A 72,089-nucleotide genomic window follows, 5' to 3' on the forward strand; every position below is an offset into this window, starting at 1 on the left:
TCCCGCCCGCTGTTTAGTATGCCGTGGTCAGAATTACGTCATATTCCGGCTCCCAGCATCACAGAGGGCGCGCGAGGAAGGAGTGAGAGGCTGCAAGAACAGCCTCCCTCGCCGCCTGGCTTCTCTTTCCCCCTCTCCTCCAGACGGTCACTGGCATTGGTTGGCAGAGCAGACGCCTGCCATCAATATAAGCAAGTGCCTGCTCTGCCTTATCTAGCACAGCTTCAGGGGTGGCCTGAGGTGGCCAGATGGGTATAGTGACTGGAGTGATCTGACTATGTCCCTCCATTCTGTGTTAAACCATTTTTGAGCAGTTTAACATCCAATGAGTGTCCCTGGCTTACTATAGCCCTGCCCCCACTAGAGGTGTGACTAAGGCAGGGATTACACACTTCCTTTTAGCCATGCTAATTCATAACATGCTAATTCATAATGTGATAGGCTGAACGCAGTCAGCTGACACTCTCAGCCAATCACAGCTTCCCATTGTAGTTCATATTAATGCTTCCTCTATAGCCCAAGCAGCACAGAAGGGATGGACTACTGGGGACTGTCATTTAGTATTTAAACATTAAAACGGTTTAACGCTGAATGTGAGGATGGCGCCAGGGGACTCCAGGCACAATAACCACTTAAATTAGTTGAAGCAGTTATGGTGTCTACAGTGTCTCTTTAAACCGCTGGAGAGTGACTTCCTGAAGGCTGGAGCTACTTCCTATTGTTTTTTTCAATCTTACCTTTCACAATAACTCGAGAGAGATGGGAAGACATCAATGTAGGCTCGGCACGGCACGGCGCTCGATTTAATTAGACGGTCAGTAACTTTGATATTTTGCTTTAACCCTTTCAGATTCACTTGGTTAAAGGTCAGCACGCATTGTCTGATCTCCGTGACATTAAGCTGTGCGATTGCACAATATTAGATTCAGTGAAATGCCAACTCGATGTATATGTATATATATCACCTGTTAGACAGTACTCTACAGAAGAAGTCACAGATATTAAACATGGGCAGATAATCAGCCAGCAGTCTGACTAAATTAACATTTCTCCTTTTATTCTATTTATAGAATAGGTTAGCTATGTATGGGACTAATTAATGACACGCTAACGGGATTTTATCAGACTAACCATATCGAATTTCAAAAGATAAAAAAGAAGCATAATTGATTTTTGAGGATTTAACATTGCTATTGACAGAGCATATTATTATTATATGTTAGTAGTTACTTACACCCCGTCTAACAAGCCTTAAAAATAAAGGCGACTGAATTATGAGTTATCACTGGGGTGACAAGGTCATTGACTGAGCTTTTCTGTATAAAGGTTTTATATTCCCAGCCAATGGTACGGTTAATAACCTGTGCTCTCCCATCATATCTGTTTAGATAGCAATTTGACTTTGGCAATCGATGACGCATTTCTTTTAACTCGAGAATATTCAGATTTACAAAGATTCACAAAGGATATGTTTTGCTCAATACTCCCTAATATGTACCGCAGGGAGTAGTACACATCTTTTCACGTGATTTTTACCCCAATGAGTGATTATCATGTGATTATCATGTGATAACATATTAGAGACCTGTTTGTAAATAAAGGGTACTGGTTTTGGCTAATTCTCACTTTAATTCTGCGTGTTTCTCTCCTTCTCCTGTAGGGGGCGCTCTCACACCCAAAATGTTTCTTTCTTTTTGAGGAATATTTTCTAATTCCTAAAAGAGTTTAGAGTGATCTAGAGGTAAAATTTCTCCTTTTGCATAGGAGCAAATTCCAGTCTTATCGTCTTTGGGAAGCCAATGTTTCAAGAACTGCAAATGATTACAGTAAAATGTCATTATTAGCAGAGCTCGGTTGATTTCAGACATTTACTATATGTCAGACTTGTGCACACAAAAAAATCTGGTTTATCCAAAATACTTTTTTTCTTCGGACAAATTTAATTCACGTGCTGTTTTGGTACAGATGAATTTCGTCCATGTGATCAGTTTCAGGAAAAAACAATTTGGATGACATACTATGGCGAAAAGATGTGCCTGTTATAAATGATAAAATGTGCCTTTATAGCTTGGAGGAAAGACGAGAATGGGGGATATGACAGAAACATTTAAATACATAAAGGGAATCAACACAGTAAAGGAGGAGACTGGATTTAAAAGAAGAAAAACTATCCATTGGGCAGACTAGATGGGCCAAATGGTTCTTATCTGCCGTCACATTCTATGTTTCACAGCAAGAGGACTGTGGGAACCGAACAAACGCACAAAATGCGGACCACCCGCATGCTTGTTAAACCCCATTGACACATTAATAACGATTCACACCTCAGTGTTCTAAGTGTTCGTCTGGGTGGCTGCTGTTCATATGCCCGAACACGTGGTGGGGGCCATCTTGTTTGCACGAAAGCAGGCAGCGGTGTCATCGAGTGCATGGAACTAAAATCGGACACTCGACCTCGTGAACACCGCTGAACTTCCATCCCCTTCTGCGTTTGTTTCTTTACATCCTGGAAGAGCACTGTTCAGTGGAATTGATTGCATGGATTAGATGAACAAGCTCCACATTACAACTATGGACTACGTTCTGTAGTTTGTTTGTTTTTACACTTCCGAAATTGACCGTAAGTCAAAAGTTGACTTCCATGGAAAATCCGAACCACTGAACTGATCTGAGTGATTTTTGGATATGTTGGTCACTCAGATCAGGGCTATCCGTGGATATGACTTGTGACGAACTGAACCTCGTCACATGTTCTTGGAGGGGCCTGCAGGCCAGCATCTTACCAAAAGACTATGGGCCCTTTAAAAATCTATGTGAACAGACTTGGTTCATGGGATTTTATATTCTGTTCGGGAACCAAACAGCCACACAAACCAGAGACCACCCTAGAGCTTGTTAAGCCTAACTCTTTGTAGCAATTTCCACCGCAGTGTTCTAAGGGTTCGTCTGGGTGGCTGCATATCCTATGGACAACCACAAGGTGGCGGCCATCTTATTCACATGAAAACAGACGGCGGTGTTTGGTCGTCAAGTTCATGGAACTATTTTTGAACTCTTAAACTCCCGAACACAGCTGGACTTCCATGATCGCCTGGGTTTGGTTATATCGCATTTTGGAAGAAACAGTTTGGTGGAAACGTTCGAACAAACAAGGGGAACAAGCTCCAGGGGTAAGACTATTCACTATGTTCGTTAGTTTGTTAGTTTTTATAATACTGAATTAGACCAACCGCAAGCCCTGATTCTCTGGAACTGTTTTGGGCATGGGACCATGCGTGCAGTCGGTCAAATTATGACTTCCAGGAAATTCCTGAACCGATCTGGGTGATTTTTGGATATGTTGGACACCCAGATCAGGGCTATGAGGGCATGTAACGTTTGTGGGGATGTTGGTGTGTTTTAAGGTATTTTTGGGGTTTAATAAAATTGTATATTTTCTGTGCCTGGAGATAATCGAGTTTAATACAGTGCTGACTCAATTATCTCCCAGGCACAGGGGGGGGGGATTTACCTACTTTGTATGCGAGTGTCCTGGACCTGAGAGCCAATGTAATTATGTATATGCTTTTACTGTAGTCTACTCTCAGGTCCAGTGGGGAGTGCCCCTTGCATGGGGACTTGCATATAAGGCCAGTTGTGGCTGCCATTAAACTGAGATTCGTTTTACCCTTCATGAAGTCTAGGCTCATGTTTGGCGGACTGGACTATATTCACTCTGGGGATTGCTATACTCTTATACTCCCTTGAATTATAATCACTAGCTCTTGTAAGAGCTCCACTGCTATACCTGCTATACTCTCTTGGATGAGAGGTCTTCTCACTGGGAGCTGGATCCAGGAGTTTGGTCCAGCGTGAGAAGGGACGGCGAGACCCCAGCCAAGCTGCGGTGGCTAAGGGGCTACGGTGTTTATGGTGTCTGGTGCTGGGCTTATGGTACTCAAGGATTACTAGGAAGCAGCGATTGACGGAGGTAGCCAGTCGGGGTGCCAGGCGGTCCATCACATGACTCTTGTGTGGTTTCCATGGATTTGGGGGTACTTTTGGGGTGTTGTAAAATTGTGTGTTTTTCTGAACCTGGAGATAATAAGTTCTGTGACTGTACTTCCATTAAACAGATGACTTCCCAGCATTAAGCTTCGGCTCATGTGTGTGGGGGGGGTATGCGATACCGACGATAATTATTGATAGACTAATGAGAGTATTGAGAAAATTGGGCAGACTAGATGGGCCGGATGGTTCTTATCTGCCGTCACATTCTATGTATAACAATGCAAAAGAAATAACCAGCCCATTGCCCATCTTGTGTGTTTCGTGATAAATCCGTATGGAGTTTCAAGGTTGGACGAATCGCAAATCAACATAAAAGACAAAATAAAATGAAACAATACGCAAAGAGCTAGATTTATAGCAACAAACAAGAATATGGAAACGTTATTACAGTGTCACTCCGAAATAACACTTGGCCCTCGCAAAGAGAGAGAGAGGGGGCAACGCAAAGGGGAAGAAAAATGGGGACAGGATTACAGAGGGCTTGGGTTTGTTTACGAAGATTGTTTTCTTGTCTGTTTAATTACTGGACAACTCACCAAATACTTACAGGGTCACTTGTTTCCATGGTGATATAGTCGCATCTTAATGAGTTAACAAAGCAAGGAATGCTACGAGTGGAAGAGATTCAAATGGTTACATTTAATGATCAGTTTATTCCAGAAATCCCTATGGAGCGCACATTGAATTCAGTGTTAGTGGGAGATAAATAGAAATATACATTAATGCTGTGTAATGCTTCATTATTTCATGTTTGCCATATTCTGTGCTGGTCATTGAGAATATATTTCAAATAAATGATTTTTAAGCATAATGATTAATATACTCCCCTATTGTTTAATGTTTCATTATAATTATTTAAGTCTTGGAAAGTGATCATTTTTACTGCTCAGATTCACAGCACTCACAGCGATCACAATTAATTCCTTCATTAAATTCTAAAAATGTTATATTTTAAATCAGCCGCATCCACGTTCATTTTAGGCGTGTGAGTGAGAGCATGGCCTGGAGCTATTCTGAGAAATATTTGTTGATTTACTAATAACAATTTATACAACTATAATGTAAACAATAACAATAACAATGTACTAAATTTACACAGACTGATTTCTATACATAATCATGTAGTTTAAAGACACATCACTGGGAGTATTATTGCTGTGGAGCTCTGTTATACACTCAGACACATTACTGGGAGTATTATTGTGGTGGAGCTCTGTTATACACTCAGACACATTACAGGGAGTATTATTGCTGTGGAGCTCTGTTATACACCCAGACACATTACTGGGAGTATTATTGCTGTGGAGCTCTGTTATACACTCGGACACATTACTGGGAGTATTATTGCTGGGGAGCTCTGTTATACACTCAGACACATTACTGGGAGTATTATTGCTGTGAAGCTCTGTTATACACTCAGACACATTACTGGGAGTATTATTGTGGTGGAGCTCTGTTATACACTCAGACACATTACTGGGAGTATTATTGCTGTGGGGCTCTGTTATACACCCAGACACATTACTGGGAGTATTATTGCTGGGGGCTCTGTTATACACTCAGACACATTACTGGGAGTATTATTGCGGTGGAGCTCTGTTATACACTCAGACACATTACTGAGAGTATTATTACTGGGGGCTCTGTTATACACTCAGACACATTACTGGGAGTATTATTGCTGTGGAGCTCTGTTATACACTCAGACACATTACTGGGAGTATTATTACTGTGGAGCTCTGTTATACACTCAGACACATTACTGGAAGTATTATTGCTGTGGAGCTCTGTTATACACTCAGACACATTACTGGGAGTATTATTACTGTGGAGCTCTGTTATACACTCAGACACATTACAGGGAGTATTATTGCTGTGGGGCTCTGTTATACACCCAGACACATTACTGGGAGTATTACTGCTGTGTAGCTCTGTTATACACTCAGACACATTACTGGGAGTATTATTGCGGTGGAGCTCTGTTATACACTCAGACACATTACTGAGAGTATTATTACTGGGGGCTCTGTTATACACTCAGACACATTACTGGCAGTATTATTGCTGTGGAGCTCTGTTATACACTCAGAAACATTACTGGGAGTATTATTGCTGGGGGCTCTGTTATACACTCAGACACATTACTGAGAGTATTATTACTGGGGGCTCTGTTATACACTCAGACACATTACTGGCAGTATTATTGCTGTGGAGCTCTGTTATACACTCAGACACATTACTGGGAGTATTATTGCTGTGGAGCTCTGTTGTACGCTCAGACACATTACTGGGAGTATTATTACTGTGGAGCTCTGCTATACACAGACACATTACTGGGAGCATTATTGCTGTGGGGCTCTGTTATACACTCAGACACATTACTGGGAGTATTATTGCTGTGGAGCTCTGTTATACACTCAGACACATTACTGGGAGTATTATTGCTGTGGGGCTCTGTTATACACACAGACACATTACTGGGAGTATTATTGCTGAGGAGCTCTGTTACACACTCAGACACATTACTGGGAGTATTATAGCTGTGGAGCTCTGTTACACAATCAGACACATTACTTGGAGTATTATTGCTGTGGAGCTCTGTTATACAGACAGACACATTACTGGGAGTATTATTGCCGTGGAGCTCTGTTAAACACTCAGACACATTACTGGGAGTATTGTTGCTGTGGAGCTCTGTTGTACGCTCAGACACATTACTGGGAGTATTATTGCTGTGGGGCTCTGTTATACACTCAGACACATTACTGGTAGTATTATTGCTGTGGAGCTCTGTTATACACTCAGACACATGACTGGGAGTATTATTGCTGTGGAGCTCTGTTATACACTCAGACCCATTACTGGGAGTATTATTGCTGTGGACCTCTGTTATACACTCAGACACATTGCTGGGAGTATTATTGCTGTGGAGCTCTGTTATACACTCAGACACATTACTGGGAGTATTATTGCTGTGGAGCTCTGTTGTACGCTCAGACACATTACTTGGAGTATTGTTGCTGTGGGGCTCTGTTATACACTCAGACACATTACTGGGAGTATTATTGCTGTGGAGCTCTGCTATACACTCAGACACATTACAGGGAGTATTATTGCTGTGGAGCTCTGTTGTACGCTCAGACACATTACTGGGAGTATTAATGCTGTGGAGCTCTGTTGTACGCTCAGACACATTACTGGGAGTATTATTACTGTGGAGCTCTGCTATACACAGACACATTACTGGGAGTATTATTGCAGTGGAGCTCTGTTATACACCCCGACACATTACTGGGAGTAGTATTGCTGTGGAGCTCTGCTATACACTCAGACACATTACTGGGAGTATTATTGCTGTGGGGCTCTGTTATACACTCAGACACATTACTGGGAGCATTATTGCTGTGGGGCTCTGTTATACACTCAGACACATTACTGGGAGTATTATTGCTGTGGAGCTCTGTTATACACTCAGACACATTACTGGGAGTATTATTGCTGTGGAGCTCTGTTATACACTCAGACACATTACTGGGAGTATTATTGCTGGGGAGCTCTGTTGTACGCTCAGACACATTACTGGGAGTATTATTGCTGTGGAGCTCTGTTGTACGCTCAGACACATTACTGGGAGTATTATTGCTGTGGGGCTCTGTTATACACTCAGACACATTACTGGGAGTATTATTGCTGTGGAGCTCTGTTATACACTCAGACACATTACTGGGAGTATTATTGCTGTGGAGCTCTGTTATACACTCAGACACATTACTGGGAGTATTATTGCTGTGGGGCTCTGTTATACACTCAGACACATTACTGGGAGTATTATTGCTGTGGAGCTCTGTTATACACTCAGACACATTACTGGGAGTATTATTGCTGTGGAGCTCTGTTATACACTCAGACACATTACTGGGAGTATTATTGCTGGGGAGCTCTGTTGTACGCTCAGACACATTACTGGGAGTATTATTGCTGTGGAGCTCTGTTATACACTCAGACACATTACTGGGAGTATTATTGCTGTGGAGCTCTGTTATACACTGAGACACATTACTGGGAGTATTATTGCTGTGGAGCTCTGTTGTACGCTCAGACACATTACTGGGAGTATTATTGCTGTGGGGCTCCGTTATACACTCAGTCACATTACTGGGAGTATGTTTGCTGTGGAGCTCTGTTATACACTCAGACACATTACTGGGAGTATTATTGATGTGAAGCTCTGTTATACACTCAGACACATTACTGGGAGTATTATTGCTGTGGAGCTCTGTTATACACTCAGACACATTACTGGGAGTATTATTGCTGTGGGGCTCTGTTATACACTCAGACACATTACTGGGAGTATTATTGCTGTGGGGCTCTGTTATACACTCAGACACATTACTGGGAGTATTATTGCTGTGGAGCTCTGTTATACACTCAGACACATTACTGGGAGTATTATTCCTGTGTAGCTCTGTTATACACTCAGACACTTTACTGGGAGTATTATTGCTGTGGGGCTCTGTTATACACTCAGACACATTACTGGGAGTATTATTGCTGTGGGGCTCTGTTATACACACAGACACATTACTGGGAGTATTATTGCTGAGGAGCTCTGTTACACACTCAGACACATTACTGGGAGTATTATAGCTGTGGAGCTCTGTTGTACGCTCAGACACATTACTTGGAGTATTGTTGCTGTGGGGCTCTGTTATACACTCAGACACATTACTGGGAGTATTATTGCTGTGGAGCTCTGTTATACACTCAGACACATTACTGGGAGTATTATTGCTGTGGAGCTCTGTTGTACGCTCAGACACATTACTGGGAGTATTAGTGCTGTGGAGCTCTGTTGTACGCTCAGACACATTACTGGGAGTATTATTACTGTGGAGCTCTGCTATACACAGACACATTACTGGGAGTATTATTGCAGTGGAGCTCTGTTATACACCCCGACACATTACTGGGAGTAGTATTGCTGTGGAGCTCTGCTATACACTCAGACACATTACTGGGAGTATTATTGCTGTGGGGCTCTGTTATACACTCAGACACATTACTGGGAGCATTATTGCTGTGGGGCTCTGTTATACACTCAGACACATTACTGGGAGTATTATTGCTGTGGAGCTCTGTTATACACTCAGACACATTACTGGGAGTATTATTGCTGTGGAGCTCTGTTATACACTCAGACACATTACTGGGAGTATTATTGCTGGGGAGCTCTGTTGTACGCTCAGACACATTACTGGGCGTATTATTGCTGTGGAGCTCTGTTGTACGCTCAGACACATTACTGGGAGTATTATTGCTGTGGGGCTCTGTTATACACTCAGACACATTACTGGGAGTATTATTGCTGTGGAGCTCTGTTATACACTCAGACACATTACTGGGAGTATTATTGCTGTGGAGCTCTGTTATACACTCAGACACATTACTGGGAGTATTATTGCTGTGGGGCTCTGTTATACACTCAGACACATTACTGGGAGTATTATTGCTGTGGAGCTCTGTTATACACTCAGACACATTACTGGGAGTATTATTGCTGTGGAGCTCTGTTATACACTCAGACACATTACTGGGAGTATTATTGCTGGGGAGCTCTGTTGTACGCTCAGACACATTACTGGGAGTATTATTGCTGTGGAGCTCTGTTATACACTCAGACACATTACTGGGAGTATTATTGCTGTGGAGCTCTGTTATACACTGAGACACATTACTGGGAGTATTATTGCTGTGGAGCTCTGTTGTACGCTCAGACACATTACTGGGAGTATTATTGCTGTGGGGCTCTGTTATACACTCAGTCACATTACTGGGAGTATGTTTGCTGTGGAGCTCTGTTATACACTCAGACACATTACTGGGAGTATTATTGATGTGAAGCTCTGTTATACACTCAGACACATTACTGGGAGTATTATTGCTGTGGAGCTCTGTTATACACTCAGACACATTACTGGGAGTATTATTGCTGTGGGGCTCTGTTATACACTCAGACACATTACTGGGAGTATTATTGCTGTGGGGCTCTGTTATACACTCAGACACATTACTGGGAGTATTATTGCTGTGGAGCTCTGTTATACACTCAGACACATTACTGGGAGTATTATTCCTGTGTAGCTCTGTTATACACTCAGTCACATTACTGGGAGTATTATTGCTGTGGAGCTCTGTTATACACTCAGACACATTACTGGGAGTATTATTGCTGTGGAGCTCTGTTATACACTCAGACACATTACTGGGAGTATTATTGCTGTGGAGCTCTGTTATACACTCAGACACATTACTGGGAGTATTATTGCTGTGGGGCTCTGTTATACACTCAGACACATTACTGGGAGTATTATTGCTGTGGGGCTCTGTTATACACTCAGACACATTACTGGGAGTATTATTACTGTGGAGCTCTGTTATACACTCAGACACATTACTGGGAGTATTATTGCTGTGGGGCTCTGTTATACACTCAGACACATTACTGGGAGTATTATTGCTGTGAAGCTCTGTTATACACTCAGATACATTACTGGGAGTATTATTACTTTGGAGCTCTGTTATACACTCAGACACATTACTGGGAGTATTATTGCTGTGGGGCTCTGTTATACACTCAGACACATTACTGGGAGTATTATTACTGTGGAGCTCTGTTATACACTCAGGCACATTACTGGGAGTATTATTGCTGTGGAGCTCTGTTATACACTCAGACACATTACTGGGAGTATTATTGCTGTGGAGCTCTGTTATACACTCAGACACATTACTGGGAGTATTACTGCTGTGGAGCTCTGTTATACACTCAGACACATTACTGGGAGTATTATTACTGTGGAGCTCTGTTATACACTCAGACACATTACTGGGAGTATTATTACTGTGGAGCTCTGTTATACACTCAGACACATTACTGGGAGTATTATTGCTGTGGAGCTCTGTTATACACTCAGACACATTACTGGGAGTATTATTGCTGTGGAGCTCTGTTATACACTCAGACACATTACTGGGAGTATTATTGCTGTGGAGCTCTGTTATACACTCAGACACATTACTGGGAGTATTATTGCTGTGGGGCTCTGTTATACACTCAGACACATTACTGGGAGTATTATTGCTGTGGGGCTCTGTTATACACTCAGACACATTACTGGGAGTATTATTACTGTGGAGCTCTGTTATACACTCAGACACATTACTGGGAGTATTATTGCTGTGGGGCTCTGTTATACACTCAGACACATTACTGGGAGTATTATTGCTGTGAAGCTCTGTTATACACTCAGATACATTACTGGGAGTATTATTACTTTGGAGCTCTGTTATACACTCAGACACATTACTGGGAGTATTATTGCTGTGGGGCTCTGTTATACACTCAGACACATTACTGGGAGTATTATTACTGTGGAGCTCTGTTATACACTCAGGCACATTACTGGGAGTATTATTGCTGTGGAGCTCTGTTATACACTCAGACACATTACTGGGAGTATTATTGCTGTGGAGCTCTGTTATACACTCAGACACATTATTGGGAGTATTACTGCTGTGGAGCTCTGTTATACACTCAGACACATTACTGGGAGTATTATTACTGTGGAGCTCTGTTATACACTCAGACACATTACTGGGAGTATTATTACTGTGGAGCTCTGTTATACACTCAGACACATTACTGGGAGTATTATTACTGTGGAGCTCTGTTATACACTCAGACACATTACTGAGAGTATTATTGCTGTGGAGCTCTGTTATACACTCAGGCACATTACTGGGAGTATTATTGCTGTGGAGCTCTGTTATACACTCAGGCACATTACTGGGAGTATTATTGCTGTGGAGCTCTGTTATACACTCAGAAACATTACTGGGAGTATTATTGCTGTGGAGCTCTAAGATAACATAAAATTGAAAACTAAAAACTATTACTCCAACATGAAAGAAAGGACTCAAATGGCTACGAAAAAATTGGCAATTGGACTGTGATTGTGAATGTATGCTGTTGCAGAGCTTTAAAATATGACGTTAATTTGTTTATTTTGAAGTAATACGTGTGTGCTTGCCACTTTAGCTGAAATCATTAAAACCTGATGATCTCGGTCAATCCATTGCTTTACCATAGGAAAGCACTGGGATGCTATTGTGTATAGGCTGGAAAAAGCTGCGCGGCCAATCAGCATCTCCTCATAGAGATCCATTGAATCTATGCAGCGTGGAGACGCTCAACGTAGGGGCAGCAGTGGTCTAGGAAGTGGCTCTAGTGGCCGACTGAGTGACTGTCATGAGAGATGTTCCTAGGCAGCAAGGTAATCACTGTCTTTTCTCTGAAAAAGCAGCGTTTACAGTGCTCGGCCTACAGGGCCAGGCTATAGACACCAGAACCACTACATTAAACTGTAATGGTTCAGTGTCTCTTTAATAAGTTGTCTTTCTCCCACCTGTCAATCAACTTTTCGGCATAGACTCCTGTGCTGAAGAACTGAGTTACAGGGAGAGCAGGAGACACAGGCGAAGGTGCATTCCCCCCACCACAACAAAATAAAACAATGCATTGTAACGGCACCCCAGGTACAAAAGGGGTTATTCCCTTCCCGAAAGCAGGATCAGCTACCGAACACTCCTAAGCAGCAAACAGCAAATCACACGAATAATCCCCCCAAGTACGAGACGAGGCTCTGTATTGAGGGTCAAGCAGGAATCTGTTTAATGTGGGCTACATGTCCGGCTTTCATGCAGGTCTTCCACCACGGACACTCCCATAGGGGACCGGGTGGAAAACTGGGACAAGTTTCTGTAACAACCAATCAGAATACATACAGGTATAAACACTCCCACGTGAGCATTACAGTCCCCTCCTCTCTATCCTGGAGGTAATTGGGTTAAGTGCTGAAAGTAACTCAATTACCTTCCAGGATAGGGCATAACCTCCATTTTATATATACAATAAAAACTACATAAAAAAATACATAATTCCAAAACTACCGAACAGAATCCCCACATTCAATGTATCCCCAGATAGCTTGGATCTGAGCGCACAATATTACCGAACAGCGCTCAAATCCTATACACACAGTTCAATCACCATGGAGCCAAAGTCTTTCACATAGCTCACATAGTCTTTCGTTATAAGATTAAGTTCCATGGGATAGCTATCTGGGGTGGCTCTGTTTGCATCGTAATGTACCGAGCGGCCCGGCGTTCGTATGAATGGATGAACAGATGAAGGAAGGTTGGCGGCTTCAGCGGTGTTCATATGAAAATAGTGTCCGTTTTTAGTTCCATAGATTCGTTGATGAACACCGCTGGGCGTTCGCATTTCCAAGATTAACAAGCAGCACACTTCCCTGCTGGGTGGCCGGCCATTCGGTAGTTCTTTCGGCAAAAGGGGAATTAAGCATAGGGACTGTACGGACAGGGCAATAACCGAACAAACAGACGAACCAGCATAAAATAAAAGTAATACAAAGACAGAGAGGTCTGTCACATGCATCTTCACCTGTTTCTGTTAACCTCCTTTTGAATTTCTTGCCTTCATTTGTGTTTCTTTTGATTGTCTTACCCGCTTTAGTGTATCTTTCCCATTTTTCCCCCTTTGTTTGTCTTACACCCCTTGTGTATCTCTTACAGCCGTTCTTTGTGTATCTTTTACTTCACCCCAGCCCCTCCTTATGTCTCTTTCAATCAGTCCCTCGTGTGTCTTTCTCCCCCAAGTCCCTTTCATGTGTCTCTTATCTCCAGCCCCATTGTCTCTTTCTTCCCCTCCCCAGCCATTCTTTTTCCTACACCCCAACACCCCTGTGTCTCTTTCCCCACAGCCCCTTTGTGTGTCTCACTCTCCCTTTCCCCAGCCCCTTTGTGTGTCTCTAGTTCCCCTTTCTCAGCCCATCTGTGTGTATTTTTCTCTCCCCAGCCATTCCACGTGTTTCATTTAACCCCCCAGCCCCTCCATGTGTCTCGTTTCCCTCCCAGTTGTATCATTCTCCCCCAGCCCCTCCATGTGTCCTGTTTGTTTCCAGTCCCTCCATATGTCTCATTCGTCCCCCCTATCGCCTCCAGGTGTCTCATTCACCCCCTCAGTCCTATATGTGTTCTCATTATCCCATGTGTCTCATTCACTGCCTTCCCCATGTCTCATTCCCCCCAGCCCTCCATGTGTCATTTCCCCCTGCCCCTCCATGTGTCTCATTCCCCCTCCCAGCCCCTCTTGTACCTCTATGTAGCGTGGCCACTGCAGACTGCAGTGAAGAAGCCTCTGATACAATATTAATTATTAGAGCTTTAAAATATGTAGGCATTAATATACCTGACCTAAATTAGAAAAATTGGTAATACTCCAGAATAACCAAAATGAGCGATCTGTTTAGTAACAAAGAAATACAGTCTTTTGAACCAATGTGCCGAGAAAACAACTTCTCTAATAAGGAGTTTATTTTGCGTATTTAAGACTAAAGGAATATTTGAAAAAAACATCTTTCCCTAAATAACTCTAAAACCCATCAGAAATTAGAAGCCCTGCTAGAACAAGCTGATATGAAAAACATGACATCAAAATGTGTGAATTTATTAACAGAGTGTAAACCTGAGGCTCCATTTTCCGCAATTAAGAATTGGGAAAGAGATTTATCTATGGAAATTCCCCGAGATAGCTGAATCGGATCCCTTAGAAAGGTACAAAGAGCAATTCATTGTTTAAATTTGGTTGAGACCCATTTTAAGGTATTTAACCGATGGTATTTAGTGCCGACTCGAATTACGAGGATGTTCCCTGAAAGTTCGGATAGACGTGAGATACATAAAGGGGGATTTTATGCAGATTTGGTGACGATGTGATCAAATTCAAACATTCTGGAGGAATATATGTAGTAAAATATGTAAATTTAAACTAAGATGTAAACCAGAGATCTGTCTCCTGCATATAGATCTCCAAAAATGGCCAATACAGATAAGAAATATAATTATTCCTATCTTGTAGGCAGCTAAATTAGAAATATCAAGATTACGGAGATCTTTAGGAACCCCCACTTGGCTTATGGTTAAGAATCACGTGTTATTCCAGCTTAAAATGGAGTTGGGAATTATGTAATCAATCTAAAGAAGGTTTGAAAGTGGGAGTGGATTGGAACAAGTGGATTAAGAGAATAGAGGAAATAGAGGTAACAGGGCCTTGTTGGAGCGCGAAAATAGTGAAAATATAGCAAGAATCTGTTTGCTCGTGGGAGGGTTTGAATTTCCTCTTTCCTATTATTTTTTTCCTTTGCCTTTCTTTTTGGGGAGACAGAGTGGATGGAGGAAATCGGAGGATGAGGGGGCAATAACTTTCTTACATTTAACTATTGTGGGTCCTGGCAGAGACACTTGTTGTTATTTATTTTGTAAAGTTTGTTGTCTTGAAATCTATTTAGGTTTTACTTTTCTGTCCCAAATATGTCCAGATCCAAGTGTGATAGACCGAGAGTCTGAATGACAGACTTTAATTGATAAGTCCTATGATAACAAGGACCGTTTAATTATAGATTCATTGTGTATACAATACCAAACGTACAGTTATGTGCTATGATTGTGTGCATTTTTTTTATGTCTTGTTGTGTGAATATTGAAAGAAAATCAATAAAGAATAATGAAAAAAAAAGAAACATTAACAAAAATGCCCAAGTAGAATAAGCATACAAGCCCCTCGTAGCAACATAGTAACAAGAAACAAAGCCCCGTCTGGAAATATTTTGATACGACAGGTACAATGTCTTCTCTAACACACTAATCACGAGTTAGTCCATTGTACGGCATAACACAGCCAGGGTTGTTTTTGAAAACCAGACAAAATGAAGCAGAGAAATGGTGGGAGGTAAACACCACGGAGAGGGGCTGGAAGAGCTGACAGCGGGATAACAGTATACAAGTTAACAGCACAGAGGGTAAACTCATTACCGAGTACTTCACTCGCACATCCATCTCCGGAGAGCAAGCATCACTTTACGCACCTCCGGGAGACAAGGAGCTTGGCCTATTTCTGGACCATTTATTTCAGGACAAAACTTGGGGGAAAATGATCTCCCTCCGAATAATTAGCTTTATTGAGAATTAGCCGCTTGGCAGCATTAAACCTGATATTTGTCTTTGGCCTAAATCTCTAATTAACTGTGTCAGCAATGATCAGAAAAAGCCAAATCCCGTGGCTACCTGGATTCTCTCAAATGACTTGTGAATCTCAAGGTAGTTAAAGTCACAACGCAGAAATGCAGCTTTAATTATAGAGATTAGCGTTTCCTTTTAAAGACAAAAACGTTATTTTCCAAAATGCAGCTGGGCATCTCTGCAATTTTTAGAAAAGAGAAGAATTTTGTTTCAATTTAGAATAAAAGTGAACATTTCTATAATTACACAGAGAATATCTTTCAAATATTTTTGAATGCTCCAGGGACTCTTCAGATAGCTGGGAAATAACAATCCGTCATCCTTTCTGCGGGATAAATCGCTCTGCAAACCGACACATAAAATCCACTCTTTCCCTGTAACGTTTATAAAACACAGTTACAAAAGTGAGCACAGCGGGCAGCCAATCAGGAAGAGGAAGCAAGATGCTCTAAGGACAATGCTTTTTATGCGAGATCAAAAAACTGAAACAAATGTTGAAATCATTTAATTTCCAGTTATGAAATGGATTCTAATGAACTATTGGGAAACACACTCGTATCGGGTGTGTCTGTAAGGGGCCAGAACGTCAGAGGTCAGAATGTAAGAGTTGACCCCTACCTAGACTTAAAGCGTTACTCCAACCACCATCACCGCTACCACCTGCTTTAGTGGTTATGATGTAAGCTTTTCCCCTGGTCCCGTTCCCCAGTAATGAGGCGATCTATTACCTGGATCTGCTCGGACGCGTTGTTAAAAAGGTCCGGCTTCCGTTGCTTTGCGATCCTGCCGACCATTTACTGGCTGAAAGTAAGAGAAATATGTACAAAATTGACTCTTGCTCTGACCTGGCTAATGACCAGGGGTGCCCAAAAGGTAGATACGAAGATGTTTTAATACTACAATTCCATAATACTTTGTCATTCTAAAAGCAGTTTAAAAGCATGCAAAGCGTCATGGGAGTTGTAGTTCTACAACATCTGGGGTTCTACCTTTTGAGCCAACCTGCTGATGACGCTCCAAAGCCGCTGCTGAAGGTGACGTTAAACCTCTGGATACTGAAGTGGTCATGGTGCATGATGTAACCCTTTAAGGTCACATCGACTTGCCGTAGAACGACTGATATAGGTGCCTCTGATTAACTAGCAAAGCAATTAGACTGGGGTTTGAAGATCTGTAGTGTCGAATTGGTCAGAACTGGCCAATAATGCGAAAAAATCCGATAATGCCATCACTTGACCCCCTCCCCCTCATGGTTATTCACAAAACTGTGAATTCAAAGTGAATTTTAAATTTATGGTCAAAACAGTCAAACTGTAAGTATAGCTAATTGGGAGAATTGTCCTGATTTTGACCCTAAATTCGAAATTCACTTGGAATAACTTTGCTTTCTCATTCAAATATTCTTCAAACTGTTTGAATCCTTTTCCACCAGCGAACTCGTTCCTTAAAAGTTTTACCTGATTCCCATATCAGATCTATCTCAGCTCCTTCCCATATCAGATCTATCTCAGCTCCTTCCCATATCAGATCTATCTCAGCTCCTTCCCATATCAGATCTATCTCAGCTCCTTCCCATATCAGATCTATCTCAGCTCCTTCCCATATCAGATCTATCTCAGCTCCTTCCCATATCAGATCTATCTCAGCTCCTTCCCATATCAGATCTATCTCAGCTCCTTCCCATATCAGATCTATCTCAGCTCCTTCCCATATCAGATCTATCTCAGCTCCTTCTGAAACGGCCTCATATTACTGCTAACGTCACGTCATGGATTCCTGAACAGCAATGTATCAACTTCATACATTTCCTTATACAAAACTGTCACCTTTGGTTGTAGATTAAAGCTCGGCAGGATGCTGTGTGTCTCCACTCCCCTCCCCTCACCTCCCCCCATGTCTTCTCTCTCCCCCACAGCCCCTCTCTGTTAATACTAAATAAATAAAATATACATACACTGTATACCTACTGCACTTACTGTACCTCCCTCTACTGTAATGTAACCTGTAAAGTGCTGAGTACACCTGTTAGCGCTATATAAATAAAATATACATACACTGTATACCTACTGCACTTACTGTACCTCCCTCTACTGTAATGTAACATGTAAAGTGCTGAGTACACCTGTTAGCACTATATAAATATAATATACATACACTGTATACCTACTGCACTTACTGTACCTCCCTCTACTGTAATGTAACCTGTAAAGTGCTGAGTACACCTGTTAGTGCTATATAAATAAAATATACATACACTGTATACCTACTGCACTTACTGTACCTCCCTCTACTGTAATGTAACCTGTAAAGTGATGAGTACACCTGTTAGTGCTATATAAATAAAATATACATACACTGTATACCTACTGCACTTACTGTACCTCCCTCTACTGTAATGTAACCTGTAAAGTGCTGAGTACACCTGTTAGTGCTATATAAATAAAATATACATACACTGTATACCTACTGCACTTACTGTACCTCCCTCTACTGTAATGTAACCTGTAAAGTACTGAGTACACCTGTTAGCGCTATATAAATAAAATATACATACACTGTATACCTACTGCACTTACTGTACCTCCCTCTACTGTAATGTAACCTGTAAAGTGCTGAGTACACCTGTTAGTGCTATATAAATAAAATATACATACACTGTATACCTACTGCACTTACTGTACCTCCCTCTACTGTAATGTAACCTGTAAAGTGCTGAGTACACCTGTTAGTGCTATATAAATAAAATATACATACACTGTATACCTACTGCACTAACTGTACCTCCCTCTACTGTAATGTAACCTGTAAAGTACTGAGTACACCTGTTAGCGCTATATAAATAAAATATACATACACTGTATACCTACTGCACTTACTGTACCTCCCTCTACTGTAATGTAACCTGTAAAGTGCTGAGTACACCTGTTAGCGCTATATAAATAAAATATACATACACTGTATACCTACTGCACTTACTGTACCTCCCTCTACTGTAATGTAACCTGTAAAGTGCTGAGTACACCTGTTAGCGCTATATAAATAAAATATACATACACTGTATACCTACTGCACTTACTGTACCTCCCTCTATTGTAATGTAACCTGTAAAGTGCTGAGTACACCTGTTAGTGCTATATAAATAAAATATACATACACTGTATACCTACTGCACTTACTGTACCTCCCTCTACTGTAATGTAACTTGTAAAGTGCTGAGTACACCTATTACTGCTACATAAATAAATAAAAAATGCTTGCTGTACTGATACCTAATTTTCATATAACTGTTTGCTGATATAACTGTTTATTTGTATAAATATTATAAATGTATTGCTGTATAATTTCCTCCTTCGAATCCTTGTTATATAAGAAGTTTCCGTTTGGATTCCTTTCTGTAGAAAGCACGCAGTGGGCCCCATGCTGATACCATAAAGTACTTTACTTCCTCTCTGTTCAACAAACATAAATTACAAACGCCACTTTGATAAATTCGTGTTTCTCCTCAGTTTGGTGAACTTGTATTTTGTGTCTTTTATATGTAAAATCTCAGGAGTTCATGGAACTCAAATCATATACACGACGGCACAAACACCGCTGAACAGTTACCTTCCAGAGAAATTCTACTATTCATTCTTATAGTCTAACGACGTTCGGTGAATCGAAGTCCACGAACAAGAGACACACTTTAACTATGGCCATTCCCTATTCCGTTTGGTAATTGGAACGGTAATTCGACTGTTTTAAATATAGCGGCCGCACAGCCTAATTCTCTGGAACTATTTTGGGCATGAAACCATGCGTGCGGTCAGTCAAAAGAGACTTCCAGGAATTTCCTGGACCCCTGCTCTGATCTGGGTGATTTTTGGATATGTTGTTCACCCAGATCAGGGCTATCAGGGGATATGTTATGTTTTCGGGTATTTACTATGCTTTGTGTAAAAATGTGTTTTTTCTGCCTGGGGATAATTAAGTTGGTACATTATATCACAGGCAGAGGGGAGGGATTGTGTGCTGTATGTGGGAGTGTCGGACATTGTTACAGTTTGTAATGTGGTGATCCATCAGGTCCAGGGGGTGTGCCTCTGGCCTTAGGAATTGTATATAAAGCCAACCTGTACCATTAAACCTTTAGAGTTCTGTCTCTTATTGTAGGGAGCTGCCAAATCACTACCAGGGATTGCTATACCCGTTATACTCCCTTGCATAATCACTAGCTCTTGTAAGAGCTGTTCCTGTTACGGTCTCCTGGAGGAGAGATCTTTTCCACATGGTCCTGGATGTCAGTCCAGGGTGGGAGGAAGACAGCAAGATTTCAGTTAAGCTACGGCAGTTGCGGAGTCTGTAGTGCTGATGGTGTCTGGTGCGGTGCTTATAGTCCTCAGCATCCGCTAGGAAGCATCCGTTGACGAAGGTGCCCATTCGGGATGCCAGGTGGTCCGTTACATCTTTATTTTCGTAATATCAAGCATCGCTGTAACTTTCACATACAGACACAGTACACAGAGTTACATTCACACATTTATTGGTACATGAGGTACGATGCAAGGCGATTTCCCATAAATCGTTACATAACACAGTATCCTTTTAGTCAAAGTGAAAAATATAAATATATAAAAGGAGAAAAATAAAAATAAATTAGAGAATTATGAGAAGGACATGGGGGGATCATTCCGCGGGGGCAGGTAAATGATTTTATCTTTGAAATCTCTTTGCACGTGTTCCATTCCTGACAAGTTTTGTTAAATTAAACCATAGTCTGAACCCGCGCCGATAGCTTATCCATAAGGAAGGTGTCCTGCGCCATCTTCAGGACTTCAACATTTAACCACACTTAAAGAAAACAATATTTTCCAAGTATTAAAATATAAAATAATAATATCATAATTTTAAAATATTTTTCAAAATATAAAATAATTTTAAAGGTTCATCCAGAAATATTGTGTGGGAGCGGGTGGGTAGGTATCGCTGTGTATCTAGCAATCTATTTCGTGTGGTGGGCGGCTCGCTCGCTGTGGAGACCCTGATTGTGTCCTTACGGTGTTTCAGATGCAGAGTGCCGGCCATTTTGAACACGTTGCTCACATGAATATGTTTGACATCCAGTGCCCTGCTTTCAGCATCCCAGTGAAGTCATGTGTCCTCAACCTATTTGGTGAAGAAATGGAACCCACTAAGAAAGGTTTGTTATCAATTGACCAGCACGGAGCATTTTGATTTCAGATATAATAACAGGTGTGGTCCCTCCCATCACTTGTCAATCAGTTGTCAGCATAGAGAATTGAGTGGAAGCGGAGAACAGGAGAACCCTTCTAGGGGCAGTTCTCCTGCTTTTTGTGACAACTACAGGACACGATAAATGATAGATTGCTTTGAGCTACCACATTTCCACCTATAGATTATGTCCTATTGAATGTTAGGATGTCTGATAGTTCTGTAATCTAAACTCTAATTGTAAGTTTTGTCAACAAACAATTAGAGAGAAAATGGAATCCAAACTATCCGCCAGTAAAGACGCTGCGGAAAGGAAAAAAATTAAATCCATTTCATTCACCACTCGATCTCACGAGGGGCTCACGTTAATCATGTGAAATAAGGGAAAGATAAAATAAAAACTTCGTGGAAACTGGACGTTAATACATTCTTTGTGTCTTATTAGTCTAGCTATAATAGTTTATAACAGTTTATTAAATAAAATCTGCAGGATAAACAAATTATATCCCATTTCAATGTAATATTCTGATGACATCATCATTTCTTGACCACGCCCCCTGTGAGGTCATTATGTCCACCACCCACACCCCTCCAATTTAATCCCTGCCACAACCCCGCTCCCCCCACACATATCTCCCAGCATTGGAAGGATGGGGGGCATCGTTCAGATTGGGTGACGCCAGGGACACAACTAGCGTCACTGGTGAGGCTCATAATAAAATTCAAACTAAAGCGGCATGTGAGCCCGACGTCAAGCCCCCAAGGCTCACAGACAGCCTTCCAGACGGCCCCCTTACATAGAGGACGAAAGCAGGACAGTTGGGAGCCCTGCTTCATGTCATAATCTCCCCTTACATCCCATATTTCATTACAGGGTGAATGGGTAGATTCTCAGGGTGAATGGGTAGATTCTCATGGTGAATGGGCAGATTCTCAGGGTGAATGGGTAGATTCTCATGGTGAATGGCCATATTCTCAGAGTGAATGGGTAGATTCTCAGGGTGAATGGGTAGATTCTCAGGGTGAATGGGTAGATTCTCATGGTGAATGGGCAGATTCTCAGGGTGAATGGGTAGATTCTCATGGTGAATGGCCATATTCTCAGAGTGAATGGGTAGATTCTCAGGGTGAATGGGTAGGTTCTCAGGGTGAATGGCCAGATTCTCAGAGTGAATGGGCAGATTATCAGGGTGAATAGGCAGATTCTCATGGTGAATGGCCATATTCTCAGAGTGAATGGGCAGATTCTCAGAGTGAATGGGCAGATTCTGAGGGTGAAAAGGCAGATTCTGAGGGCGAATGGGCAAATTCTTAGAGTGAATGGGCAGATTCTCAGAGTGAATGGGCAGATTCTGAGGGTGAATGGGCAGATTCTTAGAGTGAATGGGCAGGTTCTCAGGGTGAATGGCCAGATTCTTAGAGTGAATGGGCAGATTCTCAGGGTGAATGGGTAGATTCTCGGGGTGAATGGGCAATTTCTCAGAGTGAATGGGCAGATTCTGAGGGTGAATGAGCAGATTCTTAGAGTGAATGGCCAGATTCTCAGAGTGAATGGGCAGATTCTTAGACTGAATGGGCAGATTCTCATTGTGAATGGGCAGATTCTCCGGGTCATGGATGTGCTCCCTGTGAAGGCCAGGTGGCTATTTACATTAATTGCATTTGTTCCCTCTCTGCACCTTTCTTCTGATTATCTTCAAAGAAATTGTGGAACTCAAACAATTAATAAACAGCTTGAACAAGTACTGGAGCGTGAAATAATTGGCTCAGCGTGGCCTTGCTAATTCTTTCAGAAATAAAAAATGAGGTTAATTGGAAGATACTAATTAAATATTGGATTTTGCACTTTTTTTGTAACCAAAAATGAATTAACAGAAAACTTGGTATTCATTCTTCAACAACAACATCCTTGTCTTCAAAACTTTAAACTTTAAATGTTGTTTGGCCAGTACTAGCCTGTCTCACCTACCTTCTCATAACCTACCTTCTCATAACCTACCTTCCCATAACCCACCTTCTCATAACCTACCTTCCCATAACCCACCTTCTTATAACCTACGTTCTCATAATCCACCTTCTCATAACCTACCTTCGCATAACCTACCTTCTCATAACCTACCTTCTCATAACCTACCTTCTCATAACCTACCTTCCTATAACCTACCTTCTCATAACCCACCTTCCTATAACCTACCTTCTTATAACCCACCTTCTCATAACCTACCTGCTTATAATCTACCTTATCATAACCTACCTTGTTATAACCTACCTTCCTATAACCTACCTTCTCATAACCTACCTTCCTATGACCTACCTTCTTATAACCTACCTTCTCATAACCTACCTTCTTATAACCTACCTTCCTATAACCTACCTTCTCATAACCCACCTTCCTATAACCTACCTTCTTTTAACCAACCTTCTAATAACCTACCTTCTTATAACCCACCTTCCTATAACCTACCTTCTCATAACCTACCTTCCTATAACCTACCTTCTTATAACCCACCTTCCTATAACCTACATTCTTATAACCTACCTTCCTATAACCTACCTTCTTATAACCCACCTTCCTATAACCTACCTTCTCATAACCTACCTTCCTATAACCTACCTTCTCATAAACCACCTTCCAATAACCTATCTTGTCATAACCTACCTTCTCATAACCTACCTTCCTATAACCTACCTTCTTATAACCCACCTCCCTATAATCTACCTTCTTATAACCTACCTTCTCGTAACCCACCTTCTCATAACCTACCTTCATATAACCTACCTTCTTATAACCTACCTTCTCATAACCCACCTTCCTATAACCTGCCTTCTTATAACCCACCTTCTCATAACCCACCTTCTCATAACCCACCTTCCTATAACCTACCTTCTTATAACCTGCCTTCTTATAACCCACCTTCTCATAACCCACCTTCTCATAACCTACCTTCCTACAACCTACCTTCTTATAACCTACCTTCTCATAACCCACCTTCCCATAACCCACCTTCTTATAACCTGCCTTCCTATAACCTACCTTCTCACAATCTACGTTCTCACAACCCACCTTCTCATAACCCACCTTCTTACATCCTACCTTCTCATAACCTACCTTCCTATAACCCACCTTCCTATAACCTACCTTCCCATAACCCACCTTCTTATAACCTGCCTTCCTATAACCTGCCTTCCTATAACCTACATTCTCACAACTTTCCTTCTCATAACCCACATTCTCATAACCCACCTTCTTATAACCTACCTTCTCATAACCTACCTTCTTATAACCTACCTTCTTATAATCCACCTTCCTATAACCCACCTTCCTATAACCTACCTTCCCATAACCCACCTTCTTATAACCTGCCTTCCTATAACCTACCTTCTCATAACCTACCTTCTCATAACCTACCTTCTCATAACCTACCTTCTCATAACCCACCTTCCTATAACCTACCTTCTTATAACCTGCCTTCTTATAACCCACCTTCTCATAACCCACCTTCTCATAACCTACCTTCCTACAATCTACCTTCTTATAACCTACCTTCTCATAACCCACCTTCCCATAACCCACCTTCTTATAACCTGCCTTCCTATAACCTACCTTCTCACAACCTACCTTCTCACAACCCACCTTCTCAAAACCCACCTTCTTACATCCTACCTTCTCATAACCTACCTTCCTATAACCCACCTTCCTATAACCTACCTTCCCATAACCCACCTTCTTATAACCTGCCTTCCTATAACCTACATTCTCACAACTTTCCTTCTCATAACCCACATTCTCATAACCCACCTTCTTATAACCTACCTTCTCATAACCTACCTTCTTATAACCTACCTTCTTATAATCCACCTTCCTATAACCCACCTTCCTATAACCTACCTTCCCATAACCCACCTTCTTATAACCTGCCTTCCTATAACCTACCTTCTCATAACACACCTTCTTATAACCCACCTTCTCATAACCTACCTTCTCATAACCTACCTTCTTATAGCCCACCTTCTTATAACCCACCTTCCTATAACCCACCTTCCTATAACCAACCTTCCCATAACCCACCTTCTTATAACCTGCCTTCCTATAACCCACCTTCTCATAACCCACCTTTTCATGGGCCATTATGAAAGTGGGCCATTAACTTTTCATGGGCCATTATGAAAGTGGGCCATTAACTCGATAAAATCAGTTCTACTTCACCGTACACTACGTCTCGTATAGTGCTTGGGTGAACCTGCTAAAACAAGCTATAATCTCTGAGCTATACACTCGGGACTATAATCACTAATGGAAATGGAGTCCATGGTGACAACACTCGGGTCCCCTGCAAGTGGGCTGCCACATCCTACAAATAAAGCCATATATCTTCCCTGAGCTCGGTGCTGATGGTAAGGGGCGCTCTTAAATGGTTTGAAATCTGATGGTAAGGGGCGCTCTTAAATGGTTTGAAATCTTAACCCTGGGAGGGAGTTAGGGTACTGCTGGCACCATAACCACACTGTAGTTGTTATGGTGCTTGAAGTGTTACTTCCGGTGCTTCAAGTTTCCCTTTAAAATATTTTATTTGTTTTTAGAGGGAGATTGGTCGTTGATTCTGCCGTGGGGTTTTTAGATCGTGGCAGAGAGATCTTTTGCACCTATTCCCTGTTATTCCGAGACACAATTAAAATTTCTGCAAAAAAAGAGAGAATTTAGCCGGTGATGAGAAGGAATATATTTCACAGGCTGCGCTGTATCAGGGGCGGATGGGGTCTGGACGCTGTAAGTAATAAACAACGATTAATGTGTTGGCAGTGAGAGGTCTAACGCCGTGACTGCCATTATAGACGCTAACTGTGGGGCATCGAACCAACGCACAGGAGTTAGATTTGTAATTTGTTGTGTTATCTTCTAGAAAGTTCCAGATCGTTGGAAAGTGATCATTATCCTACGGAGAGGTTCATTTTCTACTCTCCGTCATCTCTTCCTAAAGGAGTTTGATATCAAGTCGTTACATTTCTGATTTTCTCAATTAAAAGACCACTACAGCCACCCAGATCACTTCAGCTCAATGAAGTGGTCTGGGTGCCAGGTCCCTCTAGTTTTAACCCTGCAGCTAAAAACAGAGCAATTCCAGAGATCCTGCTATGTTTACACTGCAGGGTTAAACCAGCCTCTAGCCTCTCACTGACATCCACTTTACACGGAGTAAATCACACTTATTTGACACTGGACGTCCTCACAGAGTCCAGTGTCAAAAAAGATCCCCATAGCAAAGCATTGAATAATGCTTGACTGCAGACCACTTACATTCCCGTTGCCCCCCAATAACGACAAGACACCTGAGTATTGGATAAGGGCAATGGCCACAGCTTTATTATTCCAACATATCAACTCAGCCAGCTTTTATCACCACCTGTCGGCTGTTGGGGTGACTACCCAACAGGCAGATGTACCGGATAATTCCAAGAGTCCGTACAGTCTGCCTTCTGCCATCAGCCCTGGCAGCTGCGACTCCCCAAAGCCTTGTCTTGCATTACTTGCGCTGGCCAGGACCTCCGCCATAGCTGTGACAAAAGGAAAAGAGAAACAACAACACAGCAAAAACACAGCAACAACATACAAACTCATCCTGAAGGGAGGGAGGGAGGGAAGGGAAAAACCTGTTCCAGCCTTCTTTCTAGGAATGGTGAGTACCCTCCCCGTGCACGCATACTTATACTGTCCCCATATTGCCACAATTGTATCCCATAAGTCCACACCCCTTACTGTGTGGCAGCAGTCATGCCTCCACTTCCTTACAGTCCAGGGGATCCCTTTCCTATGGGCGGGTTTGAATGTGCACGCGCCTCTTTGGCCACGCATGCGCATTCGGCTCCACTTGGAAGCTGACGTCGATGGAGGAGGAGAGGTGACCAGGGCCGAGGGAGCCCAGCGCTGGAATAAGGTTAGCAAATAAATGGTTAATTAAACATTTATTCGCAGAGGAACTGGGCCCTAAATACATATTTGTATTCCTAACGCTATAGTGTTCCTTTAAAAAGCTGTCAAAGCACTAATATCACTGAGCAAAACGCAAGCTAATATCCAGAAAACTCCATGTGAGGAATTACCATTGAGCCAATCTATGGTAATGCCAGTATTCTGTTGGTTTCCATGGCAACTTCTCCATTTATAGAACTTTGACACAGATTGCACCTTTGCTCCCCTGTGACTCTCCCTGTCTGAGGCCCTAGAACGCACGTCTAATGGACACTGGGAGAAACGGTCTGAGATTGACGATTAGATCCACAGTTCAGTGTTAATACTGGGGAAAAAGTCAAAATAAAAAACTGGTAACCGCTGGCAACCCAGTCCCCAGCTCCTCCTGTAATGGGGTGAGGGGACAATAAGGTCAAATTAAAAAAAACTAAATTATGATACAAGTCATAAAGCAAACTATGCGAGAGGAACCTCTTCAATCTTTAAACTTTTAGTTTGTAAAGTCGTTTGAGTAGGACAGCTTTGTGTTTCTGATCTTATATCTTATATTGTATGTCCTTTAAATATACAATTGTTGTACTACATTACAAGTTATGTTGGTGCTATATAACTAGTATCAGCAAGATCCGTCAGCTTTTTAGAGAAGGATTTAATGGACTGAATTGTATCCAATCTGAAAGCACAAAACGTTACTTCTCCTGGACTCTGTGACAGTAAAAGGGTTAACCATCTTTCTGAATCACCAAATGACTAAGAATAAAGGGGGTTATTAAATAGCATTAGAAAGGTCATACAAATGGGCCAAGGTAATTGAAAGGAACACGGAGGTAAAAGTACATTTCAATATCGTCATCAGGGGGCTTTGGGAGGGAGGCTGTATTGCTTTATTAACTAAAGCTTGTTAATAGTCCATGTTTTGAACATTTTTAATCGGAGACCCGTAGATTCATCCCAAATATTACAGAGTACAAGAAATGTCGCATGACACATTGCAAAACAACATTATAGTCTGTCACATGTACAATTATGGATGAAATAGCTTTTTAAAAATATCCGAAATTCAAGGCTAGAGTGAAGAAACAGGATTATCAAGGCTGGCTCATTTTTGATTTAAAAGCTCGTAGATTGTGTATTTCTGTGAAATCTTTTCAGCTATTTTATAATATAAGCCTTTTATACAGGATATGATTCATTAATGAGAACCTTGCATCGTTAATAGTCCCAATCTATTTCTCATCTATAATTACTGCGTCTCAGCAAATCTTTTCTCCATTTTTGATTCAGGGCGAGCGGATGACGAAAGCGGACTGCACAAATCGAAAGATACAACGCCAAATGTGGGTAATATAAAAATGTAAATAAAAATGCACCCCCACTATCCCCCAAACAATGACTGCATTGCTTTTCCTATCTCTGGCTTTTTTTTCTTGCTAAATAAAATTATTTTTCTGAAATGTCAAACTGGTAGAACATTGGGTTGAATTTTGAGCAATGTATTTACCTAAAATTGTCTAAACCTTTCTACGCTTACTAACAGCCAAATTGATGGAAACCCAATGAAGTCTAATTGAAACTGAAACTGATTTATTTAGACGTGAAAACTGTACTGTTATTTACCTGGATTTTTAATATGATGCTTACTTACCCCTAAATTTAATTTAATAAATATGTGCGTGTGAGGTGTGAAAGAGACATTTAAATGTAGAAATTCGCATTATCAAAATAATGGCGTCACTTAGTTATCCAGTTGCATAGGATAACTAAGTGACGCCATTATTTTGATTGTAATTATTAAAGTGACCGACTTTTTTATACTAAATTCCACCAGTTTCCATTTCAGAAGTGGGTAAAAGAGAATAAGAAACAAAAAGCAATATTCTGTCAGAATACGTATTTCATAAACAGAAAACTCTTTAATAATCCCTCGTAGGGGAGAAACTAAAACAAACGTGAAAAAAGAATAAATATAAAATAGGATCATTGTTTATATCTTCCACCCATTAGTCCACTTTTCTTTTTGTATTTACAGGGGTTAAGCCCCAGGGTATCTCCCAACCATTACAACTCTGGCGTGTGGACTTGTTCCATGTCTAACCAGCGTTGCTTTTCTGTATTTCATAAACACGTTGCATTGAAAAAGACATTTATTCAGAGTTAGGGCACAAAACAAAGCAATTGATGAAGAAATTTGACAGATTTAATAAATTGCCCCAAACGTACCGATAATTAGAGAGAGATCTCCCCCATTGTGTCTGTAGCCGCCGCTTGTGATGTCACTTTCTAAATCTTTAATATACATTTCACAGAAAACACAAGTTATGGTGATTGCCGATGCTTAATTCGGTGTTACGTCTGCGTAGCTCCCCTCTAAGGGATTATAAAATAAATTATTAACGAGCAGAAGGCAAGCACAGGTGAGTATTGATTGACATATTAAACGAGGAATTACTTTATTTACACGTTAATAGGAACATGGGAAGTATTGGTCGCTCCGAGTACGGCGGCACGTGAAAATAACGCCGGTCTTTTAACTGAGTTTGGCAATTCGATTTCTTTCTCAAACCGTACATTATTAACGTTTAGCAATGACATATAATGTGAATTGAAGTCATCAAGCACACAGAAAAACGTTTTCTAATGAAACGCGTATTTGTACATACATGTACTGATACGTTGTGATATCTCCGCAGCATTGTCACACAGAAAGTATCACAGGAAGGTTAAAGGGATTTCGGGTTCGGGAAGTCTGTGAGGTTTGAGTTGTTTATGGTTACGCGAGTATCACAGTGATTTAGTAATAGGTGGAATGAAAGTTAGGAATCGGATTGAGGGTTTTGGCGTTAAGTGAGACCTGATATTAGAGTAGTTGCCTTCCATCTACCCTTGTCACGTGTTCATCCGCTTATAGAAATGTGGTTAATGACATTTACTGTCCACACAGGAAAAGTTGTGCCGAGCAGCAACCTAATCCACAGAAGGGTTAATGCTGAGCAGCAATTATGCATATGAAACCTGGTAACTGACTTTGGGGTCAAAGGCCGGTTACAGCCTATCAGAACTAAAGGAGGGGTATTTAGGCCCAGTTCTCATCCTGCTCAGTGCCCTGTCGTGGTTTCCCTTGTGGTTGTCCGAGAGTGTGTTCCTGTTATTAGTTTTCTACCGGGTTTTTGACTTTGGCTTTGGCTTTGTTTATTGACTTCTCTATATTCTGGTATCCTGACTCCTGGCTTTCCTCATCGCTGCGTCCCTTTCTGTGTTCCCTGACCTCGGCTAGTATTTTTGACTATTCTATGTACGTTAAATCCGGCCATTCTAAGGACCGGTAATACGTTACTCATTTGTCATCCGTGCTATACAGTTCTATGTGCTGGATCAAACAGTAATCCTGACATTACGACATGGCCATAGATCCTGTAGAACTGTGTCAGCACATAGCTGCTTGCGAGAGGAAATTAGAGGAGAATGATCACCGCATGGATCAATTCGCTCAGGCTTTCAGTACGCTTCTCGCTAGAACGGCGTATCTGCAGCCTGCAGCGTCTCCTCCTATAGCACCTCTACCCTGTGTACCTACACCCACTGTGTACCTCCTTATCGCCATCCCTACAGTTTGATGGCAATATCCAGGAATGCAGGGGTTTTCTTAATCAGGTGGAGTACCATTTTGAGGCCTCACCAGGGTCATTCCCCACGGACAGAGCAAAAATTGGTTATCTAATGAATCAATTAAAGGGCAAGGCCCTTGCCTGGGCTAATCCGTTGTGGGAGAGTAATCGGAGCATTGCTCATAATTACCAGGAATTCCTTGCCGAATTCAAGCTCACGTTTGAGCCATTGGGTAGAGAGGATGATGCCTCCACTGCCCTAGACAAGGTAACCGGTCTATCTTGGATTATGCTATTGAATTCCGTACCTTAGCTTCCGAGCTAGACTGGACTAACAATGGGTTAATCTCAGCATTCAAAAAGGGTCTCTCAGAGACTATACTAGATGAGATAGCCGCTAAAGAATTACCTAAGAGTCTTAACAAATTGATTACGTTTGTCATGCATATTGATAATAGGTTAAGACTCAGAGAAGTCACCAGAAGCAAGACCAGACGTACGGCTATGTCCCTAGCACCTCAATTCTCTAAACCTGTTTTGTCTAACCTCCCTGTACAGTCCGAACCCGAACCTATGCAGTTGGGGGTCACTAGACTGTCGGAGGCCGAAAAACAGTATAGGAGAAGGGAGGGGTTATGCCTATATTGCGGCAGAAAGGGACATATGATAACTAATTGCCCAGTGCGTCCGGAAAACTTCCGCACCTAAGAACCTTAAGGGGACAGATCTTAGGTGTGATGGAGTTGTCCTCTAACAAAAACAAAAGTTGATTCCTCCTTGAGGTATCTATTTCACTTGCTAACAAGAAGTTTTCTTGCAGTGCCCTAATGGACTCAGATGCTGCTGGGAATTTTATTGATGCCCAGTTTATTAGGGGTAATGAGATATCGGTCAGGGAGAGACCTACGGCGCTAGCTGTAGAGGCTATTGATGGTAGACCACTCACACAACCGCTTATAACCCATGAAACTGTCCCTATTACGATCTCTATTGGGGCCTCCCATAGGGAGGAGATGACGTTTCAGGTTATTACTTCTCTAACATGTCCTATCATATTAGGGTTTCCGTGGCTGAGTAAGCACAATCCCTATATTGACTGGGCTAATGGGGAGATATTAGAAAGGGGTAAAGAGTGTATGGGGAGATGTATAAAACCAGTACTAAAGAGATTGGATACTATTGACCTTCCCACTACCACTCCCCACACTCCTGTAGTTCCCATACAATACCGAGAACTTCAGGAGGTGTTTAACAAGGCTCAATCCAATGTATTGCCTCCCCACAGAGCATATGACTGTGCCATTAACCTGTTTCCAGGCGCTATGCCACCTAAGGGGGCAGTTTATGCCTTATCTCCCCAAGAGAGTAAAATAATGGAGGAATACATCACAGAATCCTTGAGCAAAGGGCACATAAGAAAGTCATCCTCACCAGCTGGTGCAGGATTCTTTTTTGTTGAGAAAAAGGGTGGTGAGTTACGCCCTTGCATAGACTACAGGGCACTTAATAAAATCACTGTAAAAAAATGCATACCCTATCCCACTCATTTCCGAATTGTTCGATAGACTTCAGGGAGCTAAAGTATTTACTAAGCTTGACCTTAGGAGCGCTTACAATTTGGTTAGAATTAAAGAGAATCATGAGTGGAAGACGGCATTTAATACCGTAGTGGACACTATGAATATCTGGTAATGCCATTTGGGTTATGCAACGCCCCGGCCATATTCCAAGACTTTATAAATGATGTACTCAGGGAATTCATTTACTCATTTGTCTTGGTTTATTTGGCCGATATTTTGGTGTATTCCCCTGACCTTTAAACTCACCACTCCCATGTGAAACAGGTTCTGCAGACATTGTTGAAAAATAAACTTTATTGTAAATTAGAAAAGTGCATATTTGACCAGTCTGAAGTCCACTTTTTGGGTTACAACATCTCTGCATCGGGATTTCAAATGGATCCTAAAAAACTAGAGGCTGTACTACACTGGCCATTACCCTCTGGTTTAAAAGCCATTCAAAGGTTTATTGGTTTTGCCAACTATTACAGAAGATTCATCAAGGGATTTTATTCTGTAATAGCTCCCATCACTAATATGACTTGCAAAGGGGTTAGTAGCACGGTATGGTCCAAAGAGGCTATGAATGCTTTTGAGACTCTTAAACAAAGATTTGCCTCTGCGGACATACTAAAACATCCCGACACCAGTAAACCTTTTATATTGGAGGTTGATGCATCCAAGACAGGGGTAGGGGCTGTTCTCTCTCAGAGAGAAAGCCAGGGAACACCATTGCAACCTTGTGGCTACTTCTCCAGAAAGATGTCTCCTGCTGAGCGCAACTACGATATTGGCAATAGAGAACTGTTGGCCATTATTCTTGCCCTCAGGGAGTGGCGACATCTTTTGGAGGGTTCCAAGGACCCCCTGTTGATCATAACCGACCACAAAAACCTGGCATATATAGGTGATGCCAAACGTTTGTCTTCCTGACAGGCTAGATGGTCACTGTTCCTTTCACGTTTTAACTTCATCATTACTTATAGACCTGGTTCTAAAAATACCAAGGCTGATGCCTTGTCCAGGCAATTTGTTAATGAGTCAGCTCCGGAACAGGTGACATCTCCTATTATTCCACTAGAGTGTATTATTGCTACTACTGTCATCTCACTGTCTTCTCCACTGCTTGCCACCATACTGGAGGCCCAACCTCAGGCGCCAAGTGGTAAACCGTGTGATAAACTGTTCGTTCCCCTATGTGAAAGGGTTAATAGCATGAAAGTGTTCCATGACAATATAACTGCTGGACACCCGGGCATCAATAAGTCCACTGCCGCGATCACTAGATCATTTTGGTGGGATTCACTCAGGAAAGATGTAAAGGAGTATGTGCAGGCATGTTCTGTGTGTGCAGTTTCTAAGGTGACTCATGCACTTCCTTGTGGCCTGGTGCAGCCTCTTCCTGTTCCTGAGATTCCATGGTCCCACTTATCCATGGACTTTATTGTTGAGCTTCCTAGCTCTGCTGGGTTCACTACTATTCTCATGGTTGTAGACCGATTTTCTAAGATGGCTCACTTCATTTCTCTCAAGAAGTTGCCATCTTTGCAAGAATTGGTCCTAATTTTCATACGTGAAATTGGCCGTTTGCATGGCATCCCTCACAATATTGTGTCTGATAGGGGCTCTCAGTTTGTGTCCAGGTTCTGGAGGGCGTTCAGTAAACAATTGGGGATTGATCTCTCCTTCTCCTCCTCCTACCAGCCACAGACCAATGGTACAGCTGAGAGGGCTAACCAGTCATGAGAAGTTTATTTGCGTTGTTTTATTAATAGCACACAGGACAATTGGTCCGAACTACTCCCGTGGGCCGAGTTCGCTAGAAACAATGCTGTTCATGACTCCTCTGGGCACAGTCCATTTTTTGTCAATAATGGTAGGCATCCTACGGTTCTCCCTGCGGTATTATCTGATTCCTGCTCTGGATGAGCGTCTGGCCTCCATTCGCGATACCTGGGTTAAGGTTCAAACTGCTCTAGGGGCTGCTGCTGAACGCTTCAAACATTTTGCTGATAAGCGTAGGAGTGCCAACCCGTTGTACCGAGTGGGGGACCGGGTTTGGTTGTCATCTCGCAACATCAAGTTTAAGGTCCCAAGCATGAATATAGAGTGCTTCGTGGGATCAATCCAGTGTCTTACTCTCTGGCTCTTCCTGCATCTTTAGGGACTCCCAACACTTTTCATGTGTCCTTACTCAAACCTCTTGTCTGCAATAGATATACTGTTCCTTGTGTTCCTCCCCCTCTGGTGGTGGTGGGTGGTCAGGAGGAGTATGAGGTATCTTCTATTGTGGATTCTAGGTTTTCTCGGGGCACTTTACAGCACTTGGTTGTTTGGAAAGGTTACGGTCCTGCTGAACGTTCTTGGGTTTCGGCTCCTGACCTGCATGCAGGCAGTGAGATCCGTGTTTTTCACGCCAAATTTCCTCTCAAGCCTGGTCCTGCCTGCCCGGTGGGCGTTCTTCAGGTGGGGGGTAATGTCACGTATTCATCCGCTTATAGAAATGTGGTTAATGACATTTACTGTCCACACAGGAAAAGTTGTGCCGAGCAGCAACCTAATCCACAGAAGGGTTAAAGGACCACTCTAGGCACCCAGACGACTTCAGCTTAATGAAGTGGTCTGGGTGCCAGGTACCTCTAGGATTAACCCTTTTTTTTTATAAACATAGCAGTTTCAGAGAAACTGCTATGTTTATAATGAGGGTTAATCCAGCCTCCAAATCCTCTAGTGGCTGTCTCACTGACAGCCGCTAGAGGCGCTTGCGTGATTCTCACTGTGAAAATCACAGTGAGAGCACGCAAGCGTCCATAGGAAAGCATTGTAAATGCTTTCCTATGCGACCGGCTGAATGCGAGCGCGGCTCCTGCCGCGCATGCGCATTCAGCCGATGACGTCGCGATCAAGATGGAGAGGAGGAGGAAAGCTCCCCGCCCGGCGCTGGAAAAAGAGGTAAGTTTAACCCCTTCCTCTCTCCAGAGCCCGGCGGGAGGGGGTCCCTGAGGGTGGGGGCACCCTCAGGGTACTCTAGTGCCAGGAAAACGAGTATGTTTTCCTGGCACTAGAGTGGTCCTTTAATGCTGAGCAGCAATTATGCATATGAAACCTGGTAACTGACTTTGGAGTCAAAGGCCTGTTACAGCCTATCAGAACTAAAGGAGGGGTATTTAGGTCCAGTTCTCATCCTGCTCAGTGCCCTGTCGTGGTTTCCCTTGTGGTTGTCCGAGAGCGCGTTCCTGTTATTAGTTTTCTACCTGGTTTTTGACTTTGGCTTTGTTTATTGACTTCTCTATATTCTGGTATCCTGACTCCTGGCTTTCCTCTTCGCTGCGTCCCTTTCTGTGTTCCCTGACCTCGGCTAGTATTTTGACTATTCTATGTACGTTAAATCCGGACATTCTAAGGACAGGTAATACGTTACTTATTTGTCATCTGTGCTATACAGTTCTACGTGCTGGATCAAACAGTAATCCTGACAACCCTAGACTGTGCAAGATCAAAGTTTGGAACCGTTAGTGTGACGCCATATTTATTGGCGACTGTTTTAACACTTGCTCCCTGTTTTAGTTTGTTGTCTTTCCCTAAATTTAAAAGATAATCCTGACATGGACTCCTTGCTCACTGTTCCTAGAGGGGTATCAGCTACACCTCGCCGAGGAAGCCTAATGAGTCTCATATAGTATTATATATGTATACATAACTTTATATACATATATAGGTACACACGCAGAGCCTCATACATATTACATACATAAACACACACAATCTCCTACATACCCACACACAGTCAGCCTCACACATACACACACTCTCCAACATACACATACACTTACCCCCATGCAAATACACACTCTCCTACATTCTCACACACACACACACCCATTCACACATACAGGGAGTGCAGAATTATTAGGCAAGTTGTATTTTTGAGGATTAATTTTATTATTGAACAACAACCATGTTCTCAATGAACCCAAAAAACTCATTAATATCAAAGCTGAATATTTTTGGAAGTAGTTTTTAGTTTGTTTTTAGTTATAGCTATTTTAGGGGGATATCTGTGTGTGCAGGTGACTATTACTGTGCATAATTATTAGGCAACTTAACAAAAAACAAATATATACCCATTTCAATTATTTATTTTTTACCAGTGAAACCAATATAACATCTCAACATTCACAAATATACATTTCTGACATTCAAAAACATAACAAAAACAAATCAGTGACCAATATAGCCACCTTTCTTTGCAAGGACACTCAAAAGCCTGCCATCCATGGATTCTGTCAGTGTTTTGATCTGTTCACCATCAACATTGCGTGCAGCAGCAACCACAGCCTCCCAGACACTGTTCAGAGAGGTGTACTGTTTTTCCTCCTTGTAAATCTCACATTTGATGATGGACCACAGGTTCTCAATGGGGTTCAGATCAGGTGAACAAGGAGGCCATGTCATTAGATTTTCTTCTTTTATACCCTTTCTTGCCAGCCACGCTGTGGAGTACTTGGACGCGTGTGATGGAGCATTGTCCTGCATGAAAATCATGTTTTCTTGAAGGATGCAGACTTCTTCCTGTACCACTGCTTAAAGAAGGTGTCTTCCAGAAACTGGCAGTAGGACTGGGAGTTGAGCTTGACTCCATCCTCAACCCGAAAAGGCCCCACAAGCTCATCTTTGATGATACCAGCCCAAACCAGTACTTCACCTCCACCTTGCTGGCGTCTGAGTCGGACTGGAGCTCTCTGCCCTTTACCAATCCATCCATCTGGCCCATCAAGACTCACTCTCATTTCATCAGTCCATAAAACCTTAGAAAAATCAGTCTTTAGATATTTCTTGGCCCAGTCTTGACGTTTCAGCTTGTGTGTCTTGTTCAGTGGTGGTCGTCTTTCAGCCTTTCTTACCTTGGCCATGTCTCTGAGTATTGCACACCTTGTGCTTTTGGGCACTCCAGTGATGTTGCAGCTCTGAAATATGGCCAAACTGGTGGCAAGAGGCATCTTGGCAGCTGCACGCTTGACTTTTCTCAGTTCATGGGCAGTTATTTTGCGCCTTGGTTTCTCCACACGCTTCTTGCGACCCTGTTGACTATTTTGAATGAAACGCTTGATTGTTCGATGATCACGCTTCAGAAGCTTTGCAATTTTAAGAGTGCTGCATCCCTCTGCAAGATATCTCACTATTTTTGACTTTTCTGAGCCTGTCAAGTCCTTCTTTTGACCCATTTTGCCAAAGGAAAGGAAGTTGCCTAATAATTATGCACACCTGATATAGGGTGTTGATGTCATTAGACCACACCCCTTCTCATTACAGAGATGCACATCACCTAATATGCTTCATTGGTAGTAGGCTTTCGAGCCTATACAGCTTGGAGTAAGACAACATGCATAAAGAGGATGATGTGGTCAAAATACTCATTTGCCTAATAATTCTGCACTCCCTGTACACATACACTCACCGTCATGCAAATACACACTCTCCTACATACCCATCCACACACACACACCCATCCACACATACACAAGCAGTCACCCTCACACATGCGCACACACACCCTCACACATACCTACACACCACACACTCACCTTCACACATCCATCATTTACCTTCCCACATGCACACATACACACCTCTCCAACATACGCATACACTCACCCTCATGCAAATACACACTCTCATACATACCCATACAAACACACACACACATACACACATACACAGTCACCCTCACCCTCACACATGCACACAAACACACACACACTCACGCTCACACATGCACACATGCACACATACACTCACTCCTCATACATACAAACATACACATTGGTAAATCTATTGTTATTGTGGGATGTGATTTAAATATTGCAGAGTCACAGAGCACAATCAGATCACAAACCCCTTGTTTAGAAATGATGTTTAGATGTAATCGCTGGTGGCAAAGCGCCCTTTAACTGTCTGTGCTGGCAGACACCTGGGTCCAATGCCAGCTGACATCACGCACGCCCCTCGCATGGGTACTTTCTGTACTCTCTATCTGGGTGACACGTTCCATTTAAAACCCCATGGAGACAGTAATAATGAGCGCTCTGCAAAGAATGGAACAATATTCCAATCACTGTGATAGTAGCGCAGGTCTGACGCTGTAATTAAAGGTTCCTATGTTAATATTAACAGACTGCGCTCAGTTTGCAGCTTAGCTGGGCTGTGCTTCTGTAAGACACCCGAGGATTCATTGTTAGTGCAGGTAATGGTAGCAATTCTCATCATCCATTATCTCGTCACTGAAATGACTCACACGATCAATTATTTAGGGGGAAAAAATCACACGAAATATGGAGAATAGAAGATTGGTAACAGACAGAGAGGATTTTCCAGTCACTCACACTCCATACAGCCTGTCACTCACACTCTACACAGCCAGTCACCCTTCATACAGCCAGTCACTCACCCTCCATACAGCCAGTCACTCACACTCCATACAGCCAGTCACTCACACTCCATACAGCCAGTCACTCACACTCCACACAGCCAGTCACTCACACTCCATACAGCCAGTCACTCACACTCCACACAGCCAGTCACTCACACTCCACACAGCCAGTCACTCACCCTCCACACAGCCGGTCACTCACCCTCCATACAGCCAGTCACTCACCCTCCATACAGCCAGTCACTCACCCTCCATACAGCCAGTCACTCACCCTCCACACAGCTAGTCACTCACCCTCCATACAGCCAGTCACTCACCCTCCATACAGCCAGTCACTCACCCTCCATACAGCCAGTCACTCACACTCCACACAGCCAGTCACTCACACTCCATACAGCCAGTCACTCACACTCCACACAGCCAGTCACTCACACTCCACACAGCCAGTCACTCACACTCCACACAGCCAGTCACTCACACTCCACACAGCCAGTCACTCACACTCCACACAGCCAGTCACTCACACTCCACACTCACTCACTCACTGTGCATGTTAGTTTTTCTCATAGTTTTACATATACTTCATTTAAACAACCTATTTCTTTTAAAAACTTGATAAAAAGGATTATTATATTAAAAATAGTTCTGAGGTGACAGTTGTCCTTTAAGCCACTAGTGACTGTGGTGCAGTCCACCCTTACCACCTGGAGGAGCTGTACTTTAGGAAAGATCTTCGTATGTTTTCCAAAAACTGCTGGCCATCTCTCTGGCACTCAAAGGGTTAATATCAATATCAGTCGGGGTCCGAGGTAGCTCTCTGCATTTACTGGGCCCATCTCTCTGGCACTCAAAGGGTTAATATAAATATCAGTCGGGGTCCGAGGTAGCTCTCTGCACTTATGGGCCCATCTCTCTGGCACTCAAAGGGTTAATATAAATATCAGTCGGGGTCCGAGGTAGTTCTCTGCACTTACGGGACCATCTTTCTGGCACTCAAAGGGTTAATATAAATATCAGTCGGAGTCCGAGGTAGCTCTCTGCACTTACGGGCCCATCTCTCTGGCACTCAAAGGGTTAATATAAATATCAGTCGGGGTCAGAGGTAGCTCTCTGCACTTACGGGCCCATCTCTCTGGCACTCAAAGGGTTAATATAAATATCATTCGGGGTCCGAGGTAGCTCTCTGCACTTATGGGCCCATCTCTCTGGCACTCAAAGGGTTAATATAAATATCAGTCAGGGTCCGAGGTAGTTCTCTGCACTTACGGGCCCATCTTTCTGGCACTCAAAGGGTTAATATAAATATCAGTCGGGGTCCGAGGTAGCTCTCTGCACTTACGGGCCCATCTCTCTGGCACTCAAAGGGTTAATATAAATATCAGTCGGGGTCCGAGGTAGTTCTCTGCACTTACGGGACCATCTTTCTGGCACTCAAAGGGTTAATATAAATATCAGTCGGGGTCCGAGGTAGCTCTCTGCACTTACGGGCCCATCTCTCTGGCACTCAAAGGGTTAATATAAATATCAGTCGGGCTCCGAGGTAGCTCTCTGCACTTACGGGCCCATCTCTCTGGCACTCAAAGGGTTAATATAAATATCAGTCGGGGTCCGAGGTAGCTCTCTGCATTTATGGGCCCATCTCTCTGGCACTCAAAGGGTTAATATAAATATCAGTCGGGGTCCGAGGTAGCTCTCTGCATTTACTGGGCCCATCTCTCTGGCACCCAAAGGGTTAATATAAATATCAGTCGGGGTCCGAGATAGCTCGCTGCATTTACTGGGCCCATCTCTCTGGCACTCAAAGGGTTAATATAAATATCAGTCGGGGTCCGAGGTAGCTCTCTGCACTTATGGGCCCATCTCTCTGGCACTCAAAGGGTTAATATGAATATCAGTCGGGGTCCGAGGTAGCTCTCTGCATTTACTGGGCCCATCTCTCTGGCACCCAAAGGGTTAATATAAATATCAGTCGGGGTCAGAGGTAGCTCTCTGCACTTATGGGCCCATCTCTCTGGCACTCAAAGGGTTAATATAAATATCAGTCGGGGTCCGAGATAGCTCTCTGCATTTACTGGGCCCATCTCTCTGGCACTCAAAGGGTTAATATAAATATCAGTCGGGGTCCGAGGTAGCTCTCTGCATTTACTGGGCCCATCTCTCTGGCACTCAAAGGGTTAATATAAATATCAGTCGGGGTCCGAGGTAGCTCTCTGCATTTACTGGGCACATTTCTGGAGTTTGTGATGTCAACATTTTCAAAGTGAATCCTCTGCATTATTTGTATTATTTTGATATTAATGATACAGAATGGAACTTGCCCTGAAACACATAATTACTGCGAGAGGGGGACACTACTGATCCTTGGTATCTGGTGAGGTTAGACCTATTCCTAACCTAATTAATCAGAGGAGCCCCACCATGACCGTACCCTGTACAGCAGCAAATATGCCTCCTAACCTACTCTACAAATACCCACTATGTGTATCTATATAACCGTGCTTTTACACATAGCTAAAATGTATTCTATATAATTATTGTAAGTCTGTACAAATAACATGTTGTTTTTTATTCATTTTTAGAAAAACAAGAGTTGCGACCAAATTTTGGATTACATCAAACAAGATCTAGGTCTCTGCCATATTGAACAGTCTAGTGACTCAGAGGACGGGGACCCATCACGTTCAAGGTATACAAAGTTAATATAGAAATCCCATAATATCCCTTAGCCCTTATTACACAATAAAAATATTATATTACAAAACTGGTCCAAAAGACACCCGTGGGCATTTTCTCCAAACTAAATCAAAGCAGTAATTGTGACTCAGGTGGCTTTGTTCTGGTCTGACACCAAACACTTGCTGGAGAAGACCATGTGGCTTATGCATCGCAGGTTGGTCGCAGGTAGGTTGTCAAATCATGCTCAAACTGTTTGACGTCTAACCTTGGGTCTTTCAATGTGCACAGAAGTATCAAAACAGAGAAACTGCTATGTTTATAAATGGGTTAATCCAGCCCTCAAATCCTCTAGTGGCTGTCTCACTGACAGCCGCTAGAGGCGCTTGCGTGATTCTCACTGTGAAAATCACAGTGAGAGCATGCAAGCGTCCATAGGAAAGCATTCATAATGCTTTCTTATGAGACCGGCTGAATGCGCGCGCAGCTCTTGCCGCGCGTGCGCATTCAGCCGAATGGGAGGATCGGAGGAGGAGAGCTCCCCGCCCAGCGCTGGAGAAAGGTAAGTTTTAACCCCTTTCCTCTCCTTAGAGCCCGGCGGGAGGGGGTCCCTGAGGGTGGGGGCACCCTCAGGGCACTATAGTGGTCCTTTAACTGTATTTACTGTATATGGACATTATGGCCAAGGCAGACATTCATTTTACATTCTGTTACAATTTTTAGTAAACTGCACTACTAGTAATGCCTTTATGGCCCTTAAAAATACCTGTAAGAAAGCTTTGTGACCATTTACATTTAAAAAAATATATTTTTGTGAAACCGAATGGATGTGATAACAATTGCATTTTTGCTTTGATACTAACATTTCAGACTCTGTGTGAAATATTCCATGATAAAGATATTTTATATAGGATGAATTAAGTGAAAAATAAAAACTGTGTAAATGTACATATTTTAAAATTTTAACTTTGTCTGCAAATCGATTTATACACAAAATTGCTGTGTTATGATATGTCTGTCAGCTAAGCATTCCTTGTTTCAAATAAATGGTATGCTAATATTTTCTCAATTATAAAGTGCTCCATATTGAACGAGTTCATGTTGATTTGGCGAGAAGTGGATCAAGGAAGACCATAGGGAGACCAACAAACACTGTCTGACACAGGCTACCTTGATATGGCTGTATTGTCATTATTATTATTATTCATATAGCGCAAACAAATCCTGCAGCGTTGTACAATACTAAAAACTAGTTTAACTGCCGGCAGCTCCCTTTAAATAGGGGATAAATGGTAGCTACAATTTGCTCACACAGTAACTAAGCGTAGGAATGTAACATCTATTTGTAAATTCTCACTTTCAGAGTCACATGTAACTGCGTTTGTGTGTGCGCACATGTGTGTGTATGTATACGCACAGACTTGTTACTATTCTTTTGACCAGGACAGTGACTTCTGTTTGTGACGCTGCGACCAGGATTATTATTCCAAGTAGCTGGATGTCTTATGCCGTGACATGTCAGGGAGATAGTGGTTTTACGTCACACGTGTCATCCTTACACTGTCTGACTCCCAATTACAGGAGGATCTCGATCTGACACTCACTGAATAATCCTGCTTCGAAATACTAGCTTGGCTCCTTTAATACCCACACTGCCTTTTAGTCATCCGGCGAAATATCTATAAATATATATAGAGACTGAATGCATCCATGTCTACTTTATACATGAATCCAATGAGTCAATAATCGCAAACCGAATCGCTTTTCTTTTACGTAAATACCAGCCCACAGTTTTCCATATAAAGCAAAATCTGAATGTGGATAAAAACATCTAAAATGGGGATTTTTAAAGAAAATTCATGCTTCTAAAGATATTCTTCAATGAAAAATGACACACGACTTAGAGGGGCCCGTGAGTAAGTGTGCTACGCAAGGAATGATTGTAAAAAAACATCGCTTTCTCACTCCCACACCCGTGTTCACTTGCTCGCGTGTCATAGCTTCATACAATTTATTGACTTTAACGAGCAGCACAAATTCTAATATATTGGGGATTCTAGAAGATTTCCAGCGCTGGGATATTCTAATTAAACATAAGACAAAGTAATCCTTTGGATATCCACGGAAAATCGTTTTGAAAGAGCAGTTTAAGAAGCCATGCTGCAGTTTGACCGTAATACTCACAAGATAAATGGTGCGTTGCTGCAGAACACGCGTCAAGGTTGGTAGTGTCACAATACCTGCCAAATAGACACGGCCTTCTTACTTGATTTTTAACGCCAACGTGTCGTGCTCGTATCATTTTGGTGAAATTAAAGACACTCACAAACCATTCAACCTGTATTGCGCCATTCCGGTGTCATTGCAGATTATACTCACTCAATCCCTGCGTCTATTTAAGATGCAGAGACGCCCTCGCCATTTCTGCGACATTGTTCGTCCGTCTTTTGGTGTTGCAGAAGTGATGCAAGCCAATCACAAAACCGTAGGCGATCCTCACAGTGTATCAAAATAATTCAACATATATTATTCTGAATAAAGATTTTTTTTGGTATGCTATACGAGCTGTGGCTGATAAACTGTGAGGGTCTGCGAGCTTTTGTTTTATTCTACGCAAGTTATAAAAGATTGATGACTATCCAGTCAGTGATCACTAGTCGGAGGCTGTAACCGAGACACACCATTATGGTGAGAACGTTAGCACACTGAGAACGCATGCTATGGTTCTTAAGGACAGTGCCCCATTTTTTACCTTTCTTTGCTTTTCTATATCCCTGATCTTGGCTAGTCTCTCGTTACTGTTTACTTCTGTTATCCCTGACCTCGGCTTGCTTATGGAACAACACGAAGACAGGACAGGCTGACACCATTGATCATGCTCTCCTTCTTCAAACTCCTCAATCACTTGGTCTCTGTGACTCTTTCCTCTCGTGGTTTTCCTCTTATCTCTCCCAACGCTCATTCAGTGTCTCTTTTTCTAATGATACCTCCTCCCCTCGTCCTGTGGCAGTTGGAGTCCCCCAAGGCTCTTCCCTTCATCCCCTTCTATTTTCTATTTATACTGCCTCTCTTGGCAAACTTATTACCTCTTTTGAAATCCACTACCACCTGTACGCTGATTACACCCAGATATATTTCTCCTCCCCGGACCTCTTCCCTGCCGTCCTACAACGTGTCACTGCTTGCCTTTCTTCCATGACTGGATGTCCTCCTGCTTTCTGAAACTCAATCTCTCTAAAACTGAGCCCCTTGTCTTTCCTCCTCCTAATACTGATCCTCCTCTCTCGCTCTCCCTTCAAGTCAGTGATATCCACATCAGTCCATCCTTGCAAGCGCGCTGTCTTGGCGTCATACTACTTGACTCTGGCCTCACCTTTGAGCCTCACATCCAGTATGTTGCCAATTCCTGTAGATTCCATCTTAAAAATATAGCCCACATCCGCCCCTTTCTTATACAAGATGCTACCAAGGAGCTTGTCCATGCTCTAGTAATTTCCTGCATGGATTATTTTAACCCTCTCCTGATTGGTCTTCCCAAAAGCCGTATTGCCCTGCTACAGTCTTTAATGAATGCTGCCGCCAGACTGATTTTCCTCTCTAGTCGGTCCTCTCACACCTCACCCCTCTGTCAGTCCTTACATTGGTTTCCTGTATCCTATAGGAGTCAATTCAAAGTGCTAGCCCATACCTATAATGCACTGAACAATTCTAGCCCCTCTTATATCGCTTCACAGATATGCCACTTCTCATTCCCTCCGCTCTGCTGGTGACCTTCTCCTGTCTGCTGCTCGCACCCGTACGGCCAACTCACGCTTGCGGGACTTCTCGTTGGTGGCTCCCTTCCTATGGAATAGCCTGCCTACCGCCATCAGACTCTCCCCAAGTCTTCAATCGTTTAAGAAGTGCCTTAAAACCCATCTCTTTAGGAAAGCTTATGGCCTCCCAGAGTAACCTCTACCTCACATACCTGTCTCTTGCTCTCTCCTAAAGGGCAGCACTTTACTCTCTCCTCCAGCTCTGCTTCACTCCCACCTTATTTGATTGCTATTTCCTGTCCTAAAGTGTTTTATACCCCACCTCCTATAGACTGTAAGCTCGTTTGAGCAGGGTCCTCTTTAACCCATCGTTCCTGTAAGTTTTCTTGTAATTGTCCGATTTATAGTTAAATCCCCCCTCTCATAATATTGTAAAGCACTACGGAATCTGTTGGCGCTATATAAATGGCGATAATAATAATAATAATACTAGGACAGGACAGGCTGATAATGAATAATACGAAGACCGCATGGGCTGATAATAAATAATACGAGGACAGGACAGACTGATAATAAATAAGACGAGGACAGGCTGATATAAAATAATATGAGGACAGGACAGACTGACATTAAATAATATGAGGACAGGACAGGCTGATATTAAATAATATGAGGACAGGACGGGGCTGTTATTAAATAATATGAGGACAGGACGGGGCTGATATTAAATAATGAGGACAGGACAGGCTGATATTAAATAATATGAGGACAGGACGGGGCTGATATTAAATAATGAGGACAGGACAGGCTGATATTAAATAATATGAGGACAGGACGGGGCTGTTATTAAATAATATGAGGACAGGCTAATATTAAAGAATATGAGGACAGGACGGGGCTTATATTAAATAATATGAGGACAGGACGGGGATGATATTAAATAATATAAGGACAGGACGGGGCTGATATTAAATAATATGAGGACAGGACAGGCTGATATTAAATAATATGAGGACAGGACAGGCTGTCACAGGATCTCACACAGGAGAAGGTGGTCCCCAAATCCTGAAAGCCCAGCACAAGTAGGGAAGGGCACTCTGCTTGTAGCTAATCCAGTAGTTTCATTTTAATACTTTAACATTATTATAGATTAATAAGAAAGTTAATGGAAGGTCTGTGGAGGTATATTTGGGATAATATAAAATGTGACCCACCCATGTTAATGCCCACCCATGTTAATTTAGGATAAGAACACAAGTTTCACCATTTCTCAAGCACTATATGTAGGATAAATTGGTAAGCAATATTTGGGGAGCATTAACTGTAATATTTAGGGAGCATTAACATCATTATATGGGGAGCATTAACTGCAATATTTGGGGAGCATTAACTGCAATATTTGGGGAGCATTAGTAAAGTGAGTCCATACCTTGATTTCCATTTGACAAATAAAGTATCTCTGGCGGGTTACTTTACCTTACAGTTGTCTCAGAATTACCACCTGAACCTCTCTGAAATAGGGAACACTTATATGGGTTCATGCTGCCCCTTCACACACAAACAAAGCATTAATCATTTTTGGACTGTCTGGAAAACAATATCTCTGCAAGGAAACGGGCTTTGTGTGCCGAGCAAACTTTAAAGTATTTTCACGAGGGCCATTTTATCCGCAACTGGCCAGCCGTACCATGGGGACCACACAGGAACATCACTGGTGGAACCAAACCCAACAATGGTTCTTCTCCCACCTTGAACTGGAATTTCTTATTGTAGATGTAGCCGGTAAATGAAACGGTATCATCTGTGTCTTAGAAAGGTTTAATTTGTAAACACGAAATCCACTCACAGTCACCTAACAGAGCAGGCAGAGATGGACAGGATACATGGGAAGGGATCCTTCGTACATTCTCAGATTGGGAGCTTGTTTGGCCATCTTCACCTCCTGTCCCTGTCAGCGTTACTTAGTATGTAGTATTTGTTATATCCAGAATGTATTATTGTAAGCACAGCAGGATATGTTGGTGCTATATAGATGCAAATTATAATAATAATATTAAATGTTGATTAATACATGTTTGTATTGTGGGGTTATTTATGGGATGATAATATTATACAGTCGAGAATAAAATAATAATAATATGTAACATGCGTGATAATAATCAGTGAATATTTAGTATAACATAAGTATGCAATACAGTGGAATGACTTACAATATTTATGGGGTACTTCACAGACAGCAAAAAGCCATAAAACCTTGGCTAACAGTTAGATCAACTGAGTAACCCTTTCAATGCTGGCTAGATCCTCCTAGGCATATAATATCCTATTCTCATGTAATTTTCAATTAAAAAAACATTCAAACCAGCTCATTAATCATTTCCTGGACCCATCCAATAAGAATAATCTACCAGATTTTTACAAAAGCCGAATTTGAATTTGCCTAAAAGATATCTTATCTTATTTTAGAGCAAATCAATACACCTGGATAAAAACAGCGGTATGCTAACACGTGATAATATCACATTAATATATAATTATTCTCAATTCCACCTGCAGAATGGAATGTTTATAACTATATATTCTTTAGTTAACTAAGATTTCTAAATATTGAAATCTGCCGTGATTTTTCCAGTCATATATTATGCTATTTAGATTTTAATTAATTTAGATTAATTAAATAAAACCAGCATAATTACCAGTTATGTAGATGTTCTCATCAGATGAGTAGGTAGTCCCAGGAACTTGAATACGAGTATGATTGGTTGTATGGAGGTGTGTAAGTAATAGAGAAAAGTGATGTTGGTTAGAAAGTAATAGTAAAATTCTAAGTGTCAAGGAGTGTTTCTTGAGTTGTGTCCAAGAGAGTCTGAGTGTTAGTTAGTCCCAGAGTGTCCTGAATATCTGTCCTGGATCTCTCTGAATGTCCGAATCTGAAAGCCCAAACTAACCTCTCTCTTCCCTTTGTCCTAACTTTTTAAAGGGCCAGACTCTCTGTACGTCATTAGTTGGTAGAACCAATAGGATACTGAAGGTGTGGTCAACCTGCAGATCGCAATTTTGATTTTTCGTCCATAGAGGGCAGTCTCGCCTCAGTAAACCTTCCTATCCAGGAAAGAGTTAACTTTTCCTGATGACGATTTTGACGTAATTTGGCTTATCTAAAATGACTACCATAACTTAAATTTGCTGTCAGTTCAAAGCGTTTGCCTCAGTCTTTGTGGCAACGACTTTGATCGTAATTTCTAGTATTTACATGTCTAAACTCAATTTCACCCCTTACTTACAATGGGACCTTGTAAAATGAATTACTTAGTCTTCTCTGTCACTAGTGTCTGTGTTTAAAATTATTTCTATTCCATTAACATTTAAACAGAGCATTCCCTCCCCCTGCTTCATTGCTTATCACTTGGCTTGTTTACATAATGCATTCCTTAGCTCAGGCTAGTGGCTAGTGTTACTAAAAGCAATGAAATACATTTTGTGTTTGTCTTGCCTGAAATCCAAAATGGAGTCCACTCTGTTCTGAGTGACTCTGGCAACATACACTTTTAATTTCTATCTTAGTACAAAATGTCTGCCGATATAAATATCCTGACAGTATGTTTTATAATTTATTATCCATCTCTCCCACTCTATATATTATAGGTGTGTGCTTGGCACACACAAACATACACATCACTCACAGCTATACACATATTACACGTAGTCAGCCTTACACATCGCACACACACAGCTACAACACTCACAGCCGCCCTACACCTACACAAGACACATACCCACACCACACATCCACTCAACTTTTAATAAATATTGTCATTACATAACAACAAAAATTAACACAGGGGAATCATTTCCTGGTTCACACCCTAATGATATGGGCTGTGCATGCCTATGATATACAAACATATAGACGGAAGGGATATCGGCCTTCCTCGCACTGCAAGTCATCGTTTGCTCGACAGGGATACATTGTTACTCACCAATGGCTAGGGGGAATGTTGAGCCCTGATCTGTATAATCCATTCACTCTAGGAGTTCCCTGTCAGTTAAATATCATACCATTCTCCTTCTCATAATTACTGTTAATGCTATTTTCAGTTTCTTAATACTTTCTTTTTAAAACACATTTCAGTTCCCTGTCTGGGAAAAGTCTTCCGACATCTGTGAATGGAAAACGAATGAAAAAAATATCAGACAAGAAACTGAGATCAAATGAAGAAATTGGGGAAGAAATGGAGTGGAAGAGAGCAAAACAAAAAGTATGTCTATTTTGGCACAATGGGAGGTGTCCAAACGTTAGTTACCCAGAGGGCAAAGCATCATGGGTGCTGAAGTTCTGCAATAATTGGTGATCAAACTTGTGGACATTCAGTTGACATGATCTCCATGATTAGATTTAAAGGAACACTATAGTGGGAGGAATACAAAACTCCTCCATTGCACCCCAAGTTAAAGTTCAATTAACAGAGCAGGAGACCTCTAAAGAAAACACACTGTGCTGTTATATCTGCAAATAGGACCATTTTCTCGTGTAGGCAGTGTCCATCACATGCAGGGAGGTGTGGCTAGGGCTGCATAAACAGACACAAAAGTGGTTTAACTCCTAAATGGCAGAGAAGTGAGCAGTGAGACTGCAGGGGCATGATTTAAACTACAAAACTGCTTCATTGTTGTTTTGGTCTTTAGACTATCCTTTTGAAAACGAAAGTGAGCTGCATATTGTACTTCACCTTTTGTAACATGTAATTCTACACACAGAGCCTTTCTGGGCCATGACACCAGTTACTACATTGCTGCTGCTACGGCCTGTAACATGACAGAGAATAGACTAACAGACAGTGATTTTCCCAAATAGGCCTTACATCAGGAAAAACAGAATAATCTCATATTATTAATGTTTATAAAGCTTCCAGATATTCTGCCGAGCCGTATAATAGAATGATTCTTTGCTTCGTCCCCTAGATTGAGCAGTTTCTGGATTTCCCAGCAATGATTTCAGATTTGTCTCTTAGGTAAGATATTCCTAATAACGAAATTAATATAAAACGGAAATAACCGCTGGTATTTACTGATTTGCTGTTAGTGACACCGGTATTTCCTTTGATGTTTGTACCCCATTTAAATCCAGTCATTTAAAGCTTTATATGTTATTTACGTATTTATTCAATGTTTTCTGATCTGTGAAATGTTTTCCAATTAGATATTATCTACCCCGTTTCGTGGTGTTTAAACTTTAACATGGTTTAGTCAGCTAACTATTAATGGGATTATATGGCATTATACATGTTCTCCTGGAGCTAATGTGAAATGGGGGACCCATCGTTGTCAACTTTAATCACCCCAATTTACTCCAACCAATGGGACCCCTCTAAATTCAAAGCATGAGGGTCTCCGATAAACTCATTGTAGTATTTGGTGGAAGTCAAGAAGGGGCTCCGCTCAAAGAATTAATGGGAAATTAAATCAGTTCATTACAGTAAACGAAGACTTAACGGGACACTATGGTCACCAAAACAACTTTAGTTTAATGAAAGCAGTTTTGGTGTATAGATCATGCCCCTGCAGTCTCACTGCTTAATTCTCAGCCATTTAGGAGTTAAATCACTTTTGTTTCTGTTTATGCAGCCCCATGGCTGTGACGGACACAGCCTACATGAAAACAAAATGGTTTCATTTTCAATAAGTTAATGATGTTAATTTGCTTTAGAAGTTTTATCTCATTCTCTGTAAATTGAACCTTAATCACACACAGGAGGCTCCTGCAGGGTCTAAAAGGCCATTAACAGAGCAGGAAATAATAAATTATGAATAAGCAGTGTAAACATTAGAGCGCTCTTTACAGGAAGAGTTTAGGAAGGCTGTGTAAGTCACATGTGGGAAGGCGTGACTAGGGCTGCATAAACAAAGTGATTGAACTCCTAAATGGCAGAGAATTGAGCAGTGAGACTGTAGGGGCATGATCTATACAGCAACACTGCTTCATTAAGCTAAAGTTGTTTCGATGCCTACTGTGACAGATCCATCTGTACAGACTAAGATTGCTGGTTCGTCTGTTTGCCTCCCTTTCATTTAATTGCCTGTCCGTATGCCCCTGTTCGTGTGTTTCCTAAGTACCGATTGAAACTACCGAACGGACGGCCACCCAGGAGAGGAGTGTGCTGCTGGTTAACCTCTTGGCCCCAATTAGAACGTTGTGGTTGACCGCAGACACCTCTCCATTCCATCCGTATGGGGGGTCGTGGTTCGTATGCCGACCACGAGGCGGCGGCCATTTTGGGACACGCAACGGCTCAGCGGTGTTCGGCGAGGATTCTATGGAACTAATAACGGACACTTTATCTACCGAACACCGCTGAAGACTACCGACCGCCCTTCTATTTCGTCGAGGCATACGAACCCCGGTCTGTTCGGGAGTTTGTAACGTACACATGGACTTAACCCAGATAGCCATCCCATGGAGTCAATCGTATACCGAAAGACTTGTGAAAGACTTTGACTCCATGGCGATTGAACTGTGTACATTGGATCTGAGCGCTATTCGGTAGAAATATGCACTCAGATCCAGGCTATCTGGGGATACGTTACACGAAGCACATACATTCGGTATTTTCAGAATTATGTATTTTATTGTATTTTTATTGTTATACTTAAAATGGCGATTTGCCTCTATCCCTGGAGATAATTAGGTTTCTTCCCAATTATCTCCAGGATAGAGAGGAGGGATTTATGTGTGTAAAGGGGAGTGCTTATACCTAAGCCACTGCGATTGGCTACTGTCCAATATGTGTTACAGTCTTCTATCTGGTCCCCTAGGGGAGTGTCCACCAGGTGGGAGACCTGCATAAATACCGGGCAGGTAGCCCCCATTAAACAGAATCCGGTTTTACCCTTAAGACGGAGCTTGGTCTCGTTTGTGGGGGGATCGCTACTGGGAAAGTGTATTTCGTGTATTCTAGCCGTGGAAGGAGTACGGCTGTTTGGATGTTCGTGAGTTACCGCGCTCCCTTGAACTCCGTTCGGGAGTTTAGCGGTTGGCCGTGCAGAACCTGTATTCCTGTAAAGGGGGATTATCACCTAGGCGGCGGCTTCATCTATTTCAGCGGTGAGTGTCTTAACACCTACAGTGTCCCTTTAGCTTATGCTAGGCAATGAAGAGTCTATGCATAGTATACACAGTACTGTATCGTATATTATAATACTGTAGTATACATAGCAGTGTATCGTATATTATAATACCATAGTATACACATCGCTATATAGTATATTATAATACCGTAATATACACATCGCTGTATAGTATATTATAATACCATAGTATACACAGCACTGTATAGTATATTAAAATACCATAGTATATACAGAGCTGTATAGTATATTATAATACCGTAGTATACACAGCACTGTATAGTATATTATAATACTGTAGTGTACACAGCACTGTATAGTATATTATAACACTGTAGTGTACACAGCACTGTATAGTATATTATAACACTGTAGTATACACTGCACTGTACAGTATATTATAATGTTGTCACGGACCGCCTGGCACCCCAACCGGGTGCCTCCGCCAACCGATGCTTCTAGTGCTCACCGAGGACTCCAAGCACTCCACCAGACATCAGCACCATAGTCCCCACTTCCAGTGTTACAGCTTGGCTGGGAACTCACCATCCTCCACCCACCCTGGACCCAAGACCAGGATCCAGCTTCCAGTGGGTGAACCTCTCCTATTCCAGAGAGCATAGCAGGAACATCTCTTAAAAGAGCTAGCGATTATAATCCCAGGGGAGTATACAGATATAGCAATCCCCAGGGTAGATACAGCCGTTACCCCCACACATGAGATGCGACTCTATGTTGAGGGTAAGCAGGAATTCATTTTAATGGTGCCACACTGGGCCTTTTATGCAAGTCCCCAAGCAAGGTGTATGGCCACATGGACATTGTTGGTGACAGGGACACAAAGCTTACAAACCAATCAGAACAATAATTAAATGTACGACACTCTCATAGCAAACATACAATCCCTCCCCCTCTCCCTGTGAGATAATTGAGTCAGATACTGTATTAACCCAATTATCTCCAGGCAGAAAAAACACGTAGTTTACAAAAACCCCAAAGTACCATAAAAATACATAAACCCCCACAATCTGGATGACCACCATATCCAAAAATCACCCAGATCAGTTCAGGGGTTCAGGAATTCTATGGAAGTCCCATATTGACCGACCGCACACATGGTTTCATGTCCAAAACAGTTCCAGAGAATCAGGCTGTGCGGCCGGTCTACTTCGAGGATTTCAAATAATGTTTGAATTACCGAACGAAGCTGTTCGTGGATATAGTTAGTGTATGTCTCTTGTGCTGGGGCATCTTCTTACTGAACGCCGTTCGACTCCCTCCTTTCGAATAGCCAAACCTCCATGGAAGTTAAAGTTTTAGCGGTGTTCGTGCCGTCGACTGTCCGATTTGAATTCCAAGCACTCAACGACCAAACACCGTTGGATGCGTTCGACTTAACAAGATGTTTGAATGTCGAATGGTAGCCACTTCAACTCACTTCCACTATTCGGGAGTTCGAAGTGCCACTTTGAAAGTTAAAATTTGTTCCAGTTAGAAGTCCAAGAGGCACAAACAGAGTCTTTAACCCAAAGTTCACCACAGGACCATAGTCACAGGGCAGGAAGCTGGCTAACAGGCCCCTCCAAAAACCAGTGGTGAGGTCACTTTCGACACAAATGTTATAGTATCATATATATCCATCTGTTTACCTGGAACTTGCTGTGGCATATTTCGGGGTTAGGGATATATTATTTTGTTCAGTTTTTAAAATGTGACCCCATCAGAATGAAGGAGTTCCCCATAACAAACTATGAATAATATGAGAGCTACAAATGTTGCTGCTTCGCACAGCTCTGAGTAATCGTTTTGGTAATATTTCTACTAACAGAAGATGGATAGGAAGATTCATTTTTGTATCAAATCCCTACAGTCTGTTGAGTATGAAGCGAGTATTGTTGTTTATGAAATGTCACTCCTGATTTATATCTATGACAGAAACCATCCCCGCCGAATGGACTGGGACACACAGACTGGGAGGCCACCGGCACAGTCCGAGCGAGTGCCACACAGTAAGCCGATGAGTACACCAGCCGTCCCCATGCCAGCACTGCCTGGAGGCCAGTCACGACCTTTCCCTATTTCTAATGAGAAACATTAAGATTTCAAAGCAGCTTGCTGAAAAACTTGGACTTTGCAGCCCTCCCCACCGTTAACTGTGCATTGTCAGGAATTCAGAGTGGAGGTAAGAAACAAACATACTGAAAACAGGACTTTGAATTCAGTTTAAATTGCTGATAATTCACAGTTTAGTGAAATTACCTCACCAATGTAATTACACACATTAACAAAGGGGGCAGGAGGGACAATCATCCCCCAGATTGCAAGCAGTCTCACATCATTTTACCACTGATTAAATGCAGCGTGTGCTCAGCGCTCTATTGGCTCAGTACTGGAGGAAACGCCTGGCCAGGATTCTATGGGTTAACAGGTAACCATTTGGGCTTGGGCCGGCAACATCAAACACAAACATTATAAAAGGGTGGGATGGGGTGAGGCAGGCAGGGGGTCCAAAAAGATCCAATCCCTTGTACCTGGGTACCGGGGAAAGGCTGGTAGCCCTGACGCAACATTCACTTACTTTTGCTTTATTTAAAAAAAAAAAAAAAAATGAGGCTTCGAAAAATCTTTAGTTAATTAACTTTAAAAATTACCCGTTGGAGTAAATAGTAACATTTACTGTATGTCCTAGGCTAGGCTTCGATTTAATATTTTTGGATAAACTTTAAAAAATATTTTTTTCAACATATTAACACATCAAAATATATATCAAGTATAGAAATATATCAAAAAAGATCAAAATATTCCACAATTAAAATATTTTACAAAACATGAAATCCTTTTAAAAGTTTGTCCAAAAACAATACATAGTCCGCACTTTCGTCTTAACTTAGATAAACAGCCGGATGTAGGCTGGGGCTGATGGGAGTCAGAGTTCTGTTTCATTGCAATTATTGCAAATCAAGATTTCCAATAATTCATGCTATTAAGGGGAAAGTTTCCAATGCTTTGAGCATTTTACAAATTGAGTCAGTCCCAAGCTGGACTACATAATGGGGATATTGTTAGTAACTCATTTGTGCTATCCAGAAAAAGGCCTAATGTCAACATTTAACGGCCTCATTTGTCTAACTTATTCACGCAAATGTGCAGAACAACTCTCTTCTCCAACAAAACCCAGTATGAGAAATGGGGTGTCACTGGCCTTCCCGACCCGTCCGATCAATTAATCTTTATTACACTGATTTTCTATTTACTAGTGGGACCATCTAGAATACAGACAGCCAATAGGAATCAGACCTGAGATAAAAACAATATTTATACACTACACTGGCTCTAATGTCAGATTGATTTATGTAATTTTTTCTGTAATATGTAAAAATATGTTGCATTTTTAAGTAGCACATTGGCAGAATATAGTGTTTACCCTCTCGTTTTGTTTTGTGTCTCATTACTTGAAATTGGTTGGCAGTATTTATATATTTATATTTAAACTAGAGTAAATCATTAAATAAATATTACTGATATAATTGCTCTTTTTACTTTCTAGGTTCCGATTCCCAACACCAGACACAATGCGCTTTTCTTAAGAGACTTGTCGAAGAAATCACAAATGTCCTATTTAATGTCACAGCATCTGGAGACAGACACGATTTGTCCTCCGGAACCACAGCATAAAGAAAATGGGAATCACGGTGTCAGTGGAGACATCAAGGACTCGCTATCAACAGCAGAAAGTGTACCGAATGAAGGTGAAAACACGCATGCAAGCCGTCTCCTCGTCCGGGGTGAAACGCGTTTACATCAGTTCACCCCTGAGGGGCCAGTCATACAGTCTGAGAACAAGGATTGATAAAAATAACAAGAATAATGGATTCATAACTTCTGATAAAACCTCTGTACATGTGTTTTCTGTGTCACTATACAAACGCACACAATGAACATTACTTTATTACAGTGATGAACAGTATGTGCAGAGAATCAGTAATAAATATTTTTTATTTATTTTTTGCTTTCCTCAAAGGCGAATTGTAAATCTTAAAAAGGACTGAAACACACCCAGCTCCGTATCTTTCCAAATAAAATGATTGTAACCTATTTAATGTTTCCAGCTGGGCAGCTTATTGCTGTAAGATGTGTCCTACTCACAGAGCCGAGAGCATGCTAGGGATGCTCTGTGCACCATCGACTCTACAATAATATAAAGCTGTGATGGTGCTCACAGTGACTTTCACAAGTAAAACAATAGTTCAATGGCAGCAAATGCACTTACTTGGAAAATGATTTGCTAATAATATAATACAATTAATACAATGTATTCATTAAATACATTTATGTGTCAGTCTCTGATCTTTAACATGGCTTGTGTTATTCATTAGGACTAATTGCCCGCATACAGAAACGTGTTTTATATTCTGGGTCCTGCTGTCATTCGAGGAAACTTCATTCCCAGAAACACGTCAATTTCTGGAATAAAAAAAAGGGTAAAATAATTTAAAATGAGAGAACAAAGGTCTACACAGTAAATGTTTTTTGAAGTCAATATTTATGAGTGTGCTAATGTTCTGCAATTTCATTTTTAAATGAAAGAGAAAGGGTTGATACGTTTCGATGTCCAGCAAGTCAGCGATTGTCTGAAAGTCAATATTCAGACAAACTACCAGATTAGAGATCTGATATGATATCGATTTAATGGAACCTTTACCAGGAACACTGACAAAGATAGATGTGTATCTAGATCTGCATCATGTTACATAATGCACGTTTTTATCCAATGTCACGATTTATATGAATTTTTACTAAAACTGTGGCTTTATCATAACAACTAAAACTCATTTTGAAAAAAGTGCTGAATAACCGCTATATAACACCTGATATCTACATACGCACGTTATTTATAAATATTCAATCTAGCTGTGACTTTGTTACATCACAATAATAATAACAGTAATAATAATAAAGCAATGACCCATATGTAATATATGCTTATTATAATGTAACCATAAAACACTTACATACCAAATAACATAATATATACAACAAACCTATTTACACAATTCAACGCCTCCTGGTAGGGGTATACCCAGACACCCCTACCCCAAATTTCCTCCTGGTAATGGCATACCCAGACACCCCTACCCCAAATTTCCTCCTGGTAAAAGCATACCAAGATACCCTCCCCCCCAAATTTCTTCCTGGTAAGGGCATACCGAGATACCCTTACCCCATTCAAATTCCATGACCTGGAATTGCCTCCTGGTAGGGGTATATCTCAGACACCCCTACCCCACCAAGGTTCAAAGCTACCACCGGGCTCGAACCCCCAACTTAACCAACATTCTAACCAAATTTGTCACCAACCAACTGGAACCACTCAGCCCACAACTTCCTTAATTCCTCTGTGGTTCCCCCCGTGACTATTTATACCTGAATATCCCCCTAACTACCCCGCCGCTGTGACCAAGCGGGGAATACAATCTAAGGGAGGGAGGGAGCGATCAGTTCCAAACTGTTAGGGAAGTTAATGGTGACAGGAGCTAAGATGACCGGCCTATTTATCTAAGGTGCTCCCCCTGACAAACTACCAAACACACCCACCCGGTTCTCCCCCTAAGCCCGCCTCCAACCCCTGTCAAGGCCCTATTCCACTTATGTTGCTCAAGTTCCATGGGGCTACACACAATGTGGGGGGACTGGGAGAGGCATTTCCTCAAGGCACATAGTGCTGGGGTTTGTTGAACTAACAGTGCTGACATGATACAGACATTTCTACATGACACACGGTGTTCTAAATGGACGATACATTAACAGCAGAAACACACGGCGCTGGTTTGAATTGTAGCTGTGTCACTATATGTGTGATTTAGAGGAGTTTGACCTTGTGTGTTGGCAACCTGGGTTCAAATCTTGTTATGGGCATAAAATATTTTCTATTTTTTTTTTATTATGATTTATTAATCACATTCATAGTTATTATTATTATGCTTTATTATGATATTGTATGCGGTATATTATGTTAGTAAACATAGTCACTCCACATAAACTTAATAAAGGAAATATAAGGAATATAAATGTGATAACTACATTACATTTATAAAAACATAAATCACAATGCAGAGAGTGTAAGCACAGTGCCTGAATTTGATTTGTGCAGAATGAATAGAAAAGGACTTTTGAACTATCATAGACTGGGCGTCTAAATCATGCATCCTGCACTCCTGCTGAAGATTAAATGGGGCATTTAAAAAAAATCATCTCTAGGAGCGTATTGATTGGACAGATTTAAAAACAAGCTACACAATTCTACATGTGCCCAGTTGCCCTCAGTATTATCAGTGACTCAGTGACTGTAGTGGAAGGGGGAATTATAGCATTGCAGTGCTGTATGGTGTATGTTTAATATCAATAATGTGATTTCCATGTTAACCCTCCCCCAATGGTGATTAATTCCTTTACATCTGACAACAGATTTTTTTTTATTATGACAACAATTATCTGGTATGATGCTGCTCTAAGTGACCCAATGAACAAGCAATCACTAAGTGGGAGGATGGGGAAAGAGTGATGGAAATGAGGGATGGTAGGGAGAGATGGATTGATATGATGGGAGGACAGAGATGGAGGGACGATGGGTTGGTGTGATGGGAGGACAGAGATGGTGTAACAATGGATTGGTGTGATGGGAGGAGAGAGATGGTGTAACGATGGATTGGTGTGACAGGAGGACAGAGAAGGAGAGAGGATGGATTGGTTTGATGGGAGGACAGAGATGGAGGGACAATGGATTGATGTGACGGGAAGACAGATATGGAGGGACGATGGATTGATGTAATAGGAGGACAGAGATGAAGGGAAGATGGATTGGTGTGACGGGAGGACAGAGATGGTGGAACGATGGATTGGTGTGACAGGAGGACAGAGAAGGAGGGAGGATGGATTGGTTTGATGGGAGGACAGAGATTGTGGAACGATGGATTGGTTTGATGGGAGGACAGAGATGGTGGAATGATGGATTGGTTTGATAGGAGGACAGAGATGGAGGGACAATTTATTGATGTGATTGGAGGACAGAGATGGTGGAAAGATGGATTGGTTTGATGGGAGGACAGAGATGGAGGGACGATAGATTGGTTTGATGGGAGGACAGAGATGGAGGGACAATGGATTGATGTGACGGGAAGACAGATATGGAGGGACGATGGATTGATGTAATAGGAGGACAGAGATGAAGGGAAGATGGATTGGTGTGATGGGAGGACAGAGATGGTGGAACGATGGATTGGTGTGACAGGAGGACAGAGAAGGAGGGAGGATGGATTGGTTTGATGGGAGGACAGAGATTGTGGAATGATGGATTGGTTTGATGGGAGGACAGAGATGGAGGGACGATGGATTGGTGTGACGGGAGGACAGAGATGGTGGAACGATGGATTGGTGTGACAGGAGGACAGAGAAGGAGGGAGGATGGATTGGTTTGATGGGAGGACAGAGAAGGAGGGAGGATGGATTGGTTTGATGGGAGGACAGAGATGGTGGAATGATGGATTGGTTTGATGAGAAGACAGAGATGGAGGGACGATGGATTGATGTGATAGGAGGACAGAGAGAGATGGACTGGAGTGATGGGAGGTTAGGGTAAGATTGGAGAGATAGGTGCGTAGTGAAAGATGGCAGTGACTGAATTGGTAGATGGCTGGGAGTGATGTAAGAATAGTAAGGGAGTGATGGTAGTTAAGGGATTGGAAAGATTGGAGAATTGGTAGATTATACCCGTGCCATTGGTGTTACAGGTGAAGTTACAGGAACAGGTGTGTTGCTGTGTTTCTGACCTCCTTACTGTATTCTCCTAATGAGTGGGCATGATGGGGATGTCACATCCCTCCACCTATAACATGCTTTCTGTGAGGATAGCGCGTGAAGTGTAGTGATAGTCTGGTACATTGCCTGTCACTGCCCCTGCGCTATACCACCAACACCAGAGGATAATCTATAGTGATCCCTGGAGCCGAACTGCTTAGAAAAATAATTAAATAAGAGGCAGCTGCTGGGGGTATGTTGGCTGCTTGGGGGACAGCACTTAACTGTCTGCATGCACCCGCCACTGACCAGTCTGCAGCCCTGAGCCCTGGCATTGGTGGCCTCATGGCAAATCTGGGTCTGCCGTTAAAGGATATTCTTATCTTGTTCGGTGAACTTTAAAGAGAACTATCAGATGATTTGTTTATACTAAAATAACACTCCAGGAATCAAAATCCTTTCATGTCAATAAAGTGCTTATGGTGCCCAGAGTCCAACCACAGCTACCTACCGGTGAGAGTTAAACTGTTTTCGGTTCAAAGCTTATGTTGAGTCCCCGGGGCACCGGCCCAGCTTCCTCTCCTCCCACTGCTCCTCAATGTGGGAGAACTTGCTAGAGTAATAGACTGAGAATGCCAGCCGACACTTTCAATCTAACCCTATAACAAGTAACGTTTCAGGTAAATACGTAAATTTCTTGTGTTACTTGCTATGGGCATGATAGTCTTAAAGAGTCAGTTGATGTTCTCAGCTGATCAATGATTCCGTATTTGCAAGTGGCCGGAGGAGAGGAATCTGTAACGGCACCTGGGGGACTCCACTTAACCATTAAACTATTCAAAAACAATTTAATGCTTAAAGGTAAGTAGTTTTGGGTGGACTCAGAGTAACAAAACGTCTTAGTCAGTGGCGTACTCCACACGCTTACTCTGCCCGGGCCGCAACACATGGTGACGGCACCTGCTCGCAGGGCTGCGACCGCGGTATGTACGCCAGTGCATGCAGATACACTTAAAGGACCACTGTAGGCATTAAGATCACTTAAGCTCAATGAAGTGGTCGGGGTGCCAGGTCCCTCTAGTTTTAACCCTGCAGCTGAAAATATAGCAGTTTCAGAGAAACTGCTATGTTTCACTGAGGGTTAATCCAGCCTCTAGTGGCTGTCTCATTGACAGCCGCTAGAGGAGCTTCCGCGATTCTCACTGTGAAAATCACAGTGAGAAGACGCTGAACGTCCATAGGAAAGCATTGAGTAATGCTTTCAGGGGAGGGCTGGCAGCCTCAGGCCTGGGGGGCAAATCCAGTCAAGTGGCCCATTGCACCCCCGAATCAGCTCACCATCCATGCCCACCTTTTCCTGGTTTTATAACGGATATTGATGTTATGCTAATCAGTAACTCTTTGCCATACCCACTCCTTCACGGCTCTGACTTTCAATATTGTTAGAGCGCAGACTGAGAATCTCTGAGCCTGTGCTCTGACTCACTAACTGAGCACCGGAACCACGAGGGAGAGGATGTGATCTAAGGCACCTACTGCTGGTGTGTATCAGTGGACCACCAGGGAATCATTTAAATTAAAGAGACTCCAGTGCCAGGAAAACAAATCGTTTTCCTGGCACTGCAGGTCCCCTCTCACTCCCACCCCCCAGCCTATGTTGCTGAAGGGGTTAGAACCCCTTCAGTGACATACCTGAGACCAGCATCGATGTCCCTCTGCGCTGGTTTAGGGCCCGCCCACACTACTCCCCCGGTGACGTCATCCGGCTCGGCCGCCGGTGGGGGAGACCTCTCCATAGGAAAGCATTTTAGCGACGCTGGAGGTCCTCACATAGCGTGAGGACGTCCAGCGACGCTATAGCACAGAAAACCTGTGCTATAAACCAGGAAGTGCCCTCTAGTGGCTGTCTAGTAGACATCCACTAGAGGAGGAGTTAACCCTGCAGTGTAATTATTGCAGTTTATGAAAACGGCAATATTTACAGTTGCAGGGTTAAGGCTAGTGAGAGTTGACACCCAGACCACTCCAATGGGCTGAAGTTGTCTGGGTGCCTGGAGTGTCCCTTTAATGTGCTGGTGTCCCAAACTTGTGAGCTGTGTTGGCCACCAGGTGCCTCTGTTGTCATGGCACCCTACGTGACCCCACAGCTTGCACACCTCAAAGGCTGGCCCTGCTGACAGACACACTGGCACTCACTCTCAATAACACACACACACACACAAACCCTGACAGACAAACACTCACTGACAGGCAGACACATACACACATAGACAAACACTGACAGGCAGACACACACTCACCGACAGACACACACACACTTACTGACAGACACACTTACTTTCAGACACACACACTCACACTTCCGGACACACACTCACTTCCAGACATACACACACACACTCATACTTCCAGACACACATACTCACTTCCAGACACACACACTCACACTTCCAGACATACACACTCATACTTCCAGACACACACACTCAGCTTGCACACCTCAAAGGCTGGCCCTGCTGACAGACACACTGGCACTCACTCTCAATAACACACACACACACACAAACCCTGACAAACACTCACTGACAGGCAGACACGCACACACACACAAACACTGACAGACAGACACACACTCACCGACACACACAGACACACACTTACTGATAGACACACTTACTTTCAGACACACTCACTTGCTTCCACACACACACACACAAACTTCCAGACACACACACACCTCCAGACACACACACACACACACACTCACTTCCAGACACACACACTATTCCAGACACACACACACACACACACAAACACTGACAGACAGATACACACTCACCGACCCACACACACACTTACTGACAGACACACTTACTTTCAGACACACACACTCACTTCCAGACACACACACTCACTCACTTCCAGACACACACACACTCACTTTCAGACACACACACTCACTTTCAGACACACACACTCACTTCCAGACACACACACTCACACTTCCACACACACACTCTCACTTCCAGACACACACACACTCACTTCCAGACACACACTCACTTCCAGACACACACACTCACTTTCAGACACACACACTAACTTCCAGACACACACACACACACTCACTTCCACACACACACACACACACACACACACACACACACACACACACACTCACTTCCAGACACACACACACACTCACACACACTCACTTCCAGACACACACACACACACACTCACTTCCAGACACACACACTCACTTCCACACACACACACACACACACACACACACACACACACACTCACTTCCAGACACACACACTCACTTTCAGACACACACACACTCACTTCCAGACACACACACACTCACTTCCACACACACACACACACACACACACACTCACTTCCAGACACACACACACACTCACTTCCAGACACACACACACACACACACTCACTTCCAGACACACACTCACTTCCAGACACACACACACACACACACACTCACTTCCAGACACACACACACACAAATTCCTTGTTGCGCCTACCTTTAGGGGTCTTCTGGGTCCTTTCCCTGGGGTCCAGTGACTTCCTGCTATTCTCTGCTCCCTAGCGCAGTTTAGTGATGCGGGGCCGGAATGACGTCATATTCCGGCTCCCGGCATCACCAGAGAGGGCGCGCGAGGGAGCAGGAAGATGATCAGCAGAGGCAGTGCTTCCTCGCCGCCTGCCTCCTTCCTCACGCGGCCGGTATATTCCTGCAGAGTAGGCACATGCTGTCTGGGACAAGCAGGGGCCTACTCTGCTTTGCTACCTGGGCGTCCTAGGTGGCCAGCTGGCCACCTGCTGGGCTCCCTGTGACAGGCCATCAGCCTGCTCCGCGCGGCACCCCCCCTCTTCCTGGCGCCCAGGACGGCACTGCAGTGGCCGTTTTGCAAACAATTTAGGGCGGCCTGGAGGGCAATTGCCTCCCTGCCCCCCGGCCCAGCCCGCCCCTGAATGCTTTCCTATGGGTGGTTTGAATGCGCGTGCGGCTCTTGCCGCACATGTGCATTCGGAGCTGAGAGGCGGAGGGATCCAGAGCACCAAGGGAGTCCGGCGCTGGAGAAAGGTAAGTGCTTAAGACACACACACACACTCTCATGAACAGACGGATACACACTAGCTAACAGACACACACATTTACTGACAGACACACACTCAGTGACAGACGTACATACACACTCACTGACAGACACACACACACTCACTCACTTACAAAACACACACTCACTAACAGACGCACACAAACTAACACACTCACTAACACACACACACTAACATACACACACACAAACACACACACTCTAACACTAACACACACACACACTAACACACACACACTAACACACACACACACTAACACACACACACTCTAACACACACACACTCTAACACTAACACACTCTAACACACACACGCACTCTAACACTAACACACTCTAACACTAACACACACACACTCTAACACTAACACACACACACTAACACACACACACTAACACACACACACTCTAACACTAACACACTCTAACACTAACACACACACTCTAACACTAACACACTCTAACCCTAACACACACACACTCTAACACACACACACACACTCTAACACTAACACACACACACTCTAACACTAACACACTCTAACACTAACACACGCACTCTAACACTAACACACTCTAACACTAACACACACACTCTAACACACTCTAACACTAACACACGCACTCTAACACTAACACACACACACTCTAACACTAACACACACACTAACACACACACACTAACACTAACACACTCTAACACTAACACACTCTAACACTAACACACACACTCTAACACTAGCACACTCTAACCCTAACACACTCCAACACTAACACACACACACTCTAACAAACACACACTAACACACACACACTCTAACACTAACACACTCTAACACTAACACACTCACTCTAACACTAACACACTCTAACACTAACACACACACTCTAACACACACACACTCTAACACTAACACGCACACACTCTAACACTAACACACTCTAACACTAACACACACACTCTAACACTAACACACTCTAACACTAACACACACACTCTAACACTAACACACTCTAACACTAACACACTCTAACACTAACACACTCTAACACTAACACACACACACACTCTAACACTAACACACATACACTAACACACACACACTAACACTAACACACACTCTAACACTAACACACACACTATAACACTAACACACTCTAACCCTAACACACTATAACACTAACACACACACTCTAACACACACACTCACACACACTTTTTTAAAAAAAACAAATTTAATCCCCCCAGCCTCCCTACCTTTGGGAGAGCTGAGGGGATTCCCTGGGGTCCAGTGGTGTTGCTGTGGTGTCACCCGGCAGGCAGACTGGCGGGCGCGCGAGGGAGCACTCTCCCCTGAGTGTTTCCTGTTCAGCTCCCTCGCACGCCGCATACTCCGGCTCCGGTATGTCAGCAGGGCCAGCCTCGGGGGGCCCTGAGGTGGCCGGCTCCTGGGCCCCCCAGGAGAAGAGGCTGGACACAGTGGGTACATACCGGGTCGCAGGGCGGCCGGGCCCCCTGGTGGGCCGGGCCCGGTCGCAGCCGCAACCCCTGCGACCCCGGTATGTACGCCACTGGTCTTAGTAATGAAATGGTTTTGGTGCCCAGAGTGTTCCTTTAACCCTTTATTTAAAGGTATGGGGGTATTATTTAACTGAGGAGTATCCCTTTAAACTATTAATTAGAGGAAGTTCAAGAGATTGTGACTGTGCATAAGCTTTTCAACGAAATATTCCTTTTTAAAGCATCTCGAGTGTGATCATCTACAGATACCTGCGTCCTCTCGTCTATGTTTCAATACAGACTTACCGCCTGCTCCAAATTCTCCCTGACATGCCATCCTTTCCCAGAACGAAGATATCTTCCTTGTTCGCAAAAGGTCTTGTTCATTACTTTCCAGACCCTCGCACTTATAATATAAGAAGGGTCTCATTAACTGCACAGATAATTCATGTTCGGCAGGAGTCGGCGCTCCACCAGGCAGTAGTTATTACACTGGTTTCTCAGAAGTCATGAAATTGCTGATTAAAATTCATCTTCACAGACAGCTTGCTCAAGATTTCTTTGAGACATTTTGGAATTGATCTGATATTCTTGTTCTCAACGTTCTGTTTGTATGAGAGCGTGATGTGCAAAGTGCCTCCCACACCGACCGTCGAGGAACGTGCTGGGAGCCTCACAGTTTCAGTAATGTACGGCTGTGTAGATGTTTTGGCCACGACAGATTATAGGCCGGGATCTGCAAGTTTCAATGGGCCTAATTACTTCTATTTACAAATAGCAGGTCCCCAGGAACACATTTAAAACTGGGTGCTCTGGATATGTATAATACCACGTCCTTGTTAAGGCTGATATTGTTAAATAAGCTTTCCAAATGATTTCATTGTTTTGGGATAAACTTTTTTTAATTTTTTGTATTTATTATTGTGAAAAATATTACAATTTTGTTATATTTTAATCATTTTTGATATGTTGATATTTTGTATATATTTTTTGATATTTTAATATTTTGGGGAAAAAACTATTTAAACATTTATACAAAACGTTTAAATCATGGGTGCCCAAAAGGTAGATCCCCAGAATTTAAAATTACAACTTCCATTCTAAAGGCATGCAAAGCATCATGGGAGCTGTGGTTATACAACGTATGTGGATCTACTTGTGATGAAGTGCCCTCCGCCACTTGGTCCTAGAGAGGCTTGCTTGCCAGCCTACTGCCCTGCAACTATGGCCCGGGGGTGTATGGCCCTTTAAAAACATTATTGGGGCTTATGGACTTTCATTGGACTGGTGCGGGCCCTTTAAGTACATTTTTGGGACATGGTGAAAATTGGAACAATGCCCCTTTAAATCCGTGTCCCCAGAGTCCCCAGACTGTGGTAATAACTTTTACATGGCTTTCTCCCTTATGGTTCGGTAATTGGGGCTTACCCAGCCATTTACTGCACAGGGGGACCGCCCTGAAGTGGAAGTGTGCGTCTAATTTACCTCCCAGGCTTGAAGCCTGCTGTAGGTAAATTGCTGACCTCTGGGTGGCCTCCGTTCATACAAACAAACACGTGGCGTCAGCCATCTTTATTCAGCTGAACGCGGTCAGCGGTGTGTGTAGCCAAATTCATGGAACTGAAATCGGCTACACATTTCCACCAACACCGCTGACCCTTACCTTCTCCTACACTTAGACTTTGCAGCTGAAAACTAAGTCCCGTTCGGCAGTTTGAATGTACTGCTATACTGAGCCAATTGCACGAATGGTGCATTTTTTCTGCCTGAAATAGACCGACCGCACAGCCCAAATCTATGGAACTGTTTGGGGCATGAAAATGTGCTTGCGGTCGGTCAAAAAGGGACTTCCATCTAACTTTTTAACCACTTAACTGATTCAAGTGAATTTTGGATATGTTTGTCCCCAAGTTATGCAGGTTGTTTTTTTCGTATTGCATGTAAAATCACAAAGTTATAAAAAATTGTATAAAAATATCAATTATCTCCCAAGCAGAGGGGAGGATTCTTACTATAATAAGTGGGTGTGATTATCCATGTGCCGTTATTCGATTGGTTGCAAAGTGTACAGTTTCAGTGTCTCACAAGGTCCACGTGGGTGGTAACCTTGCTGGGAAATTTATATATAAACGCTCATTGGAGTCAGTTCTTCTTGACCCTCAACACGTAGTCTTGACTCGTGATTGGAGGGGACAGCTATACTCACACTGACGATTGCTATGCTCTGCATACTGCCCTGAGCTTTAATCACTTAGCTCTTTTAAGAGTTTGTTCCTGATCCGCTCTCCTGGAGGAGACGTCTTCCCCACACGGTCCTGGAGAACAGAAGCTGATCCAGGGTTGACAGAAGATGGCGAGAATCCAGTTAAGCTACGGCAGTTGTGGTGTCCAGTGCAGTGCTTGTGGTCCATGGCACAGGCTAGGAAGCGTCCATCAACGGAAGGTACTCGGTCGGAGTACGGGGAGCTCCGTTACACTACCTTTTGGACATCCCTGGTTTAAATAATTTGCAAAGCTTTTCCAGGAATATTACATTTAGTTATTGCTGGTATATTTAATTTAGACGTTAGGCTATGTAACCATATATAAAATATATATAAATACTGTATATTACAGATTGCAGACAGATCAATACATCTCCACATTCATAAACAAACTGTGCTTTGTAGATCTATATATAATTTGTGCCAATGGATCAGAAAACCAGGAGTCCATTCAGCCCTTGGAAAGCACGACTCACTGGAGCAGGTGACAGCATGACGTCCGAGCCATTTCTTTCCATAGTCTCCCCTTCTCCTGCCGTTTTAGTTTATTCCCACAAAATTCTATTTTTTCAGTAACGTACTACATTATAAAGAGGTTTCTTATTCTGTGCGTTTTTTGTTACGTGGGATCATGTACGAACCCTGAGATAATTTTTTTTTTTCATTCTTTATTTTTGTTGTGCAGGTGGTTACAGGATATCTACTTACGCCACAACAGCGTGTTTCAAGATTTAAAAAAAAAGTTAAACAGTGGCATGAAAATTCGCACATTTTTATATATTTCTGACAAGCTTGGTTAATCAAGATTCTGTGCACCCTTTTAAGTACTGACAGTAAGGATAGTCGCTTAGGTGTCGCTTGTAGGAACATGGTGCTATTATGTAGATTGAGAGTATACGCACAGTGTTAAATGAGAGGCTGTTGATCATGTCTACATATAAAGATTTCTAACTTTGCAAAGCAGTTTTAATGCGTTCAAAAGAATGCTTAGTATAATGGGATGTACCCGTAAGGCGGCCGACCAAAGGTCTAAGTACACGTGGCTGACCAGGTGGTGTGTGTCCCGGGGGCTAGCTAAACCTTGAGTTAAGGGAGGCAGTGGTATATACTTAATAAGTAAGGTAAGGTAGCCTCACCATATATTGCTAGGTACTCTTCAAGCTAGGCTAGGCAATAACATTATGTTCTATTACATTAATATTTCAGGCTACTGTGATATGGTAAGTTATGTCCGTTTGCAAGTTCTGCTCATTGCCTCGGTTGTCACTTTGAGGCAGGAGGGGAACAGTACTATCACGTGGAGCTCTGTTGTCGTTGTCATCCCACGCCACACTTTGCCTTGATAGGAATGTCCGTCGATTTCGGGTGCACCGACTGGGTAGTGGAGTGGAAAGGATTCTCGGATCCCTGCTGTGTTGAGGCACTCTAATGGCTTTGCGGAGCCTTGCTGCTGCCCGGCTGTCTTTGTGCATTGTGACATCTTTCGTTCTGGTTCTGGTGTAAAGTGCGGTCTTTCATGAGTGGAGTGCAGCTCTTTGTGTGGGAGCCCGGCTCCCAGGCATGCCTGTGGTGGAGGTGTTTGCTTGTGTGCCTCCAGTGTGGTCCCTTGTGATGCGGGTACCGGTTTGCTGTGCCCCCTTCTCCTACGCTTGTTTCTGGCCCTGCTTGGAACTGGGGTCGGAGCACCGGGTCGCATCCCAGAAGGTATGTGTCGTGTCGGGGTGCTCTTGTATGAGTTTACCTCTGGTTGTTGTGGGTAACTTGTGCCTGAGAGCGCCTTGTGTTGTGAGCGCTGGTCCTCTCAGTGTCTTCGGCAAACGTGGCGTTCGCCATCTTAGTTGAGGTGCTGAGGCCGCAGCTCGCGGTGGTGAAGCTGCTGGGTCTTGGGTGACCCGTTGTTGTTGTGGCCACTGGGTTAGGACCGGGATCACCGCCGCCGGTCCAAGGGGGGGGAACAGGGTCAGATCTGCGCCGATTTGGCCCCCCCGCCAGGTGCAGCTGGGCACGATAGCGGAGCAGCGGTCGCTCCGCTCACTGCCTGAGAAGGCCCCATCACGGAGTTCTCCCCCCCAGGGGACTGTAGCTCGGAGAGACAGCCTCTCCCTGGGTCCAGTGCCCCTTTTGCTCTGGGGACCAGTCTGCAATCTCAATGAAAAACATGTTTTTTAAGGGTTAAAGTGTGTTGGTTTGCAGGAGCTTCTCGTGCTTGCGACTGTCCAGCCCTGAGATAATTTTTTTATATTGAATTATTGTCACGATGTTTGTGTAGAAAGTTTTGTGTGTTATTGTGTGTTGTAAAACATGCATATTATAGATTAATATATTGTATTAGTCTTTAGCGCATCGTAATTTGATTCCCATTATAATAAAATTCTTTGTTTTCGTTTCCCATAAAGAAGGTAGTGGAGTAGAACCCCTTGTATTTAGGGGTGCTCTTAGAAGAAGATTGATCTACTCATGGTCCAAAGATTTTCACCTATTTTCTTGAAGGGACGGCACAGACGCCATAGCATAATGTGTTTGGCGACAATCCTTCATTTGTTAAACACGTCAAACCCCATTACCACTACAGAATAGTGTCAAACACCATTACCACTACAGAATACCATGAGAATGTTTAAGACCGGTTTACCTGTGGTCAGCTGACACTCTAATCCAATCGGGGGAGATAAAGGAGGATCCTTGCATTACTTCCAACTTCAGAGGAAGTGGGGACTCGCACCCAATGAATTCACATAAGTTGTCAAACAGTTTTTAAATTTACTCTGGGAGAGTGCCAACAAATAAGTTTTGGTTATGCCGGTTGGTATGTTCCATAAAGCCTGGAGGGTAGGGTGGTGGCATGTCTCTGATGCTCACTGTGAAAAGGACCATGGACACCTACATCCACCGGAAAGCCCTACAGGGAAGAAAGTCAAAGCTACCAATAACCAGAATGCCACTGAAGAACTCCTGCATGAGTGGACATACCTTAAATGAGCACTATAGGGTCAGGAACACAAACATGTATTCCTGACCCTATAGGGTTAAAACCACCATCTAGCCCCCCTGGGCCCATCATGCCTCCCTAAAAATAGCAAAATCTTACTTGTAATTCAAGTCTGGAGCTGCTATCTCTGGCTCTGTTTCCTTTAGACCTGCCCACTGCCTGCTGACATCAGCAGAAGTGGTAGCCTGATCCAATCACAATGCTTCCCCAAAGGATTGGCTGAGACTGACAAAGAGGCAGATCAGGGGCAGAGCCAGCATGATTCAAACACAGACCTGGCCAATCAGCATCTCCTCATAGAGAGGAATTGAATCAATGAATCTCTATGTGGAAAGTTCAGTGTCTGCATGCAGAGGGAGGAGATACTGAATGTTTGGATGTATTTTAGGCAGCCATGACCCAGGAAGGATCTCTAACAGCCATCTGAGGAGTGGCCAGTGAAGTTATCACTAGGCTGTAATGTAAACACTGCATTTTCTCTGAAAAGACAGTGTTTACAGCAAAAAGCCTGAAGGTAATGATTCTACTCACCAGAACAAATTCAATAAGCTGTAGTTGTTTTGGTGACTATAGTGTCCCATTAAAAAGACATGACCCGCACAAGTGCATTTAACAAGACGTCACACAATGGTGTTTAGAAGGCAAAAAAATACAGACCAATGGCCCCCAATCAGGACTTTCCTACATGGTTTAGGAATGTTTGCATGTGTGGGGATATAAATTAATATACCAGGCGGCCTGTTGCTGTTTCCTGGGTTCAGCATCCTGAACTTGGTAAAACACAGCTAATTTGTCACTGCTCCCCGAATGTTGTTAAAACAGAACCTGCGTGCATGACCAATTCCGTGATTTTCGT

The 72,089-nt window shown here is 42.8% G+C and overlaps 1 protein-coding gene across 1 annotated transcript; it reads left to right on the top strand.

Annotated features, from left to right (window-relative positions):
- The first annotated feature begins 21,294 nt into the window (after positions 1-21,294).
- LOC134601582 (uncharacterized) lies at positions 21,295-56,213 on the top strand. The gene is made up of 7 exons (XM_063446106.1): positions 21,295-21,391; positions 28,676-28,728; positions 41,565-41,671; positions 49,546-49,672; positions 50,376-50,425; positions 54,474-54,547; positions 56,086-56,213. The coding sequence occupies exons 1-7, from the start codon at positions 21,295-21,297 to the stop codon at positions 56,211-56,213; spliced, it is 636 nt and encodes a 211-aa protein (XP_063302176.1).
- The last annotated feature ends 15,876 nt before the right edge of the window (positions 56,214-72,089 follow it).

This window comes from Pelobates fuscus, chromosome 3 (assembly GCF_036172605.1).
Source record: "Pelobates fuscus isolate aPelFus1 chromosome 3, aPelFus1.pri, whole genome shotgun sequence".
Lineage (NCBI taxonomy): Eukaryota > Metazoa > Chordata > Amphibia > Anura > Pelobatidae > Pelobates > Pelobates fuscus.

What these genes read in the sequence shown, in the direction of transcription:
- LOC134601582 (XM_063446106.1), top strand. Translation starts at nt 21,295, where the DNA reads ATGAATATGTTTGACATCCAGTGCCCTGCTTTCAGCATCCCAGTGAAG. An exon ending in GGGGACCCATCACGTTCAAG is followed by an intron (nt 41,672 to 49,545) that starts GTATACAAAGTT and finishes AACACATTTCAG; the next exon opens with TTCCCTGTCTGGGAAAAGTC. An exon ending in ATTTCAGATTTGTCTCTTAG is followed by an intron (nt 50,426 to 54,473) that starts GTAAGATATTCC and finishes TATCTATGACAG; the next exon opens with AAACCATCCCCGCCGAATGG.